Raw genomic sequence first — 72,089 nt, 5'->3', positions numbered from 1 at the left:
AAAAAAAAAACGAAAAATGAGGTTTTTTATTTTTAAAGGTGCGTTTCACCAATTTTAAAAATTTGAAAAAATTCAGGGTGAAACATGCAAAAATACACGTTATATATTTTTTCGTGAAAACGAATGTCTTAGTTTTTTTATACTCATTTAAAATTTGAAAATCCTTCTAAAATTTAAATTTTCCGCCAAAAATAAAAAAAAAAAAAAATTCGGACAGAACTTTTTAAAGCTTACAACTTTTTTATTTAAAGTTTTTCGCTAGTTCTCGATGCGGCTGAGATAAAAAATAAAAACATAAAAATCCTAATTAGGCTCTAGGTGGGTCACATGACCACCTAGGGGGCTAAAAATTTCAGAAAGTGAATTTCACTACATATGCTAAACGGTGGCCTATATGGAATTTGAATCGAGTTGGGGGCAGTTTTCATCATCTTACCCGGCCATTCCCTTTCTACTCATCATAGGCTATACTATATTCTCAAATGTGCTTTCGCATTGTTTTACATGAGATCAAAATTAAGCTAGCATATAAAAGTATTACATATTTTCATATGAAGAAATTATGAACCATAATATATAATATTATCGAAAAAATGTTGCGAGAGACATAAAATATTGATACTACGTACAGACAATATAAATTAAAATTTGTACATGGAATGATGGCAAGGCTACATAATTGGCGTCAGTTTCGTTCATACTTAATAAAACAAAACAAACAAAATTGCACGTTATTTTGATTATTAATTCAACATCTATGCGAATAAGTGGTACAGTCATACATGGTCCCATACCGCCAGTTAAAAATATGTAAAAACATAAAAAATACGCAATTACATAATAAATAATAATATATACAGATATAAATAGATCCAGTAGAAAGTATTATAGAGCTTAATTTTTTAAAATATGTACCCAATTTATGAACATTTTTAAGTTAACAAACAACGAATGCACCAACAAAGTTAATTACTGCACAATTAATTGAATCGTTTATTTCAGAAACCACCTAAGTGCACATTTTTCATCTTTTGGAAAACTAAAAAAAAAAACTGTTTTGCAGCTTAAGTATATGTCTAGTATCCTTCAAATATTTTTTCACCAAATCAAAAACATGGTATTGGAATGATCTATTTATTTCCATTGTTCTTGTCATTAAGTTTTTGACTTATAAATTTTTGAAAAAATTTTACTTAGGTGGTTTCTGCAATAAATGAGAGTAATGAGTGTTTTTTTTTAAATTATTATTGAAAGTAAGTCACACCATTAATTTTTTGGACTGCTTTTACTAGGCCTAATTTGAAAGATATTAAGTAGTCGGGTAAGTTTCGCATATTTATAGTCGCAGACTAGTGAGACCCTGCCGTTCTTAAAAATTTCAATATAATTTCAAAATTAAAGCCATTGAATTGTCGGCGCAAAAAATTGAAGCGAACCAATAAACTCAGTTTTTTGTGCTCTCTTCAAATATGCAAACAGATTTTGAAAATTTCAATATGCAGGGTGTTGTTTCAAGGTCCACAGATTCACAATTACTTTATGTTTTTTGTTAATCCGGACCTGGATTTTTCATGTGATTAGTAGTTGGGTCGTTTGGGTTCTAAATGAGTACCATTTGTTCATATGTGTAGCAAATATCAAAATAATATACAAGGAGGTTTTAAAGTTATAAATCCAGAAAGAAATGGCCAAATCGATTGTACAAAATACCTTGTAACTCGGGTATAGAAATCGGTGGGCAATAAATGTAGTATATCTAGAACGGCCTCAGTGACCTCTATTCACCATTCACGCATTTCCGTTTCCCAGTGATACACCCTGTACAATGTAATAATAAACAACAAAATAACATCTAATTTAGTGAATGCTGCGCCAACTGTCACGAGTGAAATTTAGCGCAGAAAGAACCTAAGGCTACGGCTCCACGGGCTGGAAATTGACGCTAGCAGTAGCCGCAAAACGAACTTAAGGTTCCACGGAACGGAATAGGAATAGCCGAACTGAACCGACTACGCACAAGTCCTGTAGTCGGTACAGTTCGGCTATTCCTATTCCGTTCTGCGGAACCTTAAGTTCGTTTTGCGGCTACTGCTAGCGTCAATTTCCAGCCAGTGGAGCCGTAGCCTAAGGCTTTGGCCACACGGGCGATTTTTTACGGCGCCCATTGGTTTGACTACCTCTTCCACCAATTTTATATGAAATCATTTCACACGGGCGATTTTTTACGGCGCCCATTGGTTTGACTACCTCCTCCACCAATTTTAGATGAAATCATTTCATCTAAATCGCCCGTCACACGGGCGATTTTTTACGGCGCCCATTGGTTTGACTACCTCCTCCACCAATTTTAGATGAAATCATTTCATCTAAAATTGGTGGAGGAGGTAGTCAAACCAATGGGCGCCGTAAAAAATCGCCCGTGTGGCCAAAGCGTAAGCGATGGCGCTTGGGTTCTTTCTGACATAAACGGATTATTTTCAAGGCCGCCAAATAGCATTTCTGATATGGAACATAAGTTATTTCTGCACTAAAAGATGCATTATTTATTAAAACACATTTTTTGACATTTTGTCACTTAGGTGGCTTCTGAAATAAACGATTCACTTGCTTTTTGTATTCATAACTCCAAGAGAGCTTCAATCCCCCTCATCTTTTCAAAAATCAAAACTTATCAAAGAAATGGGTAAACTGCAATTTCTTGAAATGATAATTACGAAAATAGTAAGTATAGATAGATTAGGAGAAAGAAGATACTTTAAGACACAGAAAAATAGAAATTAACAAAAAGAAAATAATTAAAGCAAAAGAAAGACAACCAGCTGCAGAATTATAAACACGAATGAGTTTTTGATATTATACCATGATATATATGGCTATGTTGGCTTCCCTTCACCAACTGAAAATCAACGAAATGGGAGGAACTTCAAATAACAAACTAGATTGCTGTAAACCGCACACATATTTCAATTGATAGGGCATAAACAAGACAAAATAGTCTTCTTCTTCTTGTACGGTATGCGGCAAAATAAACAGTACTGAAATTCGTATGCCTCAAATTTATATGAGTCATGTGCCGAAACGTATTGAGTGGTTTCTGAACGATGTTATAACGTTTGTCAATATCATGTTAACGTTAGATCCTTCAGGATGGTTTTCAGTTTTGCAGAAATTTTTTTTATAATGGAGTACTCTCCCGGGCCTGATGAAGTTCTTATCGAATTACTCAAAATTGTGGATACTGAATCTATTTACCTTCTTTTGGATTTATTTAACACCATATATATATAACACGTATAATACCTAAAGAATGGCTCCAATCGACATTTATACTGCTACCCAAAAAAGCCAATGCAAAGGAGTGCAATGAACATCGCACCAGAGCCTTAATGAGTCATGTCTTGAAATTGTTTTTAAAAGTGATTCACAATAGAATACATAAGAAATTAGACGAAGGCATAAGTGATACACAAATGGGATTTAGGAAAGGTCTGGGAACACGGGACGCACTGTTTGCAGTAAGTGTTCTTTCGCAGAGATGCCTAGATATGAATCAAGAAGTATATGCCTGTTTCATTGATTTTGAGAAGGCATTTGACAAAGTGCAGCATAATCGTCTCAAAAAGAAATTTTGTTAAATAAAAACATAGACAGTAGAGACATTAGAATTATATGTAACCTCTATTGGAATCAAACAGCAAAAGTGAAAGTTGAAAATGAACTGACTGAGTTTGTAATTTATATAGTGAAGCCATCTCAGAATTAGCGTTGGCCGAAGTCAATGAGGGCCTAATAATAAACGGTGAGCCACTTTCTAGCGGGAACACTGGAAGAATTGCAACACCTTGCTCAACAACTAAATATACATTGCAACGATTATGGACTAAAAATAAATTTGAAGAAAACCAAGCTCATGGTAATTACAAAAGCACAAAACATCAGAGTTAGACTAGTACTGGATAATACAGAAATTGAGCAAATATCTTCGTACAAATACCTTGGAGCATGGATCACAGAAGATACTGATCAGTCAAAAGAAATAAGATGCCGCATTGAAATTGCACGATCCATTTTTAACAGAATGAGGAAACTTTTCTGTAATCGCAATATCAATATAACACTCCGAATAAGAATGCTTCGTTGTCATATTTTCTCCACCCTTTTGTATGGGGTTGAGGCATGGACACTAAAACAATCCAACATTAAAAACCTGGAAGCACTCGAAATGTGGTGTTATAGACGTATTCTGAAAATATCATGGACAGATCGTAAAACAAACGCACGAGTGCTCGAACAACTAGGAAAACAATGCGAAGTTTTAAATTCCATAAAAATCAGGAAGTTGGAATACTTGGAGCACATCATGAGAGGTGAAAAATACGAACTATTAAGGAATATAATGCAGGGCAAAATCAAAGGCAGAAGAAGCGTAGGAAGACGTAAAATCTCGTGGCTACGCAATCTCCGTGAATGGTTTGGATGCAGCTCAATTGAACTATTCCGGCGCGTAATCAACAAAATTATAATTGCCAGAATGATTTCCAATCTCCGATAGGAGCGGAACTTTAAGAAGAATGAAGTACTATTTTCGGCCATACGGAAAAGGTCACGAAAATGGTCCAAGCTTAAAATCAACAGTGGTTTCAGCAGGACAAGATAAGCTGTCACACTGCCAGAGAGTCTCTTCGAATACTGTGTGATTATTTTTGGAACTTCCACTCACCAGAACTAACGCCACCAGATGCGTACGCATGGGGAATGCTGAAGGGGTCACCGTTTGCCATTTCGGAATTAAGGACTAAAATTAAAGATTTTTTTCGTGCCAGAGGCAATGGCGGATCTATAAATTTCCCTTGAGAGGGGAAATTTGCTTAAGGGGGGAACTTCCAATGAAAAACCAACCAAAAGACATAAAAAAGATAAACTCAGATTACATAGAAGACATAAATAATAACTTAATAGGTATTAAGTTCCCTTAATTTTCCTAACTATATAGCGTGTTTATTGGGTTGAATTGGTATTTCTGTGGTTTAGGTTTCATGTGAGCTAATATATTTTTATGTTTGAACAATTTTTTTCTTTAATTTTGGACCTTGTTAGGGTGGACATTTCCTCATTTTCCCTCCCCGTAGATACGCAACTGGCCAAAGGGCATCTTTAACATCTGTTTTATCGGGAACGTGCGTCGTCGTGAATGATGTTTGCAAGGCTATATAATGTATTATAGATATATAAATAATAATAAACATTTCAATATTCATTTCAGTACTGTTTATTTTGCCGAATACTGTAATAGGACTATGTCCTGTTTCTTATGTTACAGTATCTGCTGCGATCCGGAGCTCTAGCTCTCGTACCATCGTTTTTTGGGTCTTGGTCGCTTGGTGTTGGGCTTCTGTGTCTTAGTCCATTGCACCATACGTTCTGGGTCCATCCGATCTACGTGGTCTCTTCACATTCGTCATCGTGCTCACTACGTCTTGAACGCCTAGCTCTCTCAATGTGTCTTCGTTTCGTATTCTATCTCTGAGTGTGATACATCTTATGGATCTTAGGGTTTTCATCTCTGTTGTTCTCATTATTTGTTTGGTCTTTGTTGTCTCGGCCCTTGTCTCAGCTGCGTATGTCAGTACGAGTCTAACACATGTCTTATAAATGCGGACTTTGCTTTCGGTCCTCATATATTTATTCCGCCAGATTATATCCCTCAGGAAACCAGATATTCTCGCTACTTTCCTTGCTTGCTGTTTTGTTTCTTGCCACAGATGCCTGTCGCTAGATATTTCCACACCCAAGTATCTACAATCCATTACCTGTTCGATATGATCGTTCACTACTAATTTACATCTAATTGGGTTCTTGGATATTACCATCGATTGGGTTTTCTCTGTGGATAGTGTCAGGTTATACTTTTCAACGGTTATTTTAAATTTTTGTAGTAGGCGTTGTAAGTCATCTTCGTTTTCGGCTATTAAGATTGCATCATCTGCGTAGCAAAGTATTCTCATGGTTCGGTTACCCATTTTGTACCCTTGATTCATTTTGTTAACAGTACCTATAACTTCATCCACTATTAAATTAAATGGACAGAGCTGGGCAATACCCGAGTACAAGTACCCAGTACCCGAGTACATTTTCAATAAAGTACTCGGTACTCGAACCCGTAGCGTATGGGTAAAATACCCGGTACCCGCGTTTATTATACGAGTACATTTTCTGAGTACTTTTTGTAAGTCTAAACTTGTCGCTGCATGTGGGACAGCAAATTAATAGCAACACGCAAAATGCCGCTGTCAGTATCAGTCCATTCGCAAAGTCAAGCAACGCCTATTCTCTTATGCCATAATAATTAATAGCCCTTCAAGAAATGCTCTGAAGAACTGATGAAACTTTGAAAAATTAGTTATTTAAAAGCCAATAAAATTAATCAGTGAGTGTGCGTGGTGTTATACTGACTACAGTAGAACCTGTATTACCGGCCACCTGCTAAAATCGGCCACCAGTCCTTACGGCCGGTTTCAAAATTCCCCAAACTAATTATACATACATATGTATATTTCCTTATTTATGACCTGCTATTTACGGCAATCTTTATAATACGGACGCGGCCAAATAATCACATATTTTTAAAGCCCATTTTATAGAAATGGAATGTGAATATTGGCCAAAATAATTTTGTTAAAATAATTTTGTCTATTTGTTGATGGAAATTTTCAGTACTACTTAAGTATTAGGACCTATTGTATCTACCTAAACAGAAAATTAAATACCCCGCATCGGGTCGGTGGTCACAATAGGTAAGAGATACGTTTGTCGCTATGACAACAATTCACAAAAGTTGGCCGAAAAATATGGTGTAAAAACTCAAATTATCAAAGGATATAAAAAAATAAAAGTGGGTTGAAAAATTCTTTAAAAAGCCATCAATTTGTTTTTTTCCGTATATAGTTTTGTTTTATATTAGGATATTAAAGTAGTTTTAGTAGTTTCCGTTTATGTACCTATAGAATTATATTTGCTTTTATTAACAAAATAAACAAAGTTCCAATTATCTTTTATATATTTGTGAACTACAAAAACTGGAAATACCGGCCGCCTTTCTATATCGGCCAATAGTTCCTTCATTTTTAGTGGCCGTTACTGACAGGTTTTACTGTATTAGTCAATGATAAATTTTTAAAATTCTTATTTTTTTATTTAAGTTGGAGTTGTACGGTATTTTATGTTTTCATGACTCATAAATAAATATGTTTAGAGAGGCAGAGATAATTATTACCCTCTTACCCTTTTTCGGGTTCTATATTCAAATGTACTCGAAATAAGTACCCGAGAAATTCGGGTTATTGTACTTTGAGTATTGTACTCTGAGTACTTTTCTTGAGGAATGTACTCGGTACTCTGTACCCGTTCCTCAAATATGAAAAGTATCCGGTACTCTGTACCCGAGTAAAATTTATCAGTACCCGGCCCAGCTCTGGGCATGGACTGAGGATGTCCTCTTGTCTATAGACAAAGGGACAAAATAGTAAATAAACGAATTGTTTTAGAATTAAATAGTGCAACAAAATTGTTGTAGTGGAACTGGAATAGTTATTATCTTAAATATATTTATCTTAAATAAAGAAAAGTTATTCCTGTTACACAAAAGCGTAAAGATAACGGGGTATAGGAAATACCAATACAATTACTTAAATTAAAGAGGAGTAACAAATCTTTCTCAACATTATAACGAGTGATCCACAATTATTGGGATCAAAGCTAGCCGTGCAAAAAATTACGTATGTCTTGTTTTAATCTGAATTTATATCATTGGATTATCAATTAATTTTGATTAACATTATAAAATATAAAAAATCAGTCAAAACCAGAACTTTAATCAAAAATAAAAAGAATTAACAAAATTATAAGTAACAATAATAAATCAAAGCAAACAAGATCTCTACATAACCTTACTTTTCTTGTTAAGTTGACTTACACTGCAAAGTTGACGTAAACTGGAAAGTATATCTGAATTAAGAATAGACATACACTGTATAGCTATCTCTGTCGTTCAGAGCCACCTATGGTGACAATCATTTTGGATCACACGTTATATAAGGCAGGGCACATATTAAATAATAAAAAATATACATAACCAGCCGTATATAACACATTTATACAAATAATAACAATGAAACATGTACCAATCCAGAAAATTAGTTTTTTTAACAATTGAAAATAGCTTTAATAGACCTTAATATTGGTTAGGTCAATAAATAATTTCAAATTATATCACTTATTAGCATTAGCATTAGGTAACAAAATAAAAAATTAAGCTGCTATTTTATTAAATATTCATTTAGTCTTTCTCTCAAAGATGGATGTAGCTTTTTAGACCAGGGTAATAAGCTAGAAATAGACCATGTTCGGGACACTCAAAGATCCAGGTAGCTGACTACTTTTTTAGTTATTATATACCTATAGGATGAAAACCTACCTGTTTCCTGCCTAGAGTTCGGGTCCGTTTTTTAATTATTAACAATTTAGTGCAAAAATCGCGATTTTTTTCGATTTTTTGCACCCCATTCAAAAGTTAAACAATTGACATAAAACTACAAAATATAATTTTTTAGAACATTAAAAAACCTTCAAAATACCGATTTTTTAAAGTTAAAAAGTTAATTTGTTGCTACGCAAACTGCAAAATAAGTGAAAATCGTTATTTGTTAATAACTTTTACTAAAAATACCTTAGAACTTTAGTGTTTCACCCAAAGTTGGGTATTGGGGTACTTAACAACCCCTCAAAATTTGAGACCGATCAGTAATTAGTTTAAGAGTTATTCTAATTGTTTATCCCAGAGACCTTTATTTTGCAATAATATAAGACAGAAAATAATGAAGATAAGGCAATTCTGAGTATGCCAAATGAAAGTAGAAAACTGATACTATCAAAATGTACTAAAAAACGATAAAAAGATTATTTAATATAGTCAAAAATCCTAATGCCAAATTTGTGAAATTTTGTAGTTTAAAAACATTTAGAATAACTTTAAAAATATTGTTTGTAGAAAAAGTCATTTTACATATTAGAAAAGCTGATATTTTACACGAATTTTTAAAAATTGTAAAGGTCAATTAAGGTAATTATTTCAGGTTTTAGGGTAGATTATAAGAAAATCACGATAACCGAACAAATGGTGTACTTTCGTCTATACGTTATAAAATGTCGATGCTAACTAAATACAACTAAATAGAAAACTGAAAATAGCGTCTTTGTATCTTTCCTAGGTAGGTAAATACATCTGGTCATTGGGCCACTGGGCCAGTTCCCGGAAAGCCATATGCCCTCTGGGTCCTTTGACGATCATATCTACAGTCACCCTCCAGGGGCGCATCGTAAGGAATTAGTTTGTTACAGTTTCCCTCCCTGGCATCGACCTCGCCAGAGGAGGGGCCAGCAGGAGATGCGGTTTTCTTCCTGGGGCGTCCTCGTCTTCGCCTTGGCACTACAGGCGTTGGAGCTTCCTTCACGATTATCGGAGGTAACCGTTCCGATATTACTGCGGTTTTTCCCGGATCAACTTCCACGACGTTCACTTGTCGATACTCCGATCGCAAGTCATATAAAGGATCCGAACCACTAGTTACGGTGTTTAAACAATGATAGTCCACGCAAAGTCTTGTACCGCCATCCTTTTTCGGCACTAATACAACCGGCGCGGACAAAACACTTCCGTATTCTTCGACGATGTCTTCCCTCAAGGGTCTATCCAACTCGGTCCCAAGCACTTCTCTCTTGGCAGGTGACCCGCGGTAAAGTGGTAGTGAATTTGGTGCGCTATTTCCCGTAGTAGCATAGCTGGCAGGCTCTCTCCCCATTCTGAAGGTATTCTTCCATCTTCTTTCGTTGGGTCGAGCTCGTTCATAATCTAGAGCTATGTCTACGGAAGAGAAATCTATCGCGGATGCTTCCGTATGCCTACACTCTGGGCAGTTAGCCTTATAAATCCCGGATTACCACAACCGTAACACTTTAACGGGGTGTTTAGGCTATTGCGCGGCGAATTCGAAGTAATTGCTCCGACGGTAGCACTGTCCGTACGCGAAGAACTCACAATTTCTTTCGAAATCGTAGATCGATCGGTGGATTGTCGATTGTGGGGCGTTTTGTTATCGTTAGAACAAGGTCTCTCGAATACATCATCGACTTTTCGTGCCGCTGTAAGCAGCGCCGTAAAAGTGGAAACGGAATCTCTTGAAATCTTTTCTCGAATCCCCTTGTTTAATAATCCATACACCATATCTAACTGGATCTCTTCTGTAAGGCTGCCTGGATCTAGTTGCGCAAGAACAGCCCTACAACGGCAAACAAAGACGTCCACTGTCGTTTTTTCGTCTTGCTCCTCGGCGAATAACTCGCGGTACACGCGATATGCAGGTTTTTTCGGACCGAACGTAACTCTTAGTAAACAAACAAGTTCCTCCCATGTCTTAATAGTATCCTTGACGCCTTGATACCATTTTGCAGCGAAATTATCAAAAAGCATAGCGATTCCCCGAAATGCATTTTCGTCCGACACTAATGCGCAATCTTTATAAATTTCTACAGCGCTAATGAACGCGTTTACGTCGGTGTCTTTGTGTCCATCAAAACGCGAATGGCATTTCGACAGGTTGCCACCTTGGACCGACGGCGACGGCGGAACGGGAACGCTTTGTACCGCCAATCTCGATAACAGCTCTTGAAATTGTTCATTGGTCAACACTACGTTTTGAGTCATGTCTCTAATGTTTATTGCCACAGATCTATTCGAAACAGAGTCCGACTCAGAAGTAATTTTAATCGTACTCATATGTTCAATATTTTGCGTGGAATGCCAATTGCAAAAATGATTGGTCATGCAAAATTGGAATGTACTTGCCAGTAAATAGCTGTGTCCACGCTTGGATAAGAATATATCCAGCACCCTTCTGCACACCACCTTGGAACAACTAGCACTAATTACTTTCGAGTTTGACAAAAACAGGCGGTTTTTACACGTAACCGAAGCAGTCAATTGTCTAATAAATAATAAAAATAGACAAAAGCGTCCGAATAACTAAAGCACTTTGAACAATATGTCGACTCATTTATTATATACCGAAGCGGATGTCCAATACTATAGTTACCGACTTTGTTACTTGTTACCACACAATAGGTCCACTAGATTTTTATACCGAAACTAATTATTGTCCGAATATGAAAAAAGTAATTAGCGAAGCAGTTAATTGTTTTTAACTTTTGAGTTAGCGATCAAGTTGCGAAAAGGGTCCATACTGAATAATTTAACAATTAATATTGCTGAAGCGCACTTTTCTATGGCGAATTTTCGTTTAAAATAGCGAAATATACGATTTATCGCGTAATTTTCATTATAAGCCACAAGATGGGCGACAGTGTAAAGATAAATCTAGGTAATTATCTCAGGTTTTAGGGTAGATTACAAGAAAATCACGATAATCGAACAAATGGTGTATTTTCGTGTATACGTTATAAAATGTCGATGCTAACTAAATAGAAAACTGAAAATAGCGTCTTTGTATCTTTCCTAGGTAGGTAAATACATTTGGTCATTGGGCCACTGGGCCAGTTCCCGGAAAGCCATATGCCCTCTGGGTCCTTTGACGATCCTATCTACACTCACCCTCCAGGGGCGCATCGTAAGGAATTAGTTTGTTACAAAATGTAGTTTAATTGGTGACTAATCGTGGTAAGTGAAGGGGGAGCTGGGAGCCGACAAATGCACGAGTTCAAAAATTAAAAAAAGCAACTTAAAACTACTATAATTTTCTATATCTCGGGATCTACTGAGTATATTTTGATCGTTCTTTTTTTAAATAGTATGTAATTTTTCTGTACATTACAAATATGTAATTTGTCTAGACATTTATTAATTAATAAACAGTCTAATTTGTTTCAAAATTTTTTGAAAAAATATTTTTTTCCCAAAAAGCCATGATTTTAATCATACTATCCCTATTAATCATAGAAAAAGTTAAGGTATACTTTAAAAAATAAATTATCTTCAATAAATAATTATCTTATAAAAATCATGTATTTATTAAAGTGTACTTTAACTTTTTCTGTGATCATTAATGATACTACGATTAAAAAAATAGATTTTTATAAAAAAAAATATTTTTTCAAGAATTGTTTAAACAAATTAGACTGACTTTTGATTAAAATGACTTTTTCTACAAACAATATTTATAAAGTTATTCTAAATGTTTATAAACTACAAAATTTTAAAAATTTGGCATTAGGATTTTTGACTACGTTAATCATTTTTTATCTTTTTTTAATACATTTTGATACTATCACTCTTCTACTTTCATTTGGCATACTCAGAATTGCTCTATCTTCATTATTTTCTGTCTTATCTTATTGCAAAATAAAGGTCTCTGGAATAAACAAATAGAATAACTCTTAAACTAATTAATGGATCAGTCTCAAATTTTGAGGGTTTGTTAAGTACCCCAATATCCAACTTTGGGTGAAACACTAAAGTTCTAAGGTAGTTTTAGTAAAAGTTATTAACAAATAACGATTTTCACTTATTTTGCAGTTTGGGTAGCAACAAATTAAATTTTTAACTTTAAAAAATCGGCATTTTGAAGGTTTTTCAATGTTCTAAAAAACTGAATTTTGTAATTTTATGTCAACTTTTTAGTTTTTGAATGGAGTGCAAAAAATCGAAAAAATCGCGATTTTTGCACTAAATTGTTAATAATTAAAAAACGGACGAGAACTCTAGGCAGGAAACAGGTAGGTTTTCTTCCTATAGGTCTACAATAACTAAAAAAGTAGTCAGCTACCTGGATCTTTGAGTGTCCCGAGAAAATCCTTATTACCCTGGACTATTTAACCCATTTATGCCCAGCTGGTCGCTAACGACTCGACCTCTTTAAGGTCGGCAACCAAACATACTGTACTGATGTGGTGTCTATATAATATCACAAGTTTAGCAACACGTTAATACTACGTTATTTGTGCATGTGAACCACCTTTTTGCTGTTTGTAAACTGAATTTTGGAAATGAAATTGCATAATAAGTTTGAAAGCAGGTATGAAACATACTAACAGTGAAAATATTAAGTAAAGAGTGAACTTATATTTATTTTAGTATGGTTAGGGTATGTGTAGGTGATTCTGTGTAATAACCTATTAAACCAACCAATAGGCACTTAAGTGTAGTTTTGAACTATATATACGAAGTCTAGAAATACTGAATATTTATCTTTGTCCATACGAAAAAAACACTAACTGGCTCCTGCATGAGATAGAAACGCTTGAAGAGGAGAAAGAAATTCTAGATAGTATATGTGTATATATATCACTCCCCATGATGACGAAGATTCTGTGGATCAAGATTTTAATGAGCCCAATCGACTAAATTTTAGGCATATAAGTTTACAAGTGAAAACAAATTTGGATAGAGAAGATCTGGGAATTAATCTATCAGCCAACAACAATATCGAAGAAGATGTAAAAGACCAAATAATCAAAGCCAGTAGAATGACCGGATGCCTAAACGACACAATTTGGAAAAACAAACACCTAAGAGTGGAAACAAAGGCCCGAATATATAAGTCAGTTATTAGGCCAGTTATGACTTACACGGCCGAAATAAGACCAGACACAAGCAAAACACAAAGACATCTAGCGACCAACGAAATGAAAATCTTAAGAAGGATTGCTGGAAAAGCACTACAGGACAGGGTAAGAAGTAAGGAAATCAGACGCATATGTGGGGTAGACAATATAAACACCCGGGTAAAGAACAGACAAGAAGAGTGGAATCAACATAAGCAGGATGTCTGAACCAAGGATAGTAAGAATAGCCAGAGACAAGTCAACGTTAGACAAAATAAGTATAGGACGCCCAAGGAAAAGATGGAACGACAACTTAGGGGCAGAATAAAAGGCACCGTTGCACTAAAACAGGCAGTACTGCCTAATTAAAAAGAAGAAGAAGATCAGGACGAAAAGTTTTCCAAGTTGAACAAGAAATAGAAAAACATAGAGGAAACATAGTTAAAGAGACGACAAATTACAAGAAATAAATCAATGCCCGACATTATGCCTTTGCTAACGCTATGAAGTGACACCGATACGCCAGAGTGGAATTATTTTTAAATTTCGATATATCAACGCACACTGTAAAGCATACAGTTTGTACCGCATGTTTTAAGAATTTCATACTTTAAGTACATGTTACAAGGTGTTGTAAGTTCTGGGAATCATGGGAAGACCCAAGAAATAATTTGGTAAATAACGTCCACTCATCGATAAAATGAACGAAGTTTATATGAGATATGCCTCAATACTAACCATTTTAGGCAATTTATCAATAGATGAATTAATAATTCCATATTTTGGTCGTAATGGCTGGTAACAGTTTATCAAGGGATTCAAATCCTGAGTATGCGCAACCCCATCATAATACTGTTTGAGTTTTGTCATCTACCAAGGACGAAAAAAAGAGTGATTGCCAACCATCATCATCATCATCAATGGTGCTACAGCCCTATGAAAGAGCCTCGACCTTCCCAAGTCTATTACACCAGTCAGTCCTATCCATTGCCAACCGTTGCCAGTTTGCTGAGCCTATTTTTCTCCCATCCTCATCTACACCATCGTTCCATCTAAGTTTTGGCCTACCCCTATTTCTACTTCCCACAGGTTGTGACATAAGGATTCTTCTAGGAGGGTTGTTATACTGTGATCTTGCTAGATGTTCTGCCCATCTTAGTCTTCCTATTCTTATAAGAGGTACTACGTCTTTACCACCAAATATATGTTTATATCTGTGGTATACCTCGTAGTTGTACCTCCTCCTCCAAATACCATTTTCACACATGCCACCGAATATTCCTCTCAGGATCCTTCGTTCAAATATAAGCAGAAGGTTTTCATCTGCATTGGAGATGGTCCATGTCTCCGATTCATATGTCAACACTGGTTGTATAAGGGTTTTGTATATGGTTATTTTTGTTTTTGGCTTAAGTTTCTGCTTCTCATATGTCTACTCAGTCTAAAATAGTATTTGTTCGCTAGGATTATCCTTCGTTTGATTTCTTCCGTCGTGATGTTCTCCTTGGTGATCAGGGAGCCTAAGTATGTGAATTTGTCCACCACTTCAAAGGTAGAGTTATCAACAGTGAATTGGTGACCGATGTTTCTGACTCTATTGTTGGGTGTTGATGTCATCATCTTAGTTTTCTCCTCGTTTACTTTCAGGCCCATATTTTTTGAGGCATTTGAGAAGGTGGTATACATTTCTTCTAGTTTGCGTGTTGTGCGGGCAACTAGGTCCGCGTCATCTGAATAGGCCAAAATTTGGGATGATTTATTAAAAATATTTCCTCTGTTGTCTATTCGGGTATCTCTGACCGCCTTTTCCAGAGCTATGTTGAAGAGGAGACACGCCAGCGCATCTCCCTGTCGCAGCCCAACATTCGTTTCAAACGCCTGTGATTGTTCGCCCTGTATTTCGACTTTGCAAACGACTTTACGCATTGTAGCCTTAACCAATCTTATCAGTTTAAAACCATTGGTTGCCCAACCATTGGTTTCGGAAAATCGGTGGTAATGAATTTTGCTACTACGTATCCAGAAATTTCAGTTTTTCTATATTTTGGAAACATTTTACCAACGTTTCTCCCATAAATAAGCTGGGAGAATCGAATTGAGAAATGACCTATTGAGAACACTACTTTAATGAGAAAAGAAAGAAAGAGAAGCTATATTTTTGTAGACAAAGAAAATATTATCATTTGCGTGAAATTGATTCTTACTTTATTATCTAACGGATATGATGTTAAACCTGTTCAAAAAGCACCGAGATATTCAGAAAAAGAAAAAAAATTAGATACCTCAACCAAATCTAGCAACATGTTGTAACAAAAATTTTGAGGATGTAGACCAAGTGGACAACAACACTTCAATATGTTATATATTATGTCTCAATAATTCTTAGTTATTGGCAAGAAATTTTGGTAAAAAAATGAATAATTTCGAATTCAGGAGACAAGCTGCTGTGTCCATTTTGCAAAAATATGGAAAGTTTTTATTAGGTGTTCTTAGTACGTACTTCCATTTCTGTTGCTATAACCTCACGTAAAATGGCTCAACATTTTATTATTACGGGTCAGAATGTGCGCAACAACACGGTGTGCTCAATGTGCGCAACAACACTGCCATGTTTTGTTTTATATCATAACATTTAATATTTGTACATTGTTTATATATAAGGTAAATTAATCAGTTTTTGGTTTTAAAAAATTTGAGCAACAATTATATTTCTTAAAAGTTTTTCTTTTTTAGATGGCCGAAAATGACCCAGTTCATGGTTACAAAAAACAAACAACATAAGTTTAGAGGCGTATTTTGCAATTTTAACATGATTTCACAATACATGTTAAAAAACTACACCTCATTAAAAGAAAAAAAATACTTCTTGGCATAAATGGGTTAATGATAACATTACAATGAAACACTCGTGACGGTTTTTGAGTATGATACAAAGATATACGCATATCAAACAGTAAACAGTTATAAAACACTTATTGAGTTATTAACATCTAAACCATGGCCTGTACAATGGTGTACTGTTCTATTGTTGCTAACTTTTAGGTTGATTATTTAGTAATATTAACAACCAGTGGACCAGTAACAACTATTGTTATCTACAATATCATCATGATTTGTGTACCTCGTTTTAAAAAAATATATAGTACAGTTGCCAGCAAGTTATTGCAGAAACCCTATTCCCTTACTTAAGCTTATTGCAAATTAATATGCATTTGAGTGGTGTGGTTAAGTTTCCAGCACAAGTAGAAAGTAATAAAATGGTAATCTATTGTACCGGGTGTCCCAATAAGAATGGCTCTCGGCCATATCTCAGGAACCGTTTATAGTACAGCTTTGAGAAAAAAATATTTATAACAAAAGTTGCCTCGGGAAAAGCCTGGAAATTATTTTCATAATTGTAGGTCCACCGCTAGAGGGCGTAATTGAATATCAAAAGTTAAAAAATCAAAATTTTACAAAATTTATCTAATGAAAGGGCACTGGAAATCCAATCATCATATTCTTCATAAAATTCTGCACATATTTGATTTCACAAGTTTAAGTCTAACTTTGCAAATAAGGGGTGGGGGTGAGTGGGAACCTTTTTATGAAAAAATGGCTGTAAGTTCGGTTCTGCTAAATCGAATTTTGCATACTTGGTCTTGTTGAAAACAGCTCTTTTTTGTCAATGTAAGGGTCTTATTTTCGAAATAGCCTAATAATAAGTAATATGCCAGCTAGTAGGCGTTATTTAATTATTTTTGGAAATCTAATTTTCTTTGGAGAATATTAAATACAAGTATGCATTTTTAATCCTGTATTACAAAATTAGACCAAATTAGTAACATAATACCGAAAACCGCATATCGAAACCTTTTTTCTATCTCGAGATATCTTAAGAAACGTAAATTTTAAACAACTATTAATGTCACCGGTAAACGAAGTTAAGGAAAAGTAATGCGCTATGGAAAAAAAAAAGAAAAATTTTCGAGATGTAAACGTATATAATTAATTAAAACAACAATAAGACAAACAACACTATAAAATATAACAAAGAAATAAAAGCAACTACCTACTTACTTAGTGACGACCTAAATGTTCAAATTGTTGCCCTCGATGCTCTCATTTACTCTTTCAAGAGTAGATTGAACAGCAGTCTCAATTTCTGCTGTCGCAATGCTTTGAATGGCGTTTCGTATTCTCTAGATTCTAGAAGATCATGTTTTCTCGAGTAGTGGGCCTAGCGGCAAAAACAAGGTCTTTAATCCGTCGCCATAAATAAAAGTCTAAAACAGTTAAATCTGTTGCTATTCAACCTACTCCTGAAAGAGTAAATTCTTGCATCGAAAATGATGGGCAACAATTTGAACATTTAGGCAGTCGCAAAGAATAAGTAAGTAGTTGCTTTTATTTCTTTGTTATATTTTATAGTGTTGTTTCTTATTGTTGTTTTAATTAATTATATAGGGTGATTCATTAAGAATGTCCAATCTCCGAGTTGTAGATTCTAGACCTCAAAATATTAAGATTTAACCCAAATCACTTATATAAAATGTGCCTCGTTACTGAGTTACAGGGTGTTTTATTTAAAAATTTAATAACCATTTTTACCCAGTACTTTAAAACTATTTGACATATCCTTGTCATACTTTGCAGAAAGAGTAGTTGCCGTACACCCTACTAAATTATGATAAACAAACGTTTCTGGCTACTACCAGAGGCGTACGACAGGGGACAGTGCATGGTTTACCCTTCCCAAATTCTACGCCACTGGCGAAATTGCTATTTTAGCACAATATTTCGATTTTCCAATACTTTCTATGTAAATAATATACTCTTCATTCGTAACGTTAAGGTCATTAGTTTTCGAGATATTTTAAGTTGAAAATGAAACTTTACAGTTATTTTGATTAATGTATTGTGCCCCTTCAAATATCTCGAAAACTAATGATTTTATCGATACGAATGAAGAGTATACTATTTGCATAGAAAGTATTGGAGAATCTAAAAATTATGCTGAAATGGCAATTCCATCAGTGGCGTAGAATTTGGGAAGGTTCAACCATTCATTTTCCCCTGTACGCCTCTGGTAATAGTCAGAAACGTTTATTTAACATAAATTAGTAAGGTGTGCAGTACCTACACTTTTTGGCAAGTATGATATGGCAATTTCAAATACTTTTAAAGTACTGGGTACAAATAATTTTTAAATTTTTAAATCAAACATCCCTATTACATAAATATTAAATATGTATTTGTATCCAATATTTTAAAAGTATTTGACATATCCTTATCATACTTAGCAGATAGTGTAGGTACCGTACACCCTACTAAATTATGATAAATAAACGTTTCTGGCTACTACCAGAGGCGTACGACAGGGGAAAGTGAACGGTTGACTCTTCCCACATTCTACGCCACTGGCGGAATTACTATTTTATTGCAATTTTTCGATTCTCCAATACTTTCTATGCAAATAATATACTCTTCATCCGTACCGATAAAATCATTAGTTTTCGAGATATTTAAAGTTAAAAATGAAGGAGCACAATACATTAATCAAAATAGCTATGCCGTTTCATTTTCAACTTCAAATATCTCGAAAACTAATGACTTTAACGTTACGAATGAAGCGTATATTACTTACATTTAAAGTATTGGAAAATCGAAATATTGTGCTAAAATAGCAATTTCGCCAGTGGCGTAGAATTTGGGAAAGGTCAACCATTCACTTTCCCCTGTCGTACGCCTCTGGTAGTAGCCAGAAAAGTTTATTTATCATAATTTAGTAGGATGTACAGTACCTATATTTTCTGCCAAGTATGACAAGGATACGTCAAATAGTTTTAAAGCCCTGGGTAAAAATAGTTATTAAATTTTTAAATAAAACACCCTGTAACTCAGTAATGAGCCACATTTGATTTAAATGATTTGGGTTAAATCTTAATATTTTGAGGTCTAGAATCTACATCTCAAAGATTGAACATTCTTAACAAATCACCCTGTATACGTTTACATCTGGAACATGTTTAGTTGTTTTTTCCATAGCACACTACTTTTCCTTAACAGTTATGTTTAAAATTTAAACATTTCTTAAGATATCTCAAGATAGAAAAAAGGTATCGACATGCGGTTTTCGGTATTATGTTGCTAATTTGGTCTAATTTTGTAATACAGGATTAAAATGCATACTTGTATTTAATATTTTCCAAAGAAAACTAAATTTCTGAAAATAATTAAATAACGTCTCCTAGCTTGCATATTCCTTATTAGGCTATTTCGAAAATAAGACACTTACATTGACGAAAAAGAGGTGTTTTCAACAAGACCAAGTATGCAAAATTCGATTTAACAGAACCGGACTTACAGCCATTTTTTCATAAGAATGTTCCCACTCACCCCCACCTCTTATTTGCAAAGGTAGACTTAAACTTGTAAAATCAAATATGCGCAGAATTTTATGAAGAATACGATGACTGGATTTCCAGTGCCCTTTCATTAGGTAAATTTTGTAAAATTTTGATTTTTTAATTTTTGATATTCAATTACGCCCTCTAGCGGTGGACCTACAATTATGAAAATAATTTCCAGGCTTTTCCCGAGGCAACTTTTGTTATACATATTTTTGCTCAAAGCTCTACTATAAACGGTTCCTGAGATATGGCCGAGAGCCATTCTTATTGGGACACCCGGTACATTTAATTATTATACACCTGCTATTCAGTATGTTTACCTATTAAAACTTACCGACACCACGCAAATACAAGTGACTTTGTAATAGGATTAAGATTAAGGTTTTTTACAATAACTTGATAGCATCTGTAAATACATGTGTCCGCAAGTATTATATGACATAAAATGGAGAAAGCTTAGGACGCCTCACATATAACATATAAATATCAACCATTCAAAATTGATTATTGAGTAGTAAACAGTCTTTTTGTTAGATAAATGGAATGAAGAGATTGTTCGTAAATACTACACAATAGATTTATAATGAAACTATATTAATTAAAACTATATCACAAGATAGCAAACCCTAATAAAGGAGTTTTTCGTTTAATTTAAAACATATTTATATTGTTGAACAAAGAAAGTCATTACAAATATACAGAAATATCTAAAACTGCGAAGGTCACTCAGGTAGCAAATAAAGGAAGGGGGCCTTTAAATAAATAAATAAAGTAGTAAATAAAGGAAGTTGAACGCGTTGGTACCAAGAGTAAACATAAATTTTAAATGCATTGTGCACGAAATCAGTGGTTTTGTGATATCGCCACATCAAATAGTCAAATAGTTGTTTATTTAGAATACATTTAAGATTTTTTAAATAAATATGAACATTACAAGTGCTGTGAAAAATAGAACACGAAGTGCAAAATCCCGTTAAATTATAGTGTTTTAAAATTTACGTTTATGTTTAACCATGACACTCTCCTTCTTCCTAGACTCCTTCCTCCTCTTATCTTTCCCTGTTTTTTTTTTGTAAATACTTGTTATTAAATTGCTATATCGGTTATCTATATGAGGATTGTTCAGCAAGCACCGTCTTACCTTAATAACTGAACTGAAATGTATTTTATGTTAATAATATTTACAGGGACTTTCTTTGTTCAAAAATTTATATTACATAGATTTAATTTAAATTAAACCAAATTGTAAACCCATCAGAACATAAATTACATATAAAGAAAAAGAAATAGTTTAACTAATTTACAATATCGGGCACAACGTAAACTTAACTATCTTCAAAGGACGCCAGTATACTTGAGTATCAGAAAAATTAAATAATATGAGAAGTTCGAGTTAGAGACGTAAAGGTAGAGCGATATAGGGAATGAAAAAATCAAAATTTTGTATATTTTGTAGGGTATACCGAAAACTATTAAAGATGGACAAAACCTGTAATGTGTGGTGCATAACTATGCACTGTTCAGTTAGCTGAAATGCTGAATGGTAATAGAAATGACACTAACCAATCTGCATAGCTGTCACCATTTATACCAGTTAGCCATTGAAGCACCAAATAATGTAGTTATGGCTTAGCGTTAGTTCTTAATGAAGTATTAAGTCTGGACTCCTAGTATTATTTAACTCAAGACATATCGGTGCCATTAATAAGCCGTAGTTATGGCTTAGCGTTAGTTCTTAATAAAGTATTAAGTCTGGATTTCTAGTATTATTTAACTCTTATTTAATGTCATTAGTGTCAAAATTTCATAACAGTGGAGTAAACTTGTCCGAGGTTGGACCAATTACTAACAAGCATTACGGTGCGCTAAATTTCAGTTACTCCTCCAGGTTTAAAAACAGAGCATAGTATTATTTAACTCATATATGAGGCCTAAGAGCACAAGGGGTATAAGTGACAATTTTAGAAAACTAGGTTTTAAATACAAAAATGGACTCCCAAACAAATAGAAAACCTGGTGTCTTCAAACTTTCTACATAAACTAACAATAAAATGTTCAAAAATGGCATGTCATTGAAAATATGCTAAGCGGTACCTATTCTTTTTCTCATGATCATCTTTCAGAGCGTCACAGTTTTTCGATTTCTTTCTAACGCATTAAATTGTATGTGACATAAAAAAGGCACGTCCGTGATTACAGACATTTAGAACATTTATTCTAGTTATTCTAGTTGTCGATAGATGGCGCCATAATAAAAAAATAATTTTTTTTTAATTAGATAATAATATTACAAATATAATCTGTATAATTTATAAGACTATACAAATCAAAGAAAATACCATTTTATAAATGCAAGAAACACATTTGATTTGTTTTTATTCCAAATTGAAAATAAAATGTGACAACTGTCAGATTTAACTAAAATGTCATGTTAGAATAAATGTCATAAATGTGTATTATCACGGACTTACCCTTTTTCCTATTATTTGTTACGCACTGAAAAATGCTCATGAAAAGGACAATACCTAGATTTTTTAAATTTGTCTAGAACGTTGAAAAAAGTTTTCTCAAAACTTGGCACTTATACCCTTGTGTTCTAAGGGCCTCATCATATCGGTGCTATTAATAAACCGTAGTTATGGTTTAGCGTTAGTTATTAATAAACTATTAAGTCTGGATTCCTAGTATTATTTAACTCATATATCTTATCGCTGCCATTAATAAACCGTAGTTATGGCTTAGTGTTAGTTCTTAATAAAGAAATAAGTTTGGATTGCTAGTACTATTTAACTCAAGTCATATCGGTGCCATTAATAAGCCGTAGTTATGGCTTAGCGTTAGTTTTTAATAATGTATTAACTCTGGATTCCTAGTACCTATTATTTAACTCAAGATATATCGGTGCCACTATAGTGTGCGGTCTACCATCGGGTTTCTGCTATAGCTTGCAGTCTACCGAGGGATGCGGTGTATAACCTGTATTATATGACAGTGCAGGCAAAAAAAATCTTTACAAAGTGAATAAAGCGCATAAATCAGAAAAATTATAATTCTTTAATTATTGTATCGTCAGTAGATCCCCCCTTTAACGAGATATGTCATAAAAGTTAAAAGTGAGCAGCTATTGATGATTTGATTGGGCAATAGTTACTTTAACGAATAAATATGTCAAAACATCTTTACTACTTTTTTTATCTCCTCTAGTTTTCGGTATACCCTGTAAAACATATCAATTTGGGATACATGTACGCTATTTTTGGTAATGATCAGACAATGCATGTTTATTTTTTGACACATTTTTGAATATTTCGTTTTAAATTTCATATTTTATAAGAAATAATAATTTACAGAATGATTTAAAGAATACGTTGTAGACAATTGTAAGAATAATGCATTTCTTTCTCTTTCGTTGCCTTTCAATTTTTAAATTGAGCTCCTATCCCTAAAACATGTATAAGTGACAAACATTTTCTTCCGCATGTACAGGGCTATTCACTATATTTTGACCCCTCTGTAAACTGCTTTATTTACAGAATTAGAAAAAAATGTAAAATACAAAAGGTATTCAATTTTTAAATTATGATTTTTTGACATATATGTCGTACTAGTGACGTCATCCACCTGGGCGTGATGACGTAATCGACTACTTTTTTAAATGAGAATAGTGGTCGTGTGCTAGCTCATTTGAAAGGTTATTCAATTCCCTATTCAGTAATATAAACATTAACATAATTATTTATACAGAGTGTCCAAATTTTTTTTTAATTAAATTGTTTGACACAAAAAGAAGAATGTATGTAATTTATTTAATTCAAAATACGTTCTACTGCTGTCAGAAAACAGAAATAAATGTTTATTAAACAAATAAACATTAATTTTCACTTAAATTCAATGTTCAAGCTGCCACCCATCTGCCTCTTGGCCGTTTGAACATTGAATTTAAGCAAAAAGTAATGTTTATTTGTGCAATAATCTTTTATTTCTGTTTTCTAACAGTAGAAGATATTTTGAATTAAATAAACTACATACATTCTTATTTTTGTGACAATTAATTAAAACATTTTTTTTACATTCTGTATAAATAATTATCTTAATGTTTATATTACTGAATAGAGAATTGAATAACCTTTCAAATGAGCTAGTGACCCCTATTCCCATTTAAAAAAATAGTCGAAAAAATAGTCATCACGCCCAGATGGATGAGGATGACGTCACTAGTATGATATTTATATATGTCAAAAAATCATAATTTAAAAATCGAATAACTTTTGTATTTTACATTTTTTTCTAATGCTGTAAATAAAGCAGTTTACAGGGGGGTCAAAATATAGTGAATAACCCTGTAGGTACGTATAAAAAGATATTTTATTCTCGAATACATGTTTTTCAGGTTTAGGTATCGTCAAATAAGAGTACCTACCTACATGGGCGTTTCTGAGTCTCCAGGAATTTGACCATGGGAGGTATAAGCAGGAGGACCGTTGTTCAAAAATGCCATAGATCTCATGCTGCTTCTACTGGATTGTCCCCTTTTCTGAGGTACTTGAGGAGTAGCATGACTATGGTAATGTTTTGGCGGCGAGTAGTTCAAGGCCCTTGTACCATGAAAATTGGAATAACTGGATCTAACAGATGCAGGTCTATTATTGTATAAATCATCCAGCTCTTCTGTTTCATTTAGGCTCTGCTGAGAAGATTGTTGATAGTTTGGATTTGTATGACCTGCATTAATGGGCCAGTTCTGATGAGCCATTAAGTTATTATTAGAAGAAATGTAATAATTTGATAACGGCGACTCAATTGGAGAAAGACTAGAAGGACTATCATACGGCTTTTTTTGCTGCTGCTCTAATAATCTTGTTACTGGATTCTGGGCTGTTTTCCTTGACCTTGTCGATGATCTGGTATGTGACCGATGACTGCTAGTGCTGTGTCGACCTGAAGATCCCCTAGTCATCACACTTCGCCGTTTTACCCTCCGGGGAGTCATTGGCTTAGGAGAGACTGGGGTAGGTACTTGATCGAAATCGTTGTCGCTATCGTTTTGTCTGTTTTCGAGTTGGGAACTGAATTCAATGGAGTAAAGCGAAAGACGGGGTTTTGTGTTCTTATTCTTACGAGTTGACTTACATGACGCTGTTAGAAGGTCAAATGTTTCAGTAAGATGGTAATGGAAAGAATGTAAGGACACTTTTGGAGACCAAATACGTTTTTTTAACTAAATTTCTAACAATAAATAAAATTTTATGTCAGTTTAAAACAAATACAAGAGTTTGTATGAAATTTTATTTTATGTACTTGTATTAACATGGTCGATATTGTTTAAAAGCGGGTAATATAATTCATCAAATGTTTATTTATTGTAATAACTTCAGTCACTACATCCTCTCGTTATTTAATAGTTCGATATTTGATTTTGTCCTGTCCTTATAAATCTACATTATAAATGTAGTGTACTTTAAGTTCTAGTTACTTGAAATAATATTTTTCTTCATTCTACTGTCTTCAGTTAAAGTTAGATGAGTGATTAACTGGTAACTTTGCAGAATATATTAAAATTAAGTGGATAGTTTCCATAGTAAAGATATTGGTTGTATATTACCAGCAGTGTGCATAATAATGAAAATAAGTTGTCTCCAAAAATGTCTCATAAAGAATATTACACCAGTAAAATTAACTTTTTTTTATTCTACAATAACCAGGTGTTGACATATTTTGTACATTCAAAATACTAAATTTGCTTTCATGTAGGTCCATCTGAATAACGGAGGTGTAAACATACCGTGTTGAGCATCTTAATTTTTGACAAACTTAATTGTTTGATACAAACAATATTTTTGACACCCTCCACATATTTGTGGATTTCAAAGCCGCCCACGATTGAGTTCATAAATATAAACTTCTACTGGCTATGGTTGAATTCCAAATACCCCTTCGTCTTATCCAACTAACTGAACTTACTCTCACAGGAGCATCGAGCATGGTCAGAATCCATAACTATCCCTCAAGACTCTTCCATTGCAAAAATGAACTGACAGGGTGATATCCTATCGTGGCTTTTATTTAATCTTGCCCTAGAAAAGGCAATTCGAGAGTCCTAGATTAACACAACTGGCACGATCTTCAACAAATCTGTGCAAGTTGTTGGATATGCAGATGTCATCGAGATCATAGCTAGAGCCACAACGTCTCTGACCGATTCTTTTCGCTCGTGAGGGGCATCTGCACAGAGAATGGGTCTAAATACAAATGCCCAAAAGATTAAATATACGTGTTGTACTAAGTAAAGCAACCTGATACCTACGAGAATACTTAGAACTGGAAGGTGGACCTTCACATACCTAGCTTGCTATTCACTGCAGATAACAACGTCAACAAAGAAATTAAAAGAAGAATAGTGCTCACCCATAAGTGTTACTGTGACCTAAGTAGACAGGGGCCTCAGAACTACCCAGAAAAAATTAAAATGACGCTCTGTAAAACACTAATACGAGCAGTGCTAACATATGGAGCAGAAAAGTGGTAACACAGAAGGACCACATACTGCTTCAACGTTTCGAGCGAAAAATACTAAGAATATATGGTGGAATCAAAGAGCAACATTTGTGGCGCAGGCATTGCAACTTGTATAGAAGTTTAGGGGAACCTGACGTAAAATTTATTATGATGACACATGACACAATGACAAGAGGCGAGGGGAAGGTGCAACAGTCAGAAAAGTTTTTGACCGAAAAGCGCCGATTGGACAATCGGCCAGCGGAAGACCGCGACTTAGGAATCAAGACAACTTAGAGGACGACTTAAAATCTATTGATTTACTTGGACTTGGAGCATGTAGAAGAATTGCTGAGAGAGGGGTGTATGGAGGATTGTTCCGAAGAAGACTTTAGCTCATAACGAGCTTTAATGCCACTGATGATGTACAGAGCTGGTTCCTAAAAAAACTGATACGACTCTTAATGCGTATTTTGTAGAAAATTGAGCAGTGTATTTTGACGGATAAATACTTTTTATTTACACACTGTCATTGCCCAATCTTAAAATTTGTCAGATATCTTATTCTGTTCATTTTCAAAAAATGGCTCCACATGCTAGCAAAGAGCTAAAAGCAAGAATTGTAACGAAATTAGAAGATGGTTGGTCACTATCTGCCGTAGCGAACCATTTTAACGTAAGCAGAGCAACAGTTTTTAATATTTATCCTTAATGATTATTACAATTTATGAATAAATCATTTAATTATTAATGTTTATTTTATTATTTGTCTGTCATAATAAATATAATATAATGTCAAACCAATCAAATACACTGCTCAAAATGATCAAATCTTACTAAGAGTCGTATCAGTTTTTTTAGGAACCAGCTGTACCTACATTATTATTAATTACTTCATCTTTGTATAAAATTACTTTTGTTCCAACATTTGCATACTATAGATTTCTCTTATTTTTAGTGTTGTACTATTGGCTAAACATTAGCTTCATCAGAAGGTACCTCAATATGACTTCAAACTGAAATATCGATGGTATAGTGCACAAATGTGGTAAGTACAACTTTTTTAGAAAATTGATAAGTACACATAGTACATTATTTTGACCCAAAGTTTATTGTGCACAAATGTGGTAAGCAATAATGAAACGTGTAAGAAATACAAGTTGACATAATGTGGTAACTGCTAAATATAAGAAAAATTAAATAAGCCAAATGTTGTATGTGCCCTTACCACAAATGGTTTCTCTTCACTGTTCTAATATTATGATACTTCTGATGATGAATAAATATTTGTATTCATTCTTTTTGCGAATTAAACAATTTTTTCCTTGATATTTGTTATTTAATTTCATTTAGAAGCTTGTAGTATATACCTGTCAAATGGGGTATGTACAATAAAAGAAAAGTACATAGCGGTACAAAGTGGTAAGTACATACCTATAACTTTCAAATGGCTGTACTGTAAAATGTTAGTTTTTGCACTTACCACAATTGTGCCCTATGCCATCGATATATTGTAACATTAATGATATATTTTAAAGAACCACAATTCCAAACACTGGTTGCATTAAATGTTCAATCTACATTATAAATAAGTGAAAATAATGCGACTTAAAGTCGATGACAATGGATTGCCTCCAGAAATATGTGAGTACTCTACTTTCACATAATTTAACGTCTGCTTTGGACCACGCTAGTCTGCCAAAATGACATTTTTTATTTAAGCCATCGACTTTAACTCATTAAAAATGTCATTTTGGCAGATCAGCGTGGTGCAAAGAAGACGTTAAATTATGTGAAAGTAGAGTACTCACATGTTTCTCGAGGAAATCCATTGCCATCGAATTAAGTCGCATTATTTTCACTTATTTCTAATGTAGATTGAACATTTAATCCAACCAGTGTTTGGTTTTGTGGGTATTTTGCAAGGACACGGAGTTCACTGAAGATGGACTGATAAGTCCGAAAACGTTCGTTCTGAACAATGAATGTAATCCTTTTGGATTTTTAAAATTTTAATTCATTAAATTTTATACCAACTACACCAGGGAGTTTTTACTTCACGTTAAAAGTTACTTAACTAGATGGTATACAGCCAACTCTCGGGAACTATCCCGTTTAATTTTTATATTTAAAAGAAATCGTTTGACTGTTTAGGTAAACAGACTAAAGCCTGATGTTCTTACCTGATCAATTATTGTATTACCTAATTAGATTTAATTTTCATGGTGTAATATTCTTAGAAATAAAAGTCAGAAATCAAAATAAAAATTACTTATAAATACTTTAATTAAATCACAAAGTTACATATACATGCATAATTAACATAGTCCATGCTACAAGCTATTCTTAAATAAGCAGTAAAGCAAGACACGTGCGACCAGAAGATACTATTTTGTAACCAGCAAATTCTAAAACTACACTAGTACCTGTTAATACCTGTACAATGTGCAAGTTAGTTCGTGACTTTTTCAATCAGATCACTTTTGCTAATTTATTCAACGAGAATATAAAAAAAATGTAAATATAAACGGGCCTGTAACGTACTACAAATAAAAACGATCATCTATTATTCTACTTTTTTTCCAGAAAACTACAAATCGATCAACAAAAAAAGGAGATAGTCAATACAAGCAATGTATTAAAAAATAATACAAACAAGAAAAATAATCGGACAAATATGAAATCGGGACTAGGATAATGATGTGCGCTTTAGATTATCCGATGATCCTCTAAGCTTATCCTATTTATCGGTCGTACTGTCTTCTTAGCCTTCCGTCTTAGCCTGAGCAAGATACTTTCAATTTGTTCCGGCTATTCTTTTTGTCTAACAGTGTGGCCTGCGAAGCTCCATTTGAGTTGGTCATTGCCAATGACTCACTGGTCGTACTGTAACAGAATAAGTAACAAAAAAAAACCTTATTTGTCCCCAAAGCCCTTTCAATATTTTTCCTCGTAGCAGAGATTTCACGATTTCCCATACAATTCAGTAACTGGCAAACGTATTCCATCTATGTAAATCATGCACTCAATATTGGTCATCAGCACCATATGCCCGAGTTTTAGACTTTCAATATTTGAATTATGTCTATCTAGACCTGTTTTATCTACCTATCTTACCTATCTAGTCCTAACTGTTTTTGGTGAGTCCTCAGTATGCTACGAAGTCAACTTCAAGGAGACTGCGCTGAATGGATCCGACCAGCATCTAAATAGTAGGCACCATCAGTGCAATTATATCTCAAGTAATTATTTGTTTGCTCCATACACTTCATGATACACTTTTATTTTTCATTTACAGGCAAAAATTTATTGTCTCTCGTACTGAGAGAAGATACGATGTTCATACTTTTCTTCTCAAATGTATTTTTTGGAAATTCTTTTATTACACGGGATGTCTTAGCCAACCGCCTCTAGTGTATGGTGGGTGTTTCATCATCATCAGTAGCTCGACAATCATTTTTGGGTGCTGGTTTGTTCTAGGATTTTCCGCCATTCTGTTCTGTTCCTTGCTTTGTTCTTCCAGTGGGTAATCTCAAGTGTTTTCAGATCTTGTTCCACTTGTTCCATGTATCTAAGTTTGGGTCTTCCCTTTGACTTTCTCCCTACTGGTGTTTGCCTCATTATATGTTTCGGTCTCCAACATCCATTCAACATGGCCCATCCAGCGGATACGTCCGATCTTTATGGATGTTATGACGTCGGGTTCGTTGTATGCTGCGTATAGTTCAAAATTATATCTCCTGTGCCATACGTCATTTTCTTTCACCCCCTTATATATGTCGTACCATCAATGCAAGACTATCACAACCCAAAAATTACCATTTTTTGTTTTTTATGAATCTGTAATGGTAATGGGTAGTCTAACATAATGCAAGAGTATTATAACTTAACATTAACATTGTTTAATAATGTCTTATATTAAATTTTGAGTTATAATACTCTTTCATTATGTTAGACTACCCATTACCATTACAGATTCATAAAAAACAAAAAATGGCAATTTTTGAGTTGTGATAGTCGTGCATTGATGGTGCGATGTGTCCAAGGATTTTTCGTTCAAACGTACCTAATAAGTTCTCATCGCTTTTCGACAGTGTCCATGTCTCTGATCCATATATAAGGACCGGTTTTATCAGGGCTTTGTATATTTTGCATTTGGTTTTTCTCGTGATGTTGTTAGATCTTAGATGTTTAATTTATCCATTATATGTTTAATTAGCAATATGTATTCTTCTCTTAACTTCTTCGATGACATTGTTATCTGCGGTAACTAGTGAACCTAGATATGTAAAAAATTTTACGCTTTCGATGTTATAGTCTCCTATTGTCAGATTCTGTAGGTTTCTTTGGCCTGTCGATTTGCTGGCCTTCATGTATTTGGTTTTTATTTCATTCATATTTAGGCCACTGTTTTGTGCCGCTCTCTCTATCGCATTAAATGCTTCTATCATTTCTCTTTTGCTTCTAGCTATATCAACATCATCTGCAAATGGCAATATTTGTACACTTTTTGTTATTATTGTTCCTCTGGTGTTTACTTTTGACTCTCTAATTATTTTCTCTAATGTGATGTTGAATAGAATACAGGATAGGGCATCTCCCTGTCGTAGGTCCGTTCTAACATGGATTGTATCTGTTAGTGCGTTTTGAATTCGAATTTTGCTTTGTACTTTAAGTGTTTTTTTACTATATCAATGAGTTGAGTTGAAATATTATAATACTCTTTCAGGGCGTGGATCAGAAATTCTCGATGGATACTATCATAGGCACTCTCAAAATCAATGAAGAGATGATGTGTGTCTATATTAAATTCACTAGTATTTTCCAAGATTTGCCTCAAGACGAAGATCTGATCTATTGTGGACTTCTGCCTGCAGAAACCACATTGATATCCCCCAACTATTTGTTCCACAATATTTGACAGTATTTTATATGCCACAGTCAGTAGCGTTATTGCCCGGTAGTTTTTACATTGAAGCTGATCTCCCTTTTTACGCAGTGGAATAATTACTCCGGTATTCCAGTCTTGTGGCAGTTGTTTATTATTCCATATGTTCACTATTAGTTCGTGTATCGCATTCAGTAGGGAGTCTCCGCCTTCCTTTATTAATTTTGCGATAATGTTGTCTAATCCAAGTGACTTGTTGTATTTCAGTCTGGTCACTGCTTCTTGCATTTCAGCTACTGAAGGGGGTGGGGGTTGTTTCTCTGGTATCCGTTTGATCCAGTATAATTCCATCGTATAGTGGATCTCCGTTTTGGCGTGGATATGGTGGGTTTTTAGCATAATATATTATATGGTTGTTTCATACGGTTATTTTATGTAGATTTTATTTAATTTTTTTTTGTGTGCCTTCGACTTGTATCAAATAGATACGGGGATTATAATATATTTACATTATTAGTAATATGCGATTAGTACACATTTATTTTATTGATAGTATACCATATTAGTAAATATATCACTAATATGCATTGATCTATTAATAAAATATAATATCAGTGTTTATTTATCTTGCTTGTTAGTGTATAAGACCATACATTGATACATTATTTTCTTCTTTTAGTTTAGTTTATTAAATGTCTTCTTTTTTCGTTATCAACTTCCCGGAATTAAAACATTAAAGAGCTACTAGCGCCACTTAGCTTCTCTTAACGACGTTCTACACCTTCGGCAAAGAATTAAAGATTTGCATGAAATTTTAGTATGTTATAGTTTACTTAAAAAAACTAAGACTTGATTTTTTAAAAACTGTTTTACCGTGCCGTTTAATTATTATTAAGGGTCAAAGTTAAGTTTTAACATGGGCTCTTATGGGAATTCTTAAAAAGTTAATAACTTTTGACCCAAATTTACGATTTTTAATTATTTGTGCTTAAATTAAAGGTTTTTTGTAAGGAATAACATATCTATTAAAAAATGAGGATTGTTTACCGTACCATTTATTTTTAATTTATTTATTATAATTAATTCCGTAATTTCCGTAATTTATTATAAATTGTTTTTATAAAGTATTCAATACTGAAAAATATGATTTGAGTATTCTGCTATAAATGCATTGTTACCAACTTTCGCTTGCATATAAGTTTCCCCCCTTTCCTCTGAGAGGCATACCCCGCAACGAAGGTGTAGAACGTCGTTAATCCACGATCCCAACTTTTTTTAATTCAAGATATTTATTGCAACCATCTGACTAATGCCCATAACTCTTTCGAAACGTGTCTTTTCTTTTTGAAATCTTCCATCAGCCATTTCGAGGTAACAATACTATCAGATAGAGCAGCCAAGCTAAAATTGAAACGTGTTACCAAAGATCTGAAGAAACATATAGAAAGTCCGACCAAAGGCAGAAACAAAAAAAAAACAGATTAAGATTTAGAGATAACATGAAATATTTTGAGAGTATTTTGTGAATGTTATATTATCTAAAAATTTATTGTATTTGGAAGTTGGTAGTTAAAACCCTATATATACCATAGTAGTTAAAAAACATAGAAAGTCTGACCAAAGGCAGAAACAAAAAAAAACAGAAGTGTTTTGTGAAGAGTATTTTGTGAATGTTACATCGTTTAAAAATTTATGAAGTTGGTAGTTGAAACCCTAAAATATGAAATAATAGTAGTTGAAGAAACATATAGAAAGTCCGACCAAAGGCAGAAATAAAAAAGAACAGATTGAGATATAGAGATATTATGAAATATTTTGAGTCTATTTTGTGAATGTTACATCATCTAAAAATTTATAGTATTTTGAAGTTGGTAGTCGAAACCCTAAATATGAAATATAGTAGTTAATAGGATAATAATTTTACATGAAACTTTTTACCCCTAAAATAGTTAATGTCTTGTTAGAAACATAGGCTGTAATCTTGTCCAATCTAAATCACTGTCTATACTATCTGTTTTTAAACTATACCATTGTATTTTTAATTAATTGATTAATCAATCAAAATGACCTACAAGCCTGAATAATGAATCATTACATAATACCAGTAGTAAAAACTACCTGGCTACGTAAATAAGTCTATCTGTTCGCACGTTAAAATATATTTATCAGTCTAAAAATAATGACTAGAACTAACAACAATAATTATAAATGTGCTATCATGACATATACAAGTATGTGTCTGAACATAAAGATATAGGTCTCTTTGAACCCTTCTTCCCACTTAAACCCGCATTACTAAAAGAGTTACTCCTTCTTTTCAAATCACGTATAGAATCTGCATGGACGTGCTTAGTGTGTTTATGCTTGTCTTGGTCAAAAAACAGATAGCTATTAGATTGGTGCAGAAATTTGTTAGAACTGTACATTTTATCACTGGTCACATACTTTGGATGTAATAAAATACTGTCAGGTGCATTTGGCTTCTCATAATTAACTAAAAAGAAATATAAAAGCGATAGTCTAATCTAAGTACACAGTTGGATGGATTCTTTAAAACAATCTGATACATGGGCAAAGACTAATTTAATCAATTGATGAATTATTTATGTTTTTTATTATCTTTTATTTTTTTATTATCTTTTATTTTTTTATTATCCCCGTATTTTCCGGTTCCTAGTTTCCAGCTTCGTCGGTCTTTCCATCCATTCGCCAGGGTGAAGGTTCCTTTCCGACATTGCCTTTTGAATGCTGCTTAGCCAGGATTGTTTAGACCTTCCATTCTTCCTTCTTTCCCTTGGCATCCATTTTAAAATTTGTTTTGACAGCCTGGCGTAGTCCATTATTTCTATATGACCATACCAGATCAGTAGTTTCCTTTGAATTTCATCTAAACACTGCGTGGGGTAATTGCGGGGTGGATCGAGTAGCTCTGCGGTTACCACAGCCGGTCCCAAGCCCGGATAAAATGTGGAGGATGATTGGCAAGGTTAGCAACCTACCAATCGTAAAAACGAATACTGCTCAAAGAAACAATGTGAAGCCTCGGAACCGGATTGATAAATATGAAGACGACCACGGCAAGAAATAAGGACACGAGAAAAACCTCCAAAATCTAGATGAGAATAACCACTTGGAACATAAGATCGTTCAACACTAGAGATCAAGAAATAACCCAAGAGCTAAAAGAAAAAAAATAGATATATGCGCTCTACAGGAGACCAAACAGAAAGGAAAAGGCCAGTCAAAATTAGGCGAATATATACTAATCTACAGTGGAGTAGCAAAAGAAAACAGGGCCAAAGAGGGTGTAGCCTTACTAATACACCAAAGATACCAAAATAACATCAAAGAGTGTCAATATGTATCAGAAAGGATTGTCACAGCAAAAATTAGAATGGAGAAAGAAGACCTGAACATCATCAGAGTATACGGCCCAGAAAATAGTAAACCCCAAACAAGAAGGGAAATATTCTAAATATGATCAATTGCAACAAGTAGTAGATCAAGTTATAGGAAAGTTGATAATACTGGGGGATTTTAACGCTCGAATAGGCAACCAAGTAATACCTGGAATTAAACAAAAACATAATGAGAATGTCAAAAACGAAAATGGAGAACTGATGATAAACTTCTGCACGAATAAAGAACTTCGAGTAAACAACACCTTTTTTGACCACAAAGACCAACACAAATATACATTCAATAATACCCGTGGACAAAGATCTATGATAGATTATGTTGTAACTAACAGAGATATACATCCATCAAAAATAATTGACGTAAGATGCCTCAACTCAGCAGATGTAGGTAGTGACCACAGCCTAGTATTATGTAAAATTAGAATCACCATGAAATGTTTCACACCTAAGAGAGTGGCACCAACACAAACAAAAATCAAAGTCGAAGGACTAAGTACGGATTCCACGGAGTACTTATATAGAAAAATAATATCAGAGAAGATTGCTGATAATGAAATACTAGAAAACGATAACATCGAGGAAAGCTGGGAAAAACTCAAAAGTAACATAATTAACGCAGCAACAGAATCATCACTTGGAGAGAGGAAAGTAACGAATACCAATATATCAAAAAAGAAAACCCCATGGTTTCGAGAGGAAGTGAAGATAAAATGTGAAGAAAAGAAGAAAGCCTTTTTACAATACAGAACACAACAAACACAACAGGCATACAACCACTATAAAAGAATTAGAAACGAAACAAACACTTTAGTCAGACAAATAAAAAGAGAACACTGGGAGAGTTTCTCAAAACAGATGGAACACGACTTCTACGGAACACAAAAGGAAATATGGAGAATGATCAGAGGGCAAAGAAAAGAGCTGAACGAACTCATAAAAACGAAACACATTCAGAAGGAAACTTGGGCAGACTATTTTCGATCTCTGTTTGCTAAAGATAACGATAACGAACCACCACCACCTGAAGTGACAACAAACGAAGAAATAAATATTGAACAAGCAGAGGTAACGGAAATATTAAGGAAATTAAAAAATAGAAAAACACCAGGAGAGGACAGAATCTCGAATGAACTCCTAAAGTATGGAGGACAGGACCTGACCAAACAATTATTAAAACTAATCCAAAAAATAATAGAACAAAACAGAATACCACAAGAATGGAGATCAAGCATCCTAATACCTCTCTTCAAAAAGGGAGAAAAATCGGACCCGGAGAATTACAGAGGAATTAATTTATTAAACACAACACTAAAATTAACGACCAAAGTGATAACAAAGAAACTGAATAAAATTATAACATTAGAAGAAGAACAACAAGGTTTTAGGTCGGGAAGATCATGCACCGACGCTATATTTATAATGAGGTAGATTCAAGAAAAATCGTTAGAATACAACAAACCGGCATACTTATGTTTCGTGGACCTTAAGAAGGCATTTGACAGGGTCAAATTAAAGGACGTTATCCATTTATTGTACGCAAGAGAGGTACCTCTAGGAATAATTAAAACGATCGAAAATATCTACCAGAACAACACAATAAAAGTAAAAGTAGATGAAGAACTAACTGACCCAATTGAAGCTGGCAATGGGATAAGGCAGGGAGATTCCCTGAGTCCTCTGTTGTTCAACCTAAATAATAATAATATCGTATGGCATTTTTGCCGGGGAGATCCTTTCGGATAGTTCCAGCGCCAATTACATCTTTAACCCTGTTTCAAGTAACTAGTGTCGATGTACACTAGCCCAGGGGGACCGACGGGTTAACGTACTCTCCGAGGCACGGTGAGACGGCTCGTGTCATTATTGGAAATGAAAATGGTTTGTCTTTGGCAGGGATCGAACCCACGTCTACTGGCGTATGAGGCCAGCGTTTATGCCGTTACCCACGGCCGCTTCAACCTGATCATGGACGAAAGAAGAAAAAAAGTAAGAACAAAAAAAGGATACCAAATGGGAGAAAAACAACTTAAAATAATCTGCTATGCAGACGACGCAATACTAATCTCTCAAAGTGAAGATGACTTACAACGTATGCTGCACGAATTTAATATAACCGCTAAAAAATTTAACATGTTAATTTCCCCAAAAAAGACTAAATGCATGGTTATAACAGCAGATCTAATAAGGTGTAAATTAGAGCTGGAGGGTCAAATAATAGAACAAGTCATGGAGTTTAAATATCTAGGCATCACACTATGCAGCTACGGAAAGCTCGAAACAGAAGTGGAAGATCAGGTGAATAAAGCAAACAGACCCGCAGGTTGCCTGAATGAAACAATATGGAGAAATAAAAACATCGGAAAAGAAGTGAAAGGCAGAATTTACAAAACAGTCATCAGCCCAATAATGACATACGCGGCAGAAACACGACCTGATACAGAAAGAACAAAAATAATCCTAGAAACAGCAGAGATGAAAACATTGCGAAAAATCGATGGTAAGACGCTGTGGGATAGAGCTAGAAGTGCAGATATACGAAGGAGATGCAAGGTGGACAACATTAATAACTGGGTGAAAAGCAGAAGAGTAGAATGGAACGACCACATAAGCCGAATGACAGCGAATAGAGTAGTAAGGACGGCGAGAGACGGTTCCCCAATAGGAAGACGATCAGTGGGAAGACCACGAAAAAGATGGAATTACAACTTACTGGAGGCACATTGAAAAACAGACGGAGTAATGTCTATATAAAAAGAAGAAGAAGAATTTCATCTATGATGGTTGACTTGACTTCCATCATATTTCTGATTTGGTCATTTTGTATTCTTTCAAGCCTTGATTTTCTAGCTGGTCTTCTCCAGAAGTCCATTTCCAATGCAAGTAGGCGTTGTTCCAGGCATTTAGTACATTGCCATGTTTCGCATCCATAGAGCACTGTACTTTTAAAGATGGAGATAAAGATGAGATGTTTTCTTTGATTTGATAGTTCTTTTGACTACATACCGCCAAACCCAGGAGTTAAAAAGTTATGAAGTGAAACTTTCCTCTTTTCTAAAAAAGTTATATTAGTAATTTAATTTCTTAGCTTTGTTCGATTGAATTTTCTTGCATTAAGTAGTATTATTGTTCTTGTAGTTTTTTCTCAATTACATAAAATATTATTAATACAAATAGATAGTAAAACAAACAAATACCAGATTTCATTTAAAACAATCCAACTGTATATAAATCTAGATACTAAATAATAATAAGAGCATCCAAAATTATATTATATACTATTAAGTGCATTCCCATAGCCACAACTTACCAAATTGTTTGAGGATCAAAACCACCAATGAAATCAACTGCAAGCATACTTGTATATTGATACCATGATTGATAAAAAATGTCATTTAATACACTTATATTTGGTTACTCCAGACATCACCTCTTATAAATATTGCAACAAGCCCTCAACTATTAAGTAAGATCAAATTCTTTCCTTGTTCTGCTAATAAAATTTTTCGCGTTAACAAATTTGTTTTCGTTCAATTTAATATGGTTTGTAATTCCACGCCTTTCTTTATCAAGTAAAATAAATAATTGTTTATAATTATATTTCCTTAATTCAATGCACGTTTCCTTCCTTCTAAGTATTATTGATTATTGTCTCTCATTTTTTAACATTCATCTGATATCCTTAAATTATTTTAACTTCCTTGAGATACCTTCTGCCTAACAATAATATGGTTTGAATTTAAACGATGCGATGTTGAAAAAAATTGTTTAAATAATTTTCACAATAAAACTGCAACCCTGACCGCTATTACGGGCATAAAAGAACTTTGTGTCAAATGCTTCGCTCTTTGAATCCTAGTTCTTTAATACAAATAAATGAGATTGTAAATGATTATGAAAACCAACAATTAGTCTTGGCGCCAAATAGAGGTCACCGTGTCCTTTTCAATTCTGATGGACAAACTCAACGGTTTCTTATGGATTTTTGGCTGCTGATTACGAATTTCAAAGGTGGATTTCGATCCGAATGATCAAAAATTTGTTATAAACAATTTAATTGTTTATAAGGCTCTGGCTCATAAACTAAAAGAGATAAAAATATTTCAAATACAATTTGTTCCTTAATAAAAAACGAAGGAAAAAACGTTTACTACACTTAAATCCAAGAATTAGAACTCAAGATATTGTAAAATTAGTGCACAATGCAAATTGCAAAATAAGTATTTTTCGAAGCTTTATCGATCGTAACTTCGCTTCTACGCACGCAAATGAGCCTTAAAAGGTCTCACTTTAAAGTTTAATTAATAGGCCTCCAAACAAAGTTTGCTAAATTTCTTTATCTTCATTTGTTTTAAAGTTATACCCGTTTAAAGTTATAATTTTCCTAAAAAAAATTGTACATTCATTTGTTTATAAGGGTTTCAAGCAAATTTGAGCTATAAACATTTATACTTTAATTAACAATAATGATAGAAGAACTCAAAAGGAACATTATGAGCTTGCGAAAATGTTCGTATGTTTATTTTTGGCCAAGATATCGATATTTTAATGGCGCGCTATGAGGCGCAAGATCGGCTCACTGTCAAGTATTTTTCGCTTTATCGATCGTAACTCGGCTTCTACGCATGCAAATGAGCTTTTCAAGGTCTCATACTTTATCTTCATTTGTTTTAAAGTTCAACTCGTTTGAAGTTATAATTTTCTTAAAAAATTTGTACATTAATTTATTTATAAGGGTTTTAGTAAATTTGAGCAATAAACATTTATACTTTAATAATTAACATTAATAATAGAAGAACTCAAAAGGAATATTTTGAGGTTAGGAAAGTGTCTATTAACTAAGTGCTTAGTCTATCAATTAAGGTTTTAAATGAGACCTTGAAAAGCTCACTTGCATGCGTAGAAGCCGAGTTATGATCGATAAAGCGTCGAAAAATACTTGACAGTGAGCCGATCTTGCGCCTCATAGCGCGCCATTAAAATATCGATATCTTGGCCAAAAATAAACTTACGAACAAGTTCTTAAGCTCAAATTTTTCCTTTTGGGTTCTTCTATCATTATTGTTAATTAAAGTATAAATGTTTATAGCTCAAACTTGCTTGAAATCTTTATAAACAAATTAATGTACAATTTTTTTTAAGAAAATTATAACTTCAAACGGGTATAACTTTAAAACAAATCAAGATAAAGTAATTTAACAGTAATTTAACTTTGTTTGGAAGCTTATTAATCAACCTTTAAAATGAGACCTACTAATGCTCGTTTGCATGCGTAGAAGCTGAGTTACGATCGATAAAGCTTCGAAAAATACTTATTTTGCAATTTGCACTGTGCACTAATTTTACGATATCTTGAGTTCTAATTGTTTGATTTAAGTTTAGTAAACGTTTTTTTCTTCGTTTTTTATTAAGGAACAAATTTTATTTGACACATATTTTTTTATCTCTTTTAGTTTATGAGCCAGAGCCGTATAAACAATTAAATTGTTTATAACAATTTTTTGACCACTCGGATCGAAATCCACCCTCGAAATTCGTAATCAGCAGCCAAAAATCCATAAGAAATCGTTGAGTTTGTCTATCAGAATTAAAAAGGACACCTGGCGCCTAGACTAAATACTTCAAACAAACAAATGGCGATTTTTCTAAATTAAGTATAAATAATGAAGATAAAATTTCTCAAAGTACTGCAGGTATGCAAAGAACATTTTCTGATCCCGTTTCAACACTTGAGAATAGTCATGGGCTAGGAGCTAGGTCATTTAAAAGGTTATTCAATTATCTAGTCAGTAGATAACATTAACATAATTATTTATATAGGGTGGCCAAAAAAATAATCAATTTTTGAATTAAATTAATTTTATGACACAAAGTTTTTTAACGTGTTTACGAAATATTGAGTTATGACTAAAAAATCTGATATTTCATATCAGTTATATCATTTAACTATCCAAAACTTTGATTGACAACTCCTCTAAATAAAAATTTATCTAATAGTAATGAGAAAAAGGTGAAATAAGCTCTGATGAAGTTTTCAAACGTGTCTTTCTAATTTAATTGTGACTATTGGAAAATCTGTATAATAACAAATTAACCTGCTTTACCATATGTGTATGTATACATTGGTTTTTAGCTTTTTATTCATGCATCTACCATATCTATCAATGATTCCCTGTAATATTGTAAACAAAAAAGTTGATTATATAACTACATACATATAAGAATAGATCTTTTGAGTTCCCAAATATTATTCTTGTGATGATATTTTTTAACAATGGAATGGTATGTGTGTTAGTCAACGAGTGTAACTACTTAAAGGTTAAAGAATACATGTACTTACAGGTATCATCTTCTTCCATGAACATACGACTAAGACATATTCCAATGATGCTGTTAAAAACCTGTAAAAATAAAAAATTAACACATGATGAAAAATATACATGATGTAAGCAAGGAAACAATTATTGCACAATAATGACAACTATTATAGTTTTAAGAAGGTTTTGAAACTGTTTTTAGGTAAACATGTAATAATAATGTTTGTTAATAACGCATTGATAATATGGGAGATGGTCCGTCTGAAGAAGTCGGATAACAATCAGATAACTATCTCGTGATGAAGGATCTTTCCTACTGAGTCATACCGTTCCTTGTATTCAGTTGCAGCAAATGCCTGACAGCCCCCTGTAAGATGTTGGATGGTTTCTTGGGTTCGACATCCATATCGGCATTTGTCGTTCTGGATCTGAGGGTCTTTGACGGTATATTTCACATAATTTTTAGTTGGTATAACCTGGTCTCGAATGGCCAATAATGAACCTTCTGTTTCAGAAACATCTTTCCTGATGTCAACCAATAGTTCGACACCGTATTGTCGACATAGTCGTGACTGACCTCATTCGGATGTCGCCCGTGCAGAGGTTTGCCCATTCAGGTGCGCATTTTTTCGTCCTTAGTAAGGTGGTTTATGCGCATTTCTCGTACCCTCAGTTTGATCGGTGTTGTGTGATCTACTGCGCAAAAAGCGCGGAGTAGATGTCTCAGCCTGCATCTGAAAATAAGTTCTTAAATTAGCAATCTGTTTATCTAATTGCTCACATATATCCATAAGTCCTCTTCCTCCTAAATACCGCGGTAATGTCGTTCGTTCTACTGCACTTTTAGGGTGGTGTTTTTGTGCTTTTGTGAGGTGTGTCCGTACTTTTCGCTGAAGATTTTCTATATCCGTTTTTGTCCACTTAACAATACCAAATGAATAGCTAAGCGCGAAACAAGCGTAGGTGTTAGTGCCTTAAATAAATTTTTACTGTTAAGCTGTGAACGAAGCAGCTGTTGTACCCTTCGTATAAACTCAGTAGTTATCTCAGTTTTCATTTGCTTATGGTCAATTTTCCGCGCCTGCTTTACTCCAAGATATTTGTACATATCGTTTTCGCCCATGGCTTCGATGTTCTGGCCATTTTGCATATCGAATCCACCGGGCTGTACCTTTCCTCTGACTATATTCAAAACACGGCACTTGTCTAGACCGAACTGCATACTAATATCATTAGAGAATGTTTCTACAGTTTTTAGCATCTGTTCTAGGTGTTCTCGAGTGGAAGCCATTAATTTCAAATCATCCATATATAACAGATGATTAAGCTTCGCTACCACAGTATTATTGTTTTTAGTGCTACAACCTGAGTCAGTGGAGTTTAATAGCTGGGAAAGGGGGTTCAAAGCTAAACAGAACCACAAAGGACTCAACGAGTCTCCTTATATATATTATTATTAGAAGTCTTTTTATATCGTACATGGGATCCATATCTCTTCATAGTGGTATTTTGAACTTTTTGACGTAAGTTAAACCTTTGAATTCTAAGATCAATTATTCATTAGAGACCTTTTTATTGTAGCATAGCTCTGAAGATGGCTTTATAAGCTGAAAGCGCTCAGCTAGGAATTATATATCTTACACACTTAAAAAGTACACTTCTCCCTGTTTATCTGTAGTCCTAAGTGTAAAAAACTATTTCAGTCTTTACATTTAATATTATTATTGTTTTAAGATAACAAATTTACCTTGTTCCTAAAACCGAGACAAAAGCTAGGTATAGCGCCACACACAGATATTGGCGTATGGTGTGGCGTGTGTATACGTCTACATACTATCACTTGTCACTTCCGTGTTCGTGTTCCGTATTCGGTTTGTAGCAAGTCAGATTTTTACACTAAAAGAAATCTAGACTATTTGCTATGAACGTAAGGTATCCCTTCATGCGTTGTTCCTACATTTGAAACAAGCGTATGATAGTATGAGAAGGAATAAAACGTATGAAGCACTGAGCTCCATCAGATGTTTCATAAAAGCACAGACAGTGAGATGGATGGGACACGTGATGAGAGTGGAAAGAAAGAGGATGCCAAAGATGATTCTAAAACGGGGCCCAATTACGAAAAGAAGGAAAGGAAGACCCAGGCAAATATGGTTTGATAGCATACAGGAAGATCTCAGAAGAAAGGGAATTATTGGTTGGGAAGAGAGAGGGACAAACAAACAGGGACGAATGGAGGAGAATAGTAAGTCAATTTAGTAGGCAAGGACCATGATTGGACAAGAACCCACTTGATACAAGTTTTGTAATATACAGTATTATATTATTATTCATCACCATCATCATGCAACCTCTTCTGTCCACTGCTGGACATAGGTCTCTCCCATTCTTCGCCACTCTTCACGGTTCTGTGCTTCTTGTTGCCATTTCTTGGATATTCGGTTAATGTCGTGCATCCAGCGTGTTGGTGGTCGTCCTCTGCTGCGTTTGTCTTCTCTTGGGCGCCAGTCAATTAGTTTTCTGGTCCATCTTGTATCTTTCAGTCGCGCTATGTGACCTGCCCAATTCCATTTCAGCTTGGTTATACGTTCAACGACATCAGTGATACCTGTTCTCTTCCTTTAAGTCTTGGTTCCTTATTTTGTCTTTTTTTGTCACGCCGAGAATCGATCTTTCCATGCGTCTTTGTGCCACTCGCATTTTTAGTGCTGTTGTTTTTGTGAGCGTGAGAGTTTCTGCTCCGTATGTCATAATAGGAAGAACGCATTGGTCAAATGTCCTCCGTTTCATAGCTGTCGGGATGTTGCTCTTAAAGATGTCTCTTAGATACGCCGCCCAAGCAAGTGTTATTCGTCGTTGAAATTCGCAAGTCGGATTGTCCTTGCCTATTCTGATTTCATGACCGAGATATATGTAGTTTTCTGTCAATTCTACCACTTGATTTTGGATGGTTAGGTGTTCGCTGGGAACTAAATTTGTCATAAATTTGGTCTTCCTGATGTTCATTTTTAGACCTATTGTTGAAGATACGTTTTCTAATTCTAGTAGCATTTGTTGTGCTTCACCCAGATCTTCGGTAACAAGTACTATATCGTCGGCAAAACGCAGATGATTGAGCATTTCTCTATCTATTTTTATTCCTCTATTTTCCGACTTTAGCATTGTAAAGGCGTATTCGAGGACCGCTATAAATAATTTAGGTGAGAGAGTGTCGCCCTGTCTCACACCTCGCTTGATATGAATTTCTCTGGTAGTATCATGTAGTTTTACACGCATTGTGGCGTTTTGGTGTAATGTTTGCACTAAATTTGTAAACCGGTAATCTATTCTACTATTGTTCAGAGCAGTTATAATGCTGTCTAATTCCACAGTGTCGAAGGCTTTGTGAAAGTCTGCGAAGATAAGTATCAATGGTCTGTTATATTCTATCGACTTTTCTATTAAGGTTTTTACTGTTTGTAGGTGATCGTTTGTTCCGAATTTTGAGCGGAATCCAGGTTGTTCTCGGGGTTGGTAGAAATCAACTTTTTTTCTAGTCTTGTCGTAATTATTCGGGTAAACATTTTATACATGTGGTTCAACATTGGTCTATAGTTTTCTAGGTGCGCCTTGTCTCCTTTCTTGTGTAGTAAAATTGTTACTGCATTGTTCCATGTTTCCGCTATGCAACAATCTGTTAGACAAAGGTTAACCAAAATTTTTATTTGGTTGAGAAGGGCACGTCCAGCCATCTTTATAGCTTCTATTACGACTCCATCTTTTCCTGGCGATTTGTTGTTTTTCATCTTTTTCATTACGTCCTGGATTTCGCTTAGTGTGATCTCTGGCATGAGCTCTGAACCCTGGTTGATAATTTTGCGTGATGCAGAGGCTTCCAAATTCTTTTGGTCTTCTCTTTGGCTTGTGTATAGTTCTTGATAGAAGTCTTCAACTATGGGTAGTAGTCCTTCTCTATTTGATGTGGGGACTCCTTCTTTGTTCTTTAGTTTATGTATTTCGCATTCTCCATTGTTTAGCCGTCATCTCAGGACTTTCAGACTTTTATTCTCTTCTATAGTTCGCTGGACTTTTTCATTCTTAAATTTCTTTAAATCTTTCCTTATAGCTTTTGATACTTCTTTGTTTATTTTTCGCAGTTCTTCTTCGTCAATGCTTTCGTTTCCTTTGATTTTTCTTCTAGTTTCCATTAGTTGCTTTGTTTCAATGGTTATTATTTCGTCTGGGCGTCTTTTAGGGCAGCATTTTACTTGAGCCTCTCGAATCGCTTCCACGATATTTTCGTTTAGTGCATTTACATTATTCATGCATTCATTTTGTTGTAGGATTTTATTGATATTGCCTTGGTATTCATTTAAATTCGTTGGGTCGTACCATATTGGGTTGGCTTTCTTCCTAATCATTTTGGATCTTTCTGTTATTAAGTTTAATTTTAGTTTGGCTCTTAGCATTCTATGATCGCTGCCTGTGGTACAGCTATTAAGGACTGTGACATCGTTGAATATATATTTTTTGTCACTGATTATGTAGTCTATCTCGTTTCTGGTCTTACCATCTGGGCTTTTCCATGTCCACCTTTTGTGATCTTTTTTAGAGAAGAAACTATTCATCTGGTATAGATTTTGTTATAATAGAAATTCTAGTAGTGTTTGGCCACGCTCGTTTCTGCCTTTGGATCCAAATTTACCTAGTGCTGTTTCTTGTTCATCCTGCTTTAGACCGATCTTTGCGTTAAAGTCGCCGCATATAATCGTGTAATGTGTTGGTGTTTCTTTCAGTGCCGTTGAGATGTCATCGTAGAAGTCTTCAATCTCCTAATCAGGATGGTCCATTGTAGTGTTGCCCAAATGCAAGACCAAGACGAGACTTAGACAGTCTTGGTCTTGGTCTTGCGCCAGTACACCTGGTCTTGGTATTACGCTCCCGGTCTTGGTCTTGGTCTTGCATCAAGAGTCTTGCAAGTCTCGCAGTTGCCCATTAGCCTATTGCACATCTTAGAACAACGTAACAGAGAGGTACATTTTAAGCTTGAATATCATAGCCATAGTAAAGACTAGCCAAAATATCATAGCCATAGTAAAGACTAGCCAAATTAATAAATATCTAAACAACTGACACCGGGTGGGGTTTGAACCCACGATCGCTGTCTATGTTCTAACTAACTAAAGTTAAAACTACCTCTTAAAACCCACAAAATTTCATTTGCATATCTCAACCGATTTTAGAGCAATAAATAAATCGTCAGTTTGTAAGAAAAATTTCAACCCCTCCCTATTTGGTAAACAAAGCATTTATAAAGTAAACGTTTATGAAGTAAACTGTCATTAGTTTTTCGTGCAGAATTACCCATTAAAGTTTGCCATACTTATTTAAAAACATTCTGTATTGATGAAAAACATGGCTAGTTAAAAAAGTACCTAACTTTTTTATTATCCAATATAAGTGAATGAATAACAAATATAATATTAAGAAAATATGAGGCTTTAGTTGGGCTTTAATTTCAGTATGCTATTATTGCATGCTAGAATAATAAGTTAGCATAATACTAGAATATTCTACAGAGTGAGAAAAACACAGTTTGATTGGTACACCCGGTATACACTGACAATAATTGACCTGTCTACCAACAATATATATTATTACTGCGATATTTATAAAGAATAGAATAAGACCAAATATTAAAAAAATCACTTAAATTTAAATAACAACAGGTTTAGGAAATTTGAGACAAAAAATGCCCCGTTTTTAAGGTGGTATGGTGCCATGGACGTATAAATAAAGATGGGTGGTGCGTTAATTTCTTGGAGAAGTGTACCTATATCGTTAAAATAATATTTCGGTATTATGTCTACACGATATCCGGCATTATCTATATACTTTTGTCTGGTTATGACACATAAATAATAACCGCGCTGTTTCGGCAAATTTTGTTTAGCCGAGTGACCTCATAACACAGAACACAGTCAGCAAAAACAATACATAATAGTCTCACTATAATAATGTATACTGATAAAGATTTCTGGTGTTTAGATTCCTAGAAAACTAATAATGAAAAAAATTATTTATGTAAATTTATATAAGTGCTAAGGTGACATATTTTTAAAAAGTTTGGATACGATATTCGATATTACTGTAGGCGTCGCAACGCAGGAATGTTGTGTTATATGAATATGATTAGAAGACGACTATTCTCAAACCAGGACAATTAATAATTTTAGAGCAAAGAAGTCGGCTGCTGAGCAAAGGCGTAGCTACCGCCACGCCGTATCAATTATACGGGGCCCCGGCGCTGCATGTCGAAACAAAACTTCCATTTAAAAAATTGAACAAAATATTCTACAATTTCCCTAATAAAACGCTTTGAAACAGTGTATGGGCCATTCCAAGGACATACGCCTGTTTTAGATTACTCCGACAACGAATATTTTACTGTGCAACATAAGAAGTACGAAAGTAAATGGCGCTAATAATTATTCCAATAAACAACAATGTAATTTGCAATTTACTTTCGGTTTTCTTATTTTGCACAGTAAAATATTTGTTGTCGAAGTAATCCAAAACAGGCGTATGTTCGTGGAATAGGGTATATTGTTTGGATGTCGACCTTTTCGTGTAATGGATTCTTTATCTATAATATTGTATTGTAAATCATAATATCTACGTATAGCCATTTGCCGCCGTATTCCATAACAACAAAGAAGCTTTGTTTTTATTTTCAAGTTACTTTTCATTGTTCATTCACTGTTGGCGGTGACACACTGTAAAATGGCCAAATTGCAATTTTTGTTATCGCTTAATCTTTGACGATTTGGAAAAGTGTATATTGTTTTGGGTATATTTTCGTGTACTTATTCTATTTATTGTTTAGCCCATTTTTTCATTGTCCAGTCACCCTTGGCTTATATTGTATATAACAAGAACAAGTGTTGTTGAAAAAACTGAATCTGTTTTCAAATCTATTTTTTGAGTTTGGTTTATTAGAGTTTATTAGGTTCAATTTGTGCAGTCGATTTAGAAAGTTTAAATTATAAATTTTGAAAATATGGTGAAGTGAAAAAAATGAGTGAAATAAAAAGAGAGTAGCTGAGTGGAGCGATGAAAAGAAAAATGAAACAAAGAAAGGAAGAAGTTTTGAAGAAGATACCCAAAATTTCTTCATTTTTCCATCAACCAGATTCTCAAAGTGATTTAGATTGCAATGGTAAGTAGGTACTAGATCTCTATCTACTAATGAAACAATAATTCTTATCTAATTGTCGTCTGTAACAGGAGTGGCCAAGGTCCTTGATATTCTTTGATAGAAATTTGAATTTTTTTAGAAGCCGTCATTAAATGCGTATTAAAAAGTTATGCAAAAAAGAGGTGTTAAAAAATTTTTTACAGAAATTTGTACAGAATATTTATTGAACACGTGTAAATAAAAGTACAACCTATTTGTACTAAATTTAAATATTATAAATTTATTTTACTTCTTTTGATAATTCTTTAAATCTTAATGAATAAATGGTGACAGCACTTCTTAGTAATTCTTTCAGATGCTGGTTAGTTCGTACTGATGGGTATTTGAATTTCAGGAATTTTAAAGTGGAATAAAATTATTCACACATGTCTTCTTCTTCATGTGCCGTGCTCGATTATCGAGTGTTGTCTATCAAAATTGGCTATAGTAATTTTGTTGGCGGCAGCTCGGAAAATGGAAGCTGGAGTTTCTCCAACCACTCTCTTAGGTTTCTAAGCCATAACGTTTTTCTTCGACCTGGCCCTTTTGTTCCGTCTCCTTTGCCTTTTATTATTAAATGGAGTATATTATAACTCTCTGGGTAGCGCATTCTTCTCTAGGTGCCGTCTCCGCTTCGAAGGTTCGCAATCATCAAAGCGATTTTTACTTTTGAGAGTGCGGCTCTAAATAATTCGTTGTTACTACATTCAAACCATGCCCTAAGATTCTTCAGCCATGAGTTAAATCAGCTATCAGCTTCCTATAAATCTTTTTCCTGGATTTTCTTTACATAATAAACTGGAGTATTAGATATTTATCTCCTCTCATCACATGTCCCATATATGCCAGTTTTCTTCTCTTAATTGTTAGAAGTGCTTCTCTTTCCTTATGCATACGTCTGTCTCATTACCTCTACGTTGGTTATTCTATTTACCCATGAGATCTTCAGCACTCTTCGGTACATCCATATCTCGAATGTCTCCGGTCTTCTCACGTCAATTTTCTTCAGTGTCCACGCTTTCATCCCGTAGTATAATACGGATAGTAGATAGCACCTTATAACATGGCCAAAAAATATTCAAGTTTGCGAGTTTTTACTGCTCTGATGACTTCCCGTAATTTTTCCCCTCCGATGTATAACAACTTCGTTACGAACTCTATCCACCCAACTTATTCGTAGGATCCTCCGATACACCAAGGTTTTAAAGGCTTCCAGCTTTTTGAGAAGGGTATCCGTTAAAGTCTAACCTTCGACACCATACAAAAGAGTACACATTCACATAAGTACGGTGTTCCATTGAACATTTTCTAGCACTACCTTATATCAGTTCTTGAAAAGGGCCCCGCGAAAATCTTTGATACGGGGCCCCTGTGGGGCTAGCTACGCCACTGCTGCTGAGAAAGAATGTATAACTAAAAAATTTTATTTTTACATTATAATAATGACCTCTCAGTACATGTCAAATGTGTCGAGTGTTCTTTTAATGGATATTTTGATTCGCTATGTATGGTTATGCTATTGTTCGTAATGCGCATAAGTCCAATTTTCAAAATTTTTGTTACAATTTTTTTGTTTCTCATAGTAGAGTATCTAAGAATATAGCCGAACTTATATACTCCCTAAAACGACCCTCATTCTAACTGCAAGACGCAAGAGTCTCGCAGGCTTAGTCTTGTTCTTGCTCAAGTCTTGCACGGTAAGTCTTGGTCTTGGTCTTGCTAAAATTAGGCGGTCTTGGTCTTGCGAAAACGCAAGAACAAGACCAAGACTGCAAGACCAAGACCGATTTTGGGCAACACTAGTCCGTTGTTGGTGCGTATACCTGAATAATCTTTATTTTATACCGTAGGTATAAAATAAAATAAAATATTATTATTGTATTATATTAATTGTATTTTTAGCCCTAGGCCTTCAAGGGCTGTTGAGCTTTTTAAATAAATAAACTAAACTTTTAACAATAACATAAACACAGAACGAAAGGCAAACAGTTATAGGCGCCAACACTAACGAGTAAAGCACATAATATAATATAAAAATGTTTGGAAGTATTTTGAAATTCAGATCTACAGATCTCAAGGATCGGTTGAACTGGTTCAGAACTGGGAACGAAGTAACCGCGATCCCGGACTAGCAGTTCAGAACTTGATCACACACATTTTAACAGTGTGCATGCGAAGTAATCGTGAACGCGTCCAGTCCGGTACCGCGAAGGAAACTAATTTATTCTCTTTTTTATTTACAATGTTGCCGTCTGGGCACTGTTGCATAAATTGGTGTGTAATTTAAAATATTTGAGACAATGACCACTACCGGTGCTAGGTCGACAGGCGTCACTACTGGCTAACCACCTTTACTTGTATTCCTAGAATGCATTTTTATTGCGGTTTATATAAATATGAATAAACTATGTGATAAATAAATTATTTTTAGTAAAACTGAAAGTTGTCACCTTTGAATAAAGATAGGCTATTCTAAAAACCACGAAACGATATTAATAGAGCTTTATTTGCAACAAAAAGTTTAACAATGTTAATTGAAACAAAGTTGTTATCACAAAACCACAATGCATAGAATATGTTCAATTAGGGAACTTGGTCATTAAATGGATGTTTTTTTTTGTATAATGTATAAAAACACTTTAAATCTTTAATAGGTGATACTTTTTCGTACACTACTTCAGATTGGAGTACATATATACAGGGTGTAACAAAAATGCAGGTCATAAATTAAATTGCATATTGTGGGACCAAAAATAGTTCGATTGAACCTAATTTACCTTAGTACAAATGTGCACATAAAAAAGTTACAGCCCTTTGAAGTTACAAAATAAAAATCGATTTTTTTCTATACTGTCAGATTTTTGTCAGAAAATGTATAGAAACTGAATATTAACATAGAAAGTTGACAAATAATAGATCAGCTGTATTAAATACAGCTGATCTAATTTTGACGTTTATAGTTATTGTCATTTTTTTAAAGTTGTAAAAGTTTTAAAGTATGGTAATATTCTGGGTGTTTGAATAAAGTTATTTAAAAAAAAAGTAATAATACTATTAACTAATGTATTTTTTGTATCGAAAAACAATTATTTTGAATAGTTTCTTGACAGTGACATGACAGGGATGAAAATCACATCTGAGAAGGGACCGGATTAGCACATAAGCACAGCAATTAGGTACCTACCCATGTGTCTAGTACGGTGACTCTTACTGTATATCGAAAACTATTAGAGATTTTTTATTGAACATGAACAAGTGGTATTCTTATGATAGGAACATCTTAAAAAATAATAACAGTGAAATTTGTACACCCCATAAAATGTTTATGGGGTTTTGTTTTCTCAAACCCCCCCAAACTATTGTGTACGTTCCAATTAAATTATTACTGTGGTACCATTAGTTAAACAAGATGTTTTTAAAACTTTCTCGCCTGTTAGTATTTTTTCATATGCAGCTTCTTTTTTAATATGTTTACATAAATATTTTATGGGGTTTTGTTCCTTTAAACACCCCAAATGTGTGTGTACGTTCCAATTAAACTATTCCTGTGGTACCATTAGTCAAACACAGTGTTTTTAAAACTTTGTTGTCTCCTAGTATTTTTCCGATAAGCTACGTTTTATCCAGACGTAGCTACTTTTTCAAAATATACCTAAAAATGTAATGTAAATAAATTTTCAGATCATTTGTCATTCAGATTAATTAACAAGTTTCTAGAATCGTACTTAACCATATACAAATGTGTGGTGGATTCAACAAATATTCAAAATATCTCGATAAACACTCGCTTATTGAAAAATTACTAAGAGGCATAAAAGGTTTAAAACCCCCATGTTTAACTAATGGTACCACAATAATAATTAAATTGGAACGCACACAAAAGTTTGGGGGGGTTTAAAGGAACAAAACCCCCATACAATTTTTATGGGGTACACAAATTTCACTATAATTATTTTTTAAGATGTTTACTAAGAATGCCACACGTCCATTTTCAATAAAAAATCTATAAAAGTTTTCGATATATTGTAAACAATCGATTTTCATTGTGTAACTTCAAAGGGCTATAACTTTTTTTATGTGCCCATTTGTACTAAGGTAAGTTAGGTTCAATCGAACTATTTTTGGTCCCAGAATATGTGATTTCGTTTATGACCTGCATTTTTGTTACACCCTGTATATAATATAATGCACTATTAGATTTGCACGGTTAGTATAGCTCTTGAGAATATAAAAATGAGGGTAACATTTATTCTCAAGGCATTAAGGAGAATATCATATTAGATGAATTAAATGACTTACATTCTATCCAAAACAAGTCAAAAGATACTTCGTGCAAGTCTAGTTAAATGTTGTGTTTATATGGAATTGGCCACGGTTCATTGTAATGACAATTACATTCTTACCTAATATATTTGACCTTTCGATTTCCAGTCCGGAAATAATTTTCAAAAAAAGATTATTAACGAAATTGTGTTAAAGAGTGTATGATTTTTCAAAAAAAGATTAATAACGAAATTGTGTTAAAGAGTGTATAGCTGCCAAGCTGTTAAGGAGGCTGTGTTTTTCAAAATTGAGATTGACATACTTGGCCATAGGCCATGAGGGTGGATTTTTATGCTCTATGGTACATCAAATTATGATTATTTTGGATCATGTTTTAATATGTTTTTGATGTATGTTCCATACTCATTTTACCTGATGCTTAGTGGTCTTGCATTCACAGGATATTTTGACTTTTTAATTCCTTGTTTAGTCGATCGCACAGCTCAGTGGGACTAGCGCACTTCACTTCTCCGTGATGAATGCGAGTTCAAGCCCCAGCCAGGTCAACAGAAAACAAAAAAAAGCTAACGCGTCAGTACTGTTTGTAAGTAAGTTTGGGGGTTATAACCCCCCCCCCCCCCCATTTGGATGTACTTTGAGCTCTATACGCTTAACACCATTACTATTCCATACACCCCAGAGACCATCAAGTAGTTGTAACCCCCCTTAGGATCATCCTGGTTACACCTCTGGTTTTCTACGGTGGTACATTGGTGAGATCAACAATGATTTCTACAGGGTGAGTCACCACTAACGGGACGGAAGATTACAGCAAAACGGTAAAAGATTTGAAAAAAATTTAAATTGAATAGTTTGTAAGTTGATAAAAGCTACATTTTAAAATTATTTTGAAATATACAGGGTGTCCCAATAAATGGAGGCGTATCAAAGTTATATTTTTTCTTATGGAACACCCTGTATTTTATTGCATTTTTAATTGCCCGCAAAAAATAAGATATAGTTTTATAAGGCTTCCCTATACCTATGTACAGAGTGTTCTGAGTTATGTTGACATTTCTTAAAATGTAAAGTTTTAAAAGAAGGCTTATTCTCAAGTTATTTAAGAAATTATAAAAACATTACTTTTACATGTAAATAGTTGGATACTGGTTGAATGTATTCCATGATTAATTATTACACATTTGTCTACAGGGTGTTCAAAATTTACAGTTTCATTATTGGAGTATTCAATGAGTCATATGATGCTTATTTTAAATGGAACACTATGTATATTAATAAATAATTATACTAACCAAATGTACCTCATTCGAATGGTATATGAATGTCCTATACCTAGGGGTCATAGTTTTTGCGTAATTTACAATTATTTAAATTCTTAATCTGTAAATCGATTTTAAAACAAAAGATTATTAATGTCATTGTATAACATTGTCAGTTTATGACAATACGGTCTGGTAATTATCAAAACTATAAACATCCGTGTATGATATTCAATTTTTTTTACTGAAAAATGGCTTTGGAAGAACCAATTACATTCAAATTTAATTGTTCTTAAAAATGAATAATCACACTATCTATGAAAGAGTAGACATGCTACTTTGCATTGGGGAATATTTTTAAAATTTTCTCTTAGCTTCTAAAGTTTACGCTTAAAAGTATCCTGATAGAAGACACCCAAAAAGGAAGTTTTTGAGAAATTTCTCGATAGATTCCGTGCTGCTGGTAATGTTGCATAGGTAGGAAAAGTTAAATAAAAATAAACCATTTATTTTTGATGACGTCAACGAACTTGATGTCCTGCTTTCTGTTACGGAAAACCCAAATACTAGTACCTACGTGAAAAATGTCGAGTCAATTGGAGATCAGTCAAACAAGTGTCATCAGGAATGACCAAGATGAATTTTTTTAAATAAGGTTATATTAAAAATATTGTAAATGCTGCACTTCCTAACCCAGGAACCTGTGTTTAGTACAATCTTTGATTAATATACATGGTGTTCTAATAAAATACCCATCATATTATGCTACATTGAATAATCTAATAATGAAACTGTAAATTATGAACACCCTGTAAATAAATGTGTAATAATCAATCATGGAATGCATTAATTATAAGATAATTACCAGACCGTAATGTTATAAAATGACAATGTCATACACTAATGACATTAATTAACTTCATCTTTTGTTTTAAAATCGATTTACAGAGTAAGAATTTAAATAATTGTAAATTACGCAAAAACTATGAGACCTAGGTATAGGACATCCATATATCATTCTAAAGAGGTAAATTTGTTAAGTATAATTATTTATTAATATACATCGTGTTCCATTTAAAATACGCATCCTATGACACATTGAATACCCCACTAATGAAACTATAAATTTTGAACACCCTGTAGACAAATGTGTAATAATTAATCATGGAATACATTCAACCAATATCCAACTATTTAGATGTAAAAGTAATGTTTTTATAATTTCTTAAATAACTTGAGAATAAGCCTTCTTTTAAAACTTTACATTTTAAGAAAAGTCAACATAACTCAGAACACTCTGTACATATGTATAGGGAAGCCTTATGAAACTATATCTTATTTTTTGCGGACAATTAAAAAATGCAATAAAATAGAGGGTATTCCATAAAAAAATATAACTTTGATACGCCGCCATTTATTGGGACACCCTGTATATTTCAAAATAATTTTAAAATGTAGCTTTTATCAACTTACAAACTATTAATTTAAAATTTTTTTCAAATCTTTTACCATTTCGCTGTAATCTTCCGTCCCGTTAGTGGTGGCTCACCCTGTATATGGCAAATATGATAATGTTTTGGCAATAGAAACAACCAGTCTATTGTGATCAACAACCAGGAAATTGAGAGAGTGGTGGAATTTGTATATCTGGGTACTGGGTAGCATAAATATTGACTGTAACATTGGTACAGAGTGTGATCTGCAGGAAAGAATTAATAAGGCTCATAATTACTACAGTTTGCTCAAGAACATAAGCAAAATTTACCCAAAGGAGATGAAATTAAAATCATCAACACAAATGTAAAAGCTATATTACTATATGGATATGATCTGAATGATAAAGCCAGCCACTCATGGTACTATGGAGTAGTTCAACAAGATCGTCGATGATATCAATTTCTGCAGTACCGCAGCAGGCCAGTCTGTCTGTGGTCAAATTGTACGATTTTGTTAGATGACAGTCACATACAATCAAAATTTTTGCCAATTAGTCGATTTTGACAAAATGTAACGACGCTGCAGTTCTGTGAGTGGCTGACTTTAGTAGTGAAACTCTTAATAAGCAGATTTAACACAATAAAGATAAAGACACAATAATAGTAAAAGATATACTTACAGTTAAAAAACATTGAATACCAGCTTGGACTATTTCCACATGTACATAATTGATTAAACATCCCTCATATTCTTCAGAATCTACATTTTTAACTCTACATCCTGGTCCACCCTTTTTCCACCAGCTATCACTGCTTAAATCTAATTTGAGCACTTTGTTTTTCTAGAAAAATATTAAAAGATTCAGACATGGTTATAAAAAATATATATGTTACAGTTCAAGTTGATTATCCAGTTGGAGTTGACTATTCCTAGTTCGAGTCAACTCAAACGGCTCGTTTCAGTAAAAGTTGATTCTAAATATAAAATGAAGATTTTTATTCAACATTTACTAGTAAAAGTAGACTCCAACTAGTTAAAGTATACTCTTCCCAATGCCATTTAGTAAAAGTTGATTTACACAAACAACCGATTCTAGAAATTAAATGTGGATATTAGGCCAGGAAATGAAGCATTTTGGCTCGCATTTTTTTCGTTTATCATGGATTTACTTGAAATTTTCACAGAAGGTAGGGAATAGCCCAAGGATCATTTTCTATATCATGCCGCTGTACGCTAAAACCTTAGAGGTGGTTGCCACCCCATCTCGGGGGCGGGAGTTTTTCATTACATTTTAACCAGGGAAATCGATGGAAAATGTAATTCTTAGAAAAAAAAATGTTCTTTACGTTTTCTTCGTAAAACTAGTATTTTTCGAGTTATTCGCGGTTGAAAGTAACAGTTTTTCGACTAAAAATCGACTGTTTTAGAGGATTTTTTGAGAATAACAAAAAATATACAGTTAATAAAAAAACTTTAAGTTTAAAAATTGTATCTTTTAGAAACACAAACAAAATCCTTTTTTTATAACTTTTCTTCAACCAACACAAACTGAGATACGGCATGTTAAAGGTTAGCTTTTTTCGTCAAATGCATAATTTGAAATATTCAAAGCCAAATAACGGAAAAACTGCATTTTTCGAGGAAAACTTGAACAGAATATTTTTTAAGTATACAATAATTAGACCTTTCAAAAAAAAGTTTCTAGCATAAAAATTGAGCGAGTTATGATCAAAATCATGGCAGTACCTACTTTTTCTACGAAAAAATCAGTGAAAACAACCCCCTCACTACCCTCCTAATTAAAATTGATCTTCGACCTTCTGTAATTCTCTTTATATATGTATTATCAATACACCCAAGAAGTTTGACCTATTTTAAAATTTAGAAAAATTGGAGTTTAAAAATAAAACAATTTTTGGCAATTTCGTAATTTTTACTCTTTTCTTCAAAATATCTCCGAAAATATTAGAGATACGAAAAAAATGATATAGTTTTAAATTGTATCTTTTTTAATAATTAAAATTAACCTGTGCAAAGATTTTCTTTGCAGTGAATATTTAGCGAGGTATAGCTGCTTAAAATCTCTATTTACAAGGAAACACCTCCTTATTCGAGAACTTTAAACTCACCATACTTAAAAACTAAAGGATCTTACGGAATTTAATGTACATAGTCTTATAGCTCTTATAGCTATAAGATAGCCCACCAGTTATAGAAAAAGACGAAGATGACATCTATCTAGATGAAGATGACTAAAAAACTATTTGTATTTGTAAATTCGTATATTTGTATAGATAAAGGTTTTTGCACGTAATTCTACTTTTTTTCTGTATAGATCTATTAAATTACTTATAAAAATTGCAATGTTATTAAAGGTGATTTTTTAAGGGTTGAAATATTATGATATTATATCCTACAGTATAAAACAATCATTATTTAACCAATCAAAACCAAATTTTGCCCACAGTAAGGTTTACAATGTTTTTATATTATTTTTGACAATAAGGGATAGTTTACACCCCTAAAAATAATCAACGCCCTTGAGCATGATATAGAAAGAATATGAAGTACCGGGTGAGATTATCCTAATCCCAAATGTTTATGCAAATCGATGCAAGCCAAAATCATTTTTTAGGATAAATAATTTTTTATATATAGCTCCAACAAGGGTGGTTTTAAGAGTTGAAATATTATGATATTGTATCCTAAAGCATAATCATTATTTAACTAATAAAAACCAAATGTTGACCATATTAAAGTTTAAAATGTTATTTTGTAATTTTTTACAATTAGGGGTAGTTATCACCCTTAAAAAACCAAAAGAGTAGAACGGCTTAATAAAGAAAATGAACTAGATGGTAAAATGAGCCTAATCCCAAATATTTTTTGAACAAATCGATGCTGGACGAAAAAATTGCGAGGCTTTGCCATTTTTTCAGCTTCATTTCCTGGCCTATAATATGTTCAAATCATGATAAGTAGTTGAAACGGTCAAAACAAAGAGACGCACAGACATCAAAAAAGCAGGTGAGATTATACTTATATAATTAACATTTACTGAACCGATCCAGGAATAGTCAACTCAAACTAGTAAAAATTGAATTAAATTTTTCAAATCAACTTTTACTGCTTGTTTTAGTTGGAGTTGACTCGAACTAGGAATAGTCAACTCTAACTGAGAATCAACTTGAACTGTAACATATACATATATATGTTATGGACAAAGTGATTATGTTAGCCATTATGTATAATGCCCGGTCATTATTAATAATGACTAACTTCAGCGGGCAATTTGATAACTTTTTACAATTTATCATATTGTCTGGTCATTATGAAAAATGCTATACTATGGCCGGGCAATGTGATAAATCGGCGTTCTTAGTAAATCATGCGATCTTCAGCAGCCAATCAACGCGCTGTATCCAAGGTTACAGTCACCGAAGCGCGTCGGCCATTATTTATAAATCATATTGCAGTTGAATGTTAGTAATGGTATATACGACAAGTGGTTTGTTTGTGACATTTCTTTGTTAATTCTTTGTTTATAAAGTATTGCATAGTGAACTATGGAAAAAGAAGAACCATTAAGTGATATGAAAAATCGATTTAACAATCGGTTAACTGAATTAGTTTCAGTAAAAAGTCAAAATTCACAAATTTTCACAAAAACAGCCTACATGGAAATGATACAGAAGGTAAAAAACTCTAAAAGTAAACAGACAAATAAAACGCCGAGTGATTATCAGCGCTTACGAAGATTCGACGTTATGACGATTAGAGAAGTAGAAAAATTGATTGTTCCTGTGAAAGAAGATAACGTAATTAAATACTACGTCCATAAAGAAGAAATATTTGATACATTGCGCGATCTTCATATTACTATCGGGCATGGTGGTAGAAACCGAATGGAGAAGGAAGTACATTCTAAATTTAAAAATATTACAAGGGAGATGATTGTTATCTATTTAAATTTATGCATGACCTGTCAGAAAAAGCATAATGTTCCAAAGAAAGGCTTGGTGGTGAAACCAATATTGAGCAAGGAAATGAATTCAAGATGCCAAGTCGATTTAATCGATATGCAGTCACAAGCCGATGGTTGTTATAAATTTGTGCTTGTTTATCAAGACCATCTTACCAAATTTGTCCAACTTCGACCTCTTACAAGTAAAAGAGCAGAAGAAGTATCGCATGTACTTTTGGATATTTTCACAATATTTGGGGCGCCGAGTGTGCTTCATAGTGATAATGGCAGAGAATTCGCTAACCATATTATCAAAGAGCTGTGTAGCATGTGGCCCGAGTTAAAAATGGTACATGGCAAACCCAGGCATTCTCAGAGTCAAGGATCTATAGAAAGGGCCAATCAAGACGTAGAGAATATGCTTAGTTCGTGGTTAGAAGACAACAATACAAACAAATGGTCTGAAGGCTTACGTTTTGTTCAACTAATGAAAAATAGAGCTCATCACACTGGTATCGGTTGTAGTCCATATGAAGCCATGTTCGGCACACAGTTGAAAGTTGGTTTAAAAAGCTCTCTACCCCAAGAAGTTCTGACTGATGTTAATTCGGAGGAAGACTTAGAGGTCCTGTTCAAAAATCAAGAGGCTGGGCTATCTACAGAACCGGATATAATACAAAATAATAATATAAATGTGGACTCTTCAATAATGTTGCCCGAATCAAGTTCATCTCATGTTCAAAATTCATCTCGTGAATCTAGTCAAGTTCCAGAATTTTTAACAAATGCGGTAGAAACGGCTATTGTAGTTAATTTAGAAAATAATGAAAATCTGGATTCCAATATAGATATTAGAATAAACGATGTAAGGAAGAAAAGAAAATTGGCTTTGACGAATCTAGAAAAACAAGCCGAGAAGATGTTAAAATTTTCCAATTCCAAATATCAAATATCCATCGGCTAAACTAGGTAACACAGTTAGGATACGAGTGCCAGATGTGGACCGAGCTCGTAGTGATCAAAGAAATCTACTAGCTATCGTGACAGAGATAACTGAAAAAAAGCTTTACAAACAAGGCACACAATATGGCATACTAAATCAGTTATATTCAAGAAACCAGTTTACCGTTTGTAAAGAAAAGTTTATCTCCATAGAAGAGATTCCAGACACTGAGATATCTCTTAGAGAATGCGCAAGAAAATCTTCTAACTGTGGGGGACAAGGATACAGTAGGTGCGGTTGTAAAGGTGGGTGTAAATCTGATAAGTGTAAGTGTCGTAAAGAAAAAAAAATATGTAACTCCAAGTGTCACCATAGTGGAACATGTTTCAACAAATAGTTATGTATTGTAAATCATTCATACAAAATAAATTTCGATGATGTAGCACGCAAAGGTGGTAAGTGTATTTTTATTTAAAATTGAGTTTGATTTAGAAGAAAAACGATTTAATTATTCACTGGCCGCTTTGTGTGTTACCATCGATTTCGGTCATTAGAAAAAAATGCAAATAAAAACACAGAATTCTTTTTTTGGTTTCCTCAATTACCGTTAATACGTATTATATTTTTTATGTATACTTATTCATTAAATGTACTCATGTGCCATTTCACAGAAGACTGCAAGACTGTTTTCATTAGTATATAAGAAATATTTTAGTTTTTACTACATACTTGATTGTATCAAAATAAATATATTTCATATTTAATAAAAATAAAAGTAGTTTTAATCATCCTGTCTAGTAGATGCCAATTATACATAATGCCCGGGCAATGTGATGAATTTAATAGTATTTATTATATTGACCGACAGTATTGGGCATTTTTTATATAGCCCGGGCATTATAAAAAATGACCAATTAATCATATGGTCCATAACATATACACTGCACATCAGAAAAAACGGTCACCTATAATATTTAGAAAATTTTATATTTTTTTATATAAGTATTTCTGCATTTTTTCTATTTGTTAAATTAAATGAATTATCTCTTGTAATGAGAAGCTAGACCAAGCCTTCAGAGGGACAAATAAACTCGTTAGTCATCATATTGTGCAAAGAACTTACCAACGATTTCTTAAGACTAGATCTTATCAACAGCGACCCAGCATGGGTGCAAAAAGGAAGATAACAGTCAGAAAAGATCTTGCACTCACTATTGCTGTATTGCAAAACCGGATGTAAACTGCTAAAATGCTTCAAAGCCATATACAGCAAGCCCAAGGACCAGTAATCAGCATTTATACTGTTTAACAAAGGTTAACAGAACAGGGTTTGACAGCTTTCAATCAGAGTGTCGAATATCAATTTATGGTAAAGATGGTCGAAATAAGGTCCACAAAAGGGCTAAGAACATTTTGCTGCCTGTCACACCAGGTGGCTTTTGGTGGTGACTCAGTAATGTTTTGGGAGGGGAATTCTTTTGAGGCATACACGGATCTATCTTGATTGAGAGGGGCGGGCACACTAACAGCAGACTGATACACAACAGAGATCCTACAACATGATGTGATCCCATATACTGGGTTTGTTGGTAATGGTTTTCTCCTAATGCAAGATCACACACAGCAAGAAAATTGTAACACAGTATCTTGAAGATTCCAAAAATGGTCTCGCCTGCTTAAAGTCCTGACTTTTTTCCTATTGAGAAAATATGGAACCATCTCAAAATGCGTGCAAGATGTCGTATACCTGCTCCAACATGTGAAGAGCTTCAAAAGGTTCTCATTGAGGGATGGACCACTTTCTGCAAAAGGACATCCAAAATGTGATCAGTTCTATGCCAAATCGAATGATGAGTGGTATCCAGTGGTGGCCACATTATTGAAACAAGTGATACTTGCCTTTCTTTTCTTGACCCTATAATTAAATTATTGCTATATCTGTAACTTTATTGGTAGGTACATCGAAATTTTCAATACATGTAAGTAAAGTAGAACCCCGATTATCCGTGTGCGGATTATCCGGGCTGCGGATTATTCATGCTATGATTTTCTATTACTTAAATTGCACTTTTGAGGTTTTATCAAAATATCGTCACTGTAAATCACTTGACGGAAACTCTATACGTGGAGAGAAAGACTCATAATGAAAGATTTATTTTTTCTGTTGTCTTTTTATGGTAGGGCTATATGTATGGATATACGTACATATGTATTACAATAAGAAATAAATGTTTGGATTATCTGTGCTTTTCAATTATCCGTGCCAATGTCCGGTCGCGAGGAGCACGGATAATCAGGGTTCTACTGTACTATTTTCTCAATTTTTTCCTTGTTTTCCATTTGTTACTAATGGTAATTTCAGGTTACCTATGTGTAGGGTTAGAGATAGTGCAAACACTCCTGACCCCGGCGCAGTAGATGAAATTTGGTTTAGTCCCCACTTCCATGCGAAACACACTGTATCTACAATAGAGCCTTTCCGTGAATTTTGGTTCCGCCTTCACGCAGCTCCATGGTCAGGAGTGTTTGCACTATCTTTACCATACATCCGGATTTCGTCCGGATTTGAAAGACATGTCCGGATTGGCATCCAGATATGAGAAATGTCCGGATTTTTTTCATTACTAAAAAAATGGGAAACATTTGGCTCAGCGATGGGAAATTTCATTCTGCACAGCATCTAGATAAGTTATTTCGTTCTGTAATATTATTTTCTAGGTCTAAAGTATGTTAAAACATAGGTGTAAGGTGTATGTGTATATGTATTTTAAACTTTCAGAGATTTTCGATGTTAGTTGCATATTGTAGCGAAACAGCTGTACTTTTAATTATGCCATAATATGCATTTTGCATATTATGAACAATGTAGAGGTAGCAACACAGTCAAATTTACATTTTACAAATAATGAGGATAACATTTTTCAGCTTCAGTCACAAGTAAATGATTTTTATGAGTGGTGGGAACTTAATATTAATAAATGCTTTTTAATAACTTTTGCTAGATCCCATTCGCCTATTCACCATCAATAATTTATTAATATTACTCCTGTCACACGTGTCAACGAAATTCGGGATTTAGGTATAATATTTGATTGTAAATTAACATTTTACTCTCACATTGACCATACTGTTTCGAAGGCATTTAAAATGTTGGGTTTTGTATTACGTTCATCAAAAGATTTGTCAATTCACACAATAAAAATCTTATGTTGCAGTATAGTGAGATCAATTATTGAATATAGTTCTATTATCTGGTCACCTAGTTATGCATATCAAATCCTAAATGTTGAAAAGGTTCAAAACAAAACAAATTTTTACATTTTGCAGCTTTTAAGATGGGTTTAGCAGTTAGAAATTATACTTATGACAATATATTAACGAGATTAAATTTACAAACTCGTGAACACAGAAGTCATGTTGGATATTTGTTATCTTTGCAAAATTATCTCTGGTGTTATTAACTCCGAAGAATTGTTAAGTCTTGTATACTTTAATATACCTGCTAGATTGACAGGAAATCCACAAATATTCAAAGAACAACGGCATGCTACAAATTATTGTCAATATGCACCAATCAGTAGATTGACCCTGTATGGAAACAAGTTTAGTCATCTAATAGATCTGTTTGGTTCTTCAGTTTCCTCTATTAAACAAGAACTCAGGCGTCTTGAATTTTGAATTAAAAAAAAAATTAAATAAATTTAACTGTTACATTCTTTTTATTTTTTATGTTTGTGTTTTATACTTTGTTGTAGTTTTACATGTATCTAAATTTAATATTTTTATAATTACGATGAAAGCTCTGCTTTATTGTATTTTGTATGTATTGGGTTTATCCCATTAATAAATAAATAAATAAAAAAAACAATTTCTACAACCCCTTGGACTACCCCCTGTTCGGATTTGGCCTTAATAAATTATGGTAACCCTACCTATGTGCTACAAGATTTGATATAAATAAGAAAACAATAAAAAGATAAAAACTGTCTTAAATTTGTTATGGATGGTCCATTTACTCTGATGCTCAGTGTACATACACAGACTCAAAAACCTACAATGTAAACCTAATAATAATAATAAATCTGCAATGCCTCAAACAAATAAGATAGTGGTGAGATCATTATAGATAAAAAAAATATAGATAAAACATTTACCTCATGGTCTAATCCAGCAACATTTAGGTATAAACATATCATAAAAATGTTCCAGCCAATCCAGAAAAGGTGCCATAATAAATACTACAACAACAATACATATTATTTTTGCCCAAATACTTAATTATGAATAAAAATGTATTACTTACTGCTATGATGTATTTTGGGCGGTATTGGTAAGCACCAAAAAAACCAAATATGATAAATATTATTTCAAAGAAGTTGACTAATATTGGAATCCACAGAAAACCCAGGAAATCAAACACCTGTCTTTCCACCACAGCTACCTGTAAGAGGAAGCCTCCATTAAGACACTTTTTGTGTTATAACTAAAAGTCAACTTACCATTTGCAAAAAGCATATTGAAAGGAAAACGTTTCTTCTTGAACAAATGCCCATGGCATTAATTATTAATTGTTTCTGATTACTGTCTGAATTGTTATTTCTACTTACAGGATACAGATACAACTATTTCACAACCATCTTTGGCAGAAAGTCAAGGTGTACATTACGACTGCAGGCAACGCACTGGATAATTATGATTCATCTTCATTAATGAGCTGAGAAAATGTTGTTACTTTTTATTGTTTGGTCTAGATTTTTTCCCATCACTCCGTCATAAGATTTTGTTAAAATAAGTCATAGACAGTAGACAGTACAAAAACCTTTGATGGATGACAAGATACATACAAGATGTTTTGACGTTTCTCTCAAACTGGATTAACAGAGATGCGCGATCACGTTCGTGCACTGATTCGTATTTGTGATTTTAAAACGTGATTCACGATGAAAGTGTATTTTTGGATTTGAAAAGTGCCGGCCCCGGGACTTTCTTTCTTTTGTAGTTGCAGAGTAGACGAAGATTCTACTCAGATAATGAAAAAAAGAACGAGACTTGGGGAGTGCCGACAGAAGTGAATACTTCGTAGATAGCGCGTTATTACTATGTTTGGGTTAATGACATTTTATTTTATGCCTTTTTTTATATATCTTTTAATTGATTCGATTTTATTGGATTCGATTTGATCCGATTCGATTTTACAGTAAACTCTCTCTTAACGGACACCTCTCTTCGCCGGACACCTCCTCTATACGGACGGTTTTTAAAACAAAAACCATTCGGCGATATATGAACCTGTACCATTAACTCCCTTCGACGGACACTCTCAACAACGGACGTGTACAGTAAATGAGACGTAAATTCGGACAGTACTTAAATGAAAAAAATTAATGTTTTTTTCCACATATTTTACAATATAAAACTACATTTTTTATTATTTCAAATCAATACAGATGCCCACGACGTGATATTTGATACTGTTCACGTTATCAGCACTACAGTTTTATTACTTATGTAAGAAATAAAAATTTATTGTATGTGTCCGTCAAAGAAAGAAATACGACACCAGCAACTTATTAAATTGTGGTTTGACTGGAACAAGTATTCAAGAATTGTAACCGAAATGTCTGATTAAGCATTTTCAATAGACCTTGTATTTTTATGAGTGATTTTTTTCCTAACAATTTTATTTTCGGATTAAATTTCACAATAAACTTTGGGTCTATCTTTGAACATGTAAATAAATATGTATGTAAGGTAATTGAAACAATTTTAGTTTTTGAACATTTTGCAACGTGAATAATATGGCGTCCGCCAAAAGGAAGTTTTTAAGTTTGAAAGAAAAAATCTATTTAGTTCATTATGGGGAGACGCATAAGTGTTAGACCATAAGTGTGAGACCTTTGTTAGACAGTTAGCAGAAAAATTTCGAATTGGAAAACCTCAAGCCAGTGAAATTTTCAAATATAAAAGTGATTTAATTTAATCAGTTTTCTGAGAGGGGCAACCTAGAAGCCAAAAGAAACTTAGAAACCGATACCGAACATTAGACCGATAATAATAATTATTATCGGTCTAGTGCAGCACCCTCGGTTATTGTTGTTTTCGACTGGTTCTGTAAAGTGCGGTCTGAAAAAATATTCCTATTTCTGGTAAAATTGTTCAAGAAAAGGCATTAGAAGTTATAACGGAACTAAGTGTTGATAAGAAATCTTCTTGTGGATTGCTCGAGAAATTTTGTAAGCGACAAAATATTTCTTTCAAATCTGTATTTGGCAAAGCAACTGCTGTAGATGTATTAGTGGTTTCTAATTGAAAGGAAAAACTGCTCACTTTAATGAAAGTATACTCTCCGCGAGACATTTTTAACGCAGATGGGACGGGATTATTTTTTAGAGTTTAGAGTATTACGCAAAATAACTTATGCCCTGAAAGGACAAAGGTACAGTGACAGTGGGTTCTAAAGATAGGATCGCAATTCTATTTTGCTCCAAAATGATGGGGAACAAAGAAAAGCCACTGGTAACCAGGAAAAGTAAAAATCCTCGTTGGTTCAAGGGTTCACACGTAGAACAATTACCTATCGAATGATCTAGCAATAAGAAGTCGTGTATGGCAAGGAAAATCATGACACACTGGCTAAATAAATTTGATAGAAGAATGGAGAGAGAAAATCGAAAAGTTCTTTTGTTCCTAGTAAAGCTCGGATTATAGGCAAAATGCCTTTTTTTGCCTATTTTGCCTATTATAATTGTTTTTTGCACTTTTTGCCTTTTTTCGTAAATTCCGCCTATTTGTGCCTTTTTTAAAATTTCATGGTACTACCCATGATATTATTCTATTACCAAACCATTCTATAATAAAATTTTGGGTCAATAATAAAATATCAATGGTTTGTTTATATAACAGATTCCTAGGAAAATGTACCTGATCGAGACTTGAGGGTTAACTATTTGGAAATCCCTAAGCTTTATTAGTGTATTATCAGTTGTACAGTCGGTTACTGTATCAGAGTTTAGTCACAAATTGCTATATCCTAGTTTAGTTTTGTTGCGTATACCGAAAAGCAAAGAACACGTTTTAAAACGTTTTAGACATTTGTGTGAAAAGATGACATCTAAATTAAGGCTATGGATCGCACCTTATTCGGAACTTTCTCTAGAAGGAGATGGAGCATTTTGTAAACCATGCGGCAAATCGGTAAGTTTTATTTTTTCTCTTTTTTTCCCGTCCCACAACATAACTAAATTCTAAAGCGGTTTTAGAATACTAATTATTTTTTTTAAATTCTCAGATTTCAAGTAGAAAAAAGTACTTTATTGACCAGCATTGTGGAACCCCACTTCATAAACGTAATTTGGAAAAATTAAATTCCTCTAAGTTAGCCCAAATATCTCTGCGGGATAGTTTAAGCAGTTCAAAAAAAAGGAGGAAGACGCATTTAAATTTGATTTATGCCAGATGATGATTGCATCCAACATTCCTCTATATAAAGTTAATAACCCTAGTTTTAAATGCTTTTTCGAAAAATATCTTAATAAATCCTTACCGGACGAGAGTACATTGAGAAAACATACTGTGGAAAAATGTTATGTGGAATGTATTTCAAAAATTAAGCGGGAGTTAGAGGGCAATTTTTTGTATATTATCGTGGACGAAACGACAGATGTATGCGGCAGGTATATAGCTAATTTAATGATTGGAATTTTGAACGAAAACTTTGCGAGAAAACCGTATTTAGTTGCCGTTAAAGAATTGGAAAAAACAAACAATTTAACAATAAGTCGATTTATACAAGATAGTTTAACAAACCTCTTTTTACCCAACCCTATACCAGTGAATAAAATAGTTTTAATGCTTCCAGATGCTGCGGCATATATGTTAAAAGCTGCTGTTAATTTAAAGATTTTTTATCCTAATTTAATTCATTGCACTTGTGTAGCCCACGGGGTAAATATAATTGCTGAAGAAATAAGAAATCTGTTTCCGTCGGTAAATAATTTTATAAATTTTATGAAAAAAGTTTTTGTAAAGGCTCCGTTGAGGGTGCAAATATATAAAGAAAGACTTCCCGGTGTCCCTTTGCCACCTAAACCAGTAATTACAAGGTGGGGAACCTGGCTCGAAGCAGTTTTTTTACTTTGAACACTGCAATGAAATAGAATTAGTTATCTCAGAATTTGATGATGATATTTCCGAAGCCATTCGAGAAGCAAAAAAAATATTAAAAAATTTATCTAAAATTATCAGAACTGGATGCGAATAAGGGTCCTGGTCCTGATGGATTGCCTCCTAGCTTTCTCAAGAACTGTTGTTTTATATTATCCAGACCTCTTTTTCACATCTTTAATCTATCCTTAAATACGGGTGAATTTCCAGAATGTTGGAAAAATAGTTTTTAACACCCATTTATAAAGCGGGAGATAATTCATTGGTGAATAATTACAGGCCCATTAGTATAATTAGTGTAATACCAAAGATATTTGAATGTTTTGTATGTGACTATCTTAAAGCTTCACTTGAAAAACAACTAGTAGACCAACAATTTGGATTTCGGAATAAAAGATCAACCGAATGTAACACACTAGTATTTGTGGACTTCCTGAGGAAGGCATTGGAGAGGGGTTGTAGGGTACATGCACTATACACCGATTTCTCCAAGGCCTTTGATCGGGTCAACCATAATATTTTAATATTTAAACTTAAACAAATGGGTGTTAATAGTCCACTTCTTGAGTGGCTGAGAACATACTTGATTGACCGAGTTCAGATGGTGCGTATCAGGGATTTTGTTTCCAGTGAGATTAAGGTTCATTCAGGAGTACCTCAGGGTTCACATTTGGGGCTCCTGTTATTTAACATATTCATCAATGATATACACCACTGCTTCCGACACAGTTCACCTCTGCTTTTTGCAGATGATCTAAAGTTCTATACAATTATCAACAACACAGAAGACTGTATTAATCTTCAACATGATCTTGATCGGTTGAGTGAGTGGTGTATGTTGAATGCCATGGCCCTGAATGAATCTACGTGTCATGCTATTTCTTTTGGACGATCGAGAGACCCAATAGAATATAATTATAATATACAGAATATTCCTGTTGACTGGGTTACTGAAATTAGTGATTTGGGAATTAATTTAGACTGTTAACTTTTATTTGAATCACATTATACATCAAATATTTCCAAATCTTTACAAATGCTTGGTTTTATAAAAAGATGCACTAGAGACTTTCAGAATATTGATGCAATTAAATTACTATATTGTTCTTTAGTTAGACCTCATCTAGAGTATTGTTCTTGTGTTTGGTCTCCATCTTACAATATTTACATAACAAAAATCGAGACAGTCCAACACAAGTTCTTAAGGTACATAGCATATAAACTGGGTATACCTTTTGAGTTAAATCAGTTAAATTATTATCAAATTGAAACCCAATTGGGTATTCTCTCATTGCGTGACCGACGAGTAATTAAGGATGCAAGGATGCTCTATGGCATAATTAATTCAACAGTTTTGTGTCCTCAGCTACTTGAGCAGGTTGGTCTCCATGTACCTCTCCGCAGAACTCGATTAAATCAAACATTCTATGTTCCTATCCATAGAACCAACTATGCATATAACAACTTTTTATCTCGAGCACTAAGATGGGCAAACACTCAACCTGATCTAGATTTCTTTGCACCGAAGTCTGAATTCATCTCTGGCCTCAGACGTTTGTTTGTTTGAGTAGTTGTTGGATATTCATTATTGTGATATATGAATCTGATTTATGTGTTTAAGTTTGTGATATTTATATTTTATTGTATTATTGTTTTATTATTACTATTTTATTGTAGTTTTATTATTATTGACACATGTATTATGTATATTGGACTTATAAACTTGTAATCTTATTGGGCAGTGTCCCGTTGAAAATAAATAAATAAATAAAATCCCAAATTGAAACAGGAACTCGCTTATATCAATGACAATTATAAATTAATAGTTACCACAATTACCTTATTAGAAAAACAAGAGATAAATTTATGTGAGTCAGTAAAATTAATAGATAATTTAAAGACGAAAATTAAATCGGCACCTGGAAGTAACGGTCAATTAATTTTTAAAAAAATGAAATATGTTTTCGACAAGAATGAAGGTTTTTCGTTTTTATCTAATGTTGCTAAAGTTTTGAATGGGACATTTTCCGAGGAATTACAAATTATGCCAGATTTATTATCCGCTCTGAAATATGCTCCAATTACATCTGTCGATGTCGAACGTTCGTTTTCAATGTACAAATTAATTTTAAGTGATCGAAGACATAGTTTTAAGACCGAAAATATTGAAAAACATTTAGTTGTTTCTATTAATGATAAAATTTTAAGTGGTTACAATGTTTAATTATTAATTAACAGTTATTTAGTCGCTAGTTTATTTATACCAATGTTATGATTATGATGTGTAAATATACCTGCCTCAAATTAATATTACGTTAATTCACTTTGTACAATAAATAATAAGTTATATTCCTTTATTGCCTATATTTTGCCTAAATGTTAATGTTCCTGCCTTTTTTAATAAAAATCTTTGCCTATATAGGCGTTTTTTTCTTCAATTTTTGTTGCCTATAAATCCGAGCTTTAGTTCCTAGACCATGCTGCGTTTCATCCACAACTTCTTTGTTTTATGTAACGATAAACTAATATTTTCATTATATTTTACTTAAGTTAACATATATTTTTTTCTCTTTAACGGACACCTCCTTTAAACGGACACTTTATGCGGAACGACTAAGGGATTTTAAGGGAGAGTTCACTGTATTTAATTTTATATAATTTTATTTAATTTTATACAATCTTAATTAATTTAATCTAGTTTTATTTATTTTATTTAATTTTATATGTCTATTTTTATTTAATTTTATCTAATTTTATTTGATTAAGGCCCGGTCTTTTCACCTCCGAATAACTAGTTATCGGGAAGTTTATCTGACAGTTCTACGTGTAATCTGTCGGATAAACTTCCCGATAAATATTTATTCGGAGGTGTGAAAAGACTGGGCCTTAATTTACTTTTATTTTAAACAAATATTTTAAAATTAAAGTTAGCCAAATCGATCCAGTTTTCTCAAGTTGTTATAAAAACAATACAGTATATATAAAAGTTTAAACATGTTATAATAATAATTTTAATCAGGTTAATTATATAAAACGATATAATTAAAATATATTATTAAAATATAATTTTATATAATATCTTATACATGCAGGGTGGTTCATCTTATTCGCCTCGGTCTCTGTACGGAAAACCACTTGATATTTAAAAAAAATTCTTCAGAGAAATATACAGGGCCTTTAGTACTACAATCTAAAAATAATGTGAATTATACAGGGTGCTCCAAAAAAGAGTGGTATATCAAAGTTATATTTTTTCTTATGGAATGCCCTATATCTGATGATATTTATGAATATACCTTAAAAAAAAGCTATATTTTCATAAGGGTTCCCTATACCTAAATACAGGGTGTTTTGATTTATTTCGATTTTTATGAAAATGTAAGGTTTTAGAAAAAAATAAAGATCTACGAATCTAAGAATCAGTAACAAATTCTTTCTTGGATCTTAATAATAGACTATTTAGCATACCTAAACAGATGCTTACTGCAACAAAATTTCTTACAGGGTGGTCAAAATATGAGATTGTTCTATTAACAAATTCAAGCTGTAATAACTTATTTATTTTAAATGGAACACCCTGTATCTTACTAGTCTATCGCGTAGAAAATTTACTTAGCTTTCATTTGTTATTAGAGTTTTCTATACCTATCTCCCTTCATTTTTCAAATATTTAAAGATGTCCTAATTTGTAAGCTTTAAAAATT

General features: G+C 33.5%; 1 protein-coding gene across 1 annotated transcript; it reads right to left on the bottom strand.

Moving 5' to 3' along the window:
• Positions 1-24,408: 24,408 nt before the first annotated feature.
• Positions 24,409-65,099, bottom strand: LOC126893347 (sodium/potassium-transporting ATPase subunit beta-1-interacting protein). The gene is made up of 6 exons (XM_050663431.1): positions 64,722-65,099; positions 64,526-64,663; positions 64,377-64,460; positions 55,995-56,156; positions 41,143-41,203; positions 24,409-25,139 (listed from the first exon to the last, which is right to left on the bottom strand). Exons 1-6 carry the CDS (start codon positions 64,773-64,775, stop codon positions 24,424-24,426), a joined length of 1,215 nt encoding a protein of 404 aa, XP_050519388.1. The 5' UTR covers positions 64,776-65,099; the 3' UTR covers positions 24,409-24,423.
• Positions 65,100-72,089: the final 6,990 nt, after the last annotated feature.

The sequence above is a fragment of the Diabrotica virgifera genome, chromosome 10 (assembly GCF_917563875.1).
Source record: "Diabrotica virgifera virgifera chromosome 10, PGI_DIABVI_V3a".
Classification (NCBI taxonomy): domain Eukaryota; kingdom Metazoa; phylum Arthropoda; class Insecta; order Coleoptera; family Chrysomelidae; genus Diabrotica; species Diabrotica virgifera.
Note: the sequence above shows the minus strand (reverse complement) of the source record. Positions and strands in the feature narration are given on the sequence as shown.

Excerpts from the sequence above, each read along its gene's own strand:
- LOC126893347 (XM_050663431.1), bottom strand. The coding sequence starts at position 64,775 with ATGGGCATTTGTTCAAGAAGAAACGTTTTCCTTTCAATATGCTTTTTG. Across the intron at positions 64,664-64,721 it reads CAATATGCTTTTTGCAAATG|GTAGCTGTGGTGGAAAGACA; the intron begins GTAAGTTGACTT and ends TTCCTCTTACAG. Across the intron at positions 41,204-55,994 it reads GTATTCAATGTTTTTTAACT|GTTTTTAACAGCATCATTGG; the intron begins GTAAGTATATCT and ends TTATTTTTACAG.